This window comes from Bos indicus x Bos taurus, chromosome 1, assembly GCF_003369695.1.
Source record: "Bos indicus x Bos taurus breed Angus x Brahman F1 hybrid chromosome 1, Bos_hybrid_MaternalHap_v2.0, whole genome shotgun sequence".
NCBI lineage: Eukaryota > Metazoa > Chordata > Mammalia > Artiodactyla > Bovidae > Bos > Bos indicus x Bos taurus.
In genome coordinates, this window is record NC_040076.1 from 147597110 (window position 1) to 147669198 (window position 72089).

At 44.0% G+C, this 72089-nt stretch overlaps 1 long non-coding RNA gene across 1 annotated transcript; it reads right to left on the reverse strand.

Moving 5' to 3' along the window:
- Window positions 1-6735: 6735 nt before the first annotated feature.
- On the reverse strand, window positions 6736-31099 carry LOC113896386. Its single transcript, XR_003512029.1, has 3 exons — window positions 31016-31099; window positions 15388-15512; window positions 6736-6834 (listed from the first exon to the last, which is right to left on the reverse strand). It is a non-coding gene; the product is annotated as an uncharacterized LOC113896386 (long non-coding RNA).
- Window positions 31100-72089: the final 40990 nt, after the last annotated feature.

Here is a 72089-nt window from a genome sequence, read left to right on the forward strand (position 1 = left end):
ACATAATCAGTAGCTGGATCATTCGAGCTCAAACCCAGCTGCGTCCTGCATCAACTTCTATTACATTTTTTTTAAGACTTCCGTTTCCTCCTTGTAGTGATCTAATAAATAAGGAATCAACCTCCAACAGCACAGCCTCCTCAGGTAAAGAACCAATGCCAAATTATTCCTTCAAAATGGAAGTGTTCTGAAGGGTCTTGCTGCTTTCATTTTTTAGAAGACACAGAACTTCCGGTCAGAAATACATTCAGTCAAAAGTCAGAATTTACTGACAGCTAGCAGGACCTTCTGAATTCACCAGTAGGTGAGGGACAGGACCTATGATGGCTGAATTGTGTTCCCCAAAAAGATATGCTGGAGTCTTAACCCTGAGTATCTCAGAGTGTGACTTTATTTGAAGACAAGGTCTTTGCAGAGGTCATGCAGTTACAATGAGATCATTAGGGTGGGCCCCAGTGCAGTACAGGAAGATCCCCTGGAGGAGGGACTGTCCACCCACTCCAGTACTCTTGCCTGGAGAATCCATGGACAGAGGAGCCTGGCGGGCTGAAGTCCACGGGGTCACAGAGAGTCGGACACGACTGAGCAACTAACACCCTCACTTTTCAGTGCAGTACAACTACGTCCTTAAAAGAAGGGGAAATTTGGACTCAGAAACAGGCAAACTCAGAGGGAAGATGATGTGAAGAGAGGCAAAGAAAAGATGGTCAGCTTCAAGCCAAGGGGAGAGCTCTGATAGGGAAGATTTCCTCACAATCCTAAGAAGGACCAACCCTACTAACAGCTTGATCTTGGACTTCCAGCCTCCAAAAGTAGAAGAAAATACATTTCTACCGTTTAAGCCTCCCAGCTTGTGGCACCTGGTTACAGCAACCCTAGGAAATTAATACAGACATTGGCATCAGGAGTAGAGTGGCTTAAACTCAGAAACCTAACTGCCAACGTACCAAGGGGTACCCAGGAGACACACAGGGAGCTGATGTGAGTAAGACTGTGGGCAGGCAGGGCACCAGGTGAGACCGGAAGACTCCCATCCTTGGCCCCAGTCGGAGAGGGTGAGGGTGGGCCACACGGCCCTAAGCATAGAGCATCACCAGCCACCCTGTGGAGCCAGGAGCAGTCTTCACTGTCCCCATCCAACTCAGCCCCTGGCCATTCCAGCTGGGAGCAGACTGGCTCTAACTTTTGGCTATAAACCCCTTGCTCTAATCTCTGTCAGCCCCCTCTCTCCTTCATGTTGCGAGTCCTCTCGACTGGTCTGCAGGGCTCTCGATGCCTACTTGACTATGATCTGGGACAGCCTCAGCTCCTAGAAGATAGGGCAGGCATATGTCAATGTGGGTTTCTCTCTGTTTCGATTAACCCTCCACCTAATTGTCAGAGATGTAGCAAATGAAGCCAGTTGAACCTGAGGGTGCTACCCTGTAAAAGCATAAGTCCTGCCCCGGACTCTTATCACTGTCCTTAACCTCAGGCCTTGCCTAACGAGTAACTTACCATCCTGTGTACCTTAACGCCTCTACACTGCTTCTGATCACTTGTGTGACGAACACAATACTCCACCCTTTTAAATCCCAACTCCTCCGCATCCTCGGTGAATACTGTTCTGGGTTCAGGGCTGTGGAAGGGATACACAAGGGCAGGAGGGATGGTTTGAGCTCTATAAAATATTGCCTTTACATTCAACATCAGCTTGAGCTGAACTCTCCAGATTTGGAGAAATCACTTCTGTTACGGCAATTTAATTACTTCTCTGATTTTGGTCTACCCGAAAACAAATACAATTATAGAACATAACATAAAAAACAGAAAAGACAGTGCCAGATATCTGACTACATTTTTCCTATTTTAAAACTATAGGTCCTAATTTCCTTCAAATATCTCTTGCCTTGTTGATGAAGTATAGTTTTTTCTTTAAATAAACAAAAGGGAAAATAATCCTTTATGCAATGTTGTCTTGCAAACACCAGCTATCTAGCCATGCCAAGGATCAAAGAACCTGAAATTAACCAATGAAAGCCTTAACCATTCCTAGTGTAACCAAAAAAATTCACTAACATGGGGAAATTATTTATACACCAATGTCAAAGGGAAAAGAGTAGAATTCAGAATTATACTGATATATTTGTAATGTATATAAAATCACACAATGATTCTATACATACATAGGTAATAGAAAAAAGGAAATGCTTCAAATCATGGTAATTATAGCTGAGTGATAAATGCCAGGTTGCTTTCTGCACCTTTGTGTATTGTCTAAAATAAGTTTGCTTTACTTTTTAATCAGAAAAAAATGTTATTCTAACTATTTGTTAAATAATACACATACGCTATAAAGTATATGAATATCTGATTTCTTAGCCTATTAGGTAATAGGCTATACCTAATAGGTATACCTATTAGGTATAGCCAAATGCAAAGGTCATTATGAGCTGTGTCCTGGATCCCATAGAAGCACACTACGCACACCTGTAATTAACAGGTAAAGAAAATACAGAGGTGGTTATCACTTGAGCAATTTCATTTTTGGTAACTGACTCTGTTTCCATTTGCCATGAGAAATATATCCTCTTTGTCTATGTCCTCCCTTCCTTTTCTGGGTGTTTAAAATGACAGCCTGCATGACAATCAAACTGAGGCCAAATTACCAATACACTGTGTGTGGCTGGAGATCAGAAGTTCCTTCGTAAACAGCCCTGAGGCTCAGACGAGTTTCTATTTTTTTCAGCAGTCTCTCTCCCAAATTCACATAACAAAAAAAAAAAAAGAAGAAGAAGAAGCAGCAGCAGCAGAAAAGGGAGCAGAGCTAGCAACAGGGAGCTCAGTGCTCTAACTGAAGTCACCCTGGGTTATGCTCTCTGAAGGTAATTTAACTGAAAATTACTTTTTTTGTTGTTTTTATGTTTGAGGTTCATGGGTCTGTATGAGTGTCCTGGCTGGCTTCCCTTCATTTTCTTTGCCAAAAAGCAGCCGACATGCTGTGTCTGCCCAGTCCATCAATTTGGCCAACCACCTGGAATTGCAGGGGCAAGGAGCTCCAGCCCAGTTCTGTCTAGTCTCCTCCAGTCCCCTGGGTCACCAGATGTTGCTGAGAGATTGTCAGAAGTGGCAGAAGTTTCTGGAGGAAAGTAGATAGCTTACTAGTATGAAGGGTCCAGGGAGAGGGCTGTGCATGTTTTGATTTTTGTTTCAAACCTAACCCTCCCTTCGGTCTCTGCTTAACAGAAAGGAAAGAGTGAAATATTCTGGAAAATATAAACAGTAGAATCATTAATTGAATACTCTTAGGAATAGTGTTCTAGAAACCCACTCTCACTGTCCTTCAGACAGGAATTAGCAAAATCGTTTCAGGAAATAGCAATAATCTTTATAACTCAGCATTTCCTATAAAGGCACAGAGGAAAGAGGGGAAATAACACATTCTACTTGCAGAAACTGCAGCTTCTAACACATGCCAACTCTTATTACCTAAAGGCTTCAAAAGTCAACCCAATAGGAGAAATTAGAAAATTGGAATTGACACATATGCACCATTGATACTACGTATAAACACAGACACCTAACGAGAACAAGTGCAGCGCAGGGAACTCTACTCAGTGCACTGTGGTGACTCGAATGAGAAGGAAATCCAAAACAGAGCGCATATATGTATATGTCTGTCTGATTCATTTAGCTGCACAGTAGAAACTAGGGCTCCCCTGGTGGCTCAGTGGTAAAGAATCCACCTGCCAATACAGGAGACTCAGGTTTGACCCTTGGATCAGGAGGATCCCTGGAGGAGGAAATGGCAACCCACTCCAGTATTCTTACCTGGGAAATCTCACGGACAGAGGCTGGTGGGCCACAGTCCAGGGGGTCAAGAAGAGTTGGACACAACCTGGTGAGTAGGCAACAACAGTAGAAACTAACACAACACAGAAAAGCAGCTAAAAATTAATTTAAAAAATAAAATAGTAACAATTATTAAAATATAAAATCAAACTTCATTGAAAGGGCGTGACAGTAAATGCAAATATGTAAATTTTTTCACTTAAGGTTGTTTAGCAAGAAAATAAATAAGTTTTTCTGATAGACTCTTCTAAAAAGTCAACCCGAATGTGAATACAGATCATCATTGGTTGAGATGATGGTGCTTATATTGGTTATTAATAATATTCTGTCACACTGATGCTCCAAATGTGAAGTTTCCTGCAAGGATTTTGGGATATGTCATATAAGCCAAAGACTTTATAGTAGATATTTTTGCTACACTGAAGAGTTTTTCCTTCTTAGATAAGGATCAGACAAGAACCTTAAATGACAACTCTTTAAAAAACCTGTCTGCCTTTTTCTAGAGAAAATTCTCTTTTTTAAATGGCAACCCACTCCAAAAGAAAAAGAAGTATGCCATTCTTTTTCTAACAAAAAATGTATTGGGGTACAGGTAATTTATAATGTGTTAGTTTCAGGGGTACAAAGTGAAGCTGTTACACATACATCCACTCTTTTCGAATACAGGCTATTATAGAGTATAATGGTGTTCATTATGATGGCTTTGTTCAAAGTAAAGCTCTTGAAAGTAACCCAGGTAGGATTACCTACAGGTTGTTCTTGGAATTCAGCTCAGCTTATGGGAGAATTGTCAACTATTTTCATATTTCATTTCCCAGGAAAATACAGTCTGTGGTCAACAGAGGCTCATTAAATCCCAAAGCAGCCAGTCAAGGAAGACTACCCCGTCCCCAGGCGAGACAGGGCTACATCTGGGTCAACATCATGAAGAAATACATTATCAATGTGTCAGCGTGAGCAGTTTCAGGAAGACGGCCTTCGCATTCCTGCCCTGTGTTTCATCGAAACCTGCACACGGAACTCACACTTCAGAACAAATGTTGGTTCCACATTACCCCTGCTTACCCCACGTTCACTGACACTTCAGGAAAGCAGAGTTGCCTGGATGAAACCAAAGAATCCTCTAGTCACCCCGAATCCTGCCCCTGACAGCAACCTATACAAAGTAAGTCTGAGAAATGTGATACATCTCAGGAATGCACCTGAAAAACAGCAGTATTATATCTACCAGGGGAAAGTCTTCCTGGGGATTAGTGTGGGCTCTGAAAGTTGATGCTCCCCCAGCTTTCATAATTGTTATCCCAATTAACGGAACTGCAGACACCATTCCTCTGTTCCCAGGTACAATCACGTCTCATTCCTCGGAAGCTCACAAAGCCATTTGCTTCAACACTGCCCTCGGGGAGGGAGTCTCGAGGTTAACGCACTATCTTCCACCTACTGTACAAGTGTATTTTCTTTGCATTTCAGTCATGCCCTGATCTTGGAGAGGACAGTGGAAAGGAGAATGCCTGATGAATTTTCCATTTATAAACCAATTATTTTCTTATTGGCACCTTCATTCTGCAATCACTGACATAAAATCTTTTACCAAACAAAATGTAAGGAATGAGAAATCGATTGGATTTCTAAAGTTTGCTTTGAACTCAGTCATTAAGAAGAGGTGTCCTTTAAGGAGAAAAGTCTATAGAAGTGACTCCACGTGAAACCCAGTTACACTGCTGTCCGAGGAGAGGCAGATGCACCCAATCAAAGTATGAAGTGAAAGTCACTCAGTCATGTCCAGCTCTTTGTGATCCCATGGACTGTAGTCCATGGAATTCTCCAGGCCAGAATACTGGCGTGGGCAGCTTTTCCCTTCTCCAGGGGATCTTTCCAGCTCAGGGATCAAACCCAGGTCTCCCGCATTGCAGGCAGATTCTCTACCAACTGACCTAATGGGGAAGCCCTAATCAAAGCATATAAATTCTTATTCATTTTTAAACGAATAAACAAAAAAGTACTACTTTCTACCAAAAAAAAAAAAAAAAGGAAGGAAGGAAGGAAAGATTGCTTTCACAGAGATCTATGCAAGCTAAACTTACACCAAAAGCTCATGCAAGGTCGATGAATAACAAACTTTTCTGCTTCTACCGCAGACTCTGCCCTGACATGACCCTCCCAGATGATCTACCCAGAGGTCATCTTGACTGTCTCCTTTCCTGTCTCCAGGTCTTCATTTAAATGCCATCTTGTAAACGAGGCTTCCCTAACCACCTGTTGACAATTGTGAGGCCCCTACCCACTGACTTTCTCCACTCAACTGTCCCTTATGGTGCCTCTACATCCGACAGTCTTTACATCTCATCTAGTCATTTATTCTGCTTTCCTCCTGTTGCTTTCCTCCCCCCATAAGAAGGAATGCTTCAGGAGATAACAACCCCTAAACAGAAATCATCATAGAGCAGGCATTTCGTAAGTATAACGATATAAAATGTTCAAAATGGAAAGTCAAAATAAAATCGCCTTGGGACTTCACTGGTGGTCCAGTGGCTAAGACTCCACGCTCCCGATACAGGGGGCCCAGGGTTGACCCCTGATCAGGGAACTAGATCCCCCATGCCACAGTTAAGAGTTTGCATGCAGCAACTAAGTCCTGGTGCCGCCAAATAAACAGATATTAAAAAAAAAAAAAAAAAGATGACAGAGGAGATGAGATAGTAAGAACTGCCTGTGTCCCTTATTTTGTTGTTCAATCGCTAAGTCATGTCCAACTCTTTGAGACTCAAGGGACTGTAGCATGTCAGGCTTCCCTGTCCTTCACCATCTCCTGGAGTTTGCTCAAACTCATGTTCATTGAGTCGGTGATGCCATCCAACCATCTCATCCTCTGTTGTCCCCTTCTCCTCCCACCTTCAATCTTCCCCAGCATCAGGGTCTTTTCCATGAATCGGCTCTTCGCATGAGGTGTCCCTTATACAGAAATGTTTTGTTTTGAAGGGGGACTAGGTTAGTCTGCGTCTTCTGAAAAACAAGAGAGGATTAAATGTCAAAGTAATTTATTAACAGAAATACCTATGGAAGGACGTGGAAAAGGAGCCAGGCTCCAAGAGGTGATGAACCATGATTCAGGTCTGATCTGAAGGAAGGGGGTTATGTGGATGCCTCCTGGGCTCCCTGCAGCTCTATAGAAAGTTCAGCAAGGCCACAAAGGGAGGCTGCAAGCCGCAGCCAGAGGAGTCCCATCACCGAGAAATGGACCTGCCTCAGGGTCCTGCCTCACTAAGCCTTGGCAGTTCCAGCTAGTGATGGTGCTCAAAGCTCAGGGGCAGAGGATGGAGGTTAGATGTGGTCCCTACCACTGGAGATCTGATGTCATTCTCATGGCCCCCAGCGCACCCACAAAACACATCTGCAGACCAGTAGTCTGAGACCCTGCCTGGGCCCAGGTTATAGTTACTTTCTTCATTCTCTCAGCATCTCTCCCTTGATGAACCACTGCTGTCTCTCCATGTCTGTTCATCTCTTCAGACCCAAGGTGACTTTATTTACCCATCACCCAGTTCAGAGACATTGGGAGGATTCATCAGTTGAAAAACAAGCCTTGCACTGCTAGGAGCAAACATTTTCAAAGCCAGTTATCCTTATAGATCTGTTGGAAATCAGTCCCTGGAATTACCTCCAGGCCAGAAACTCTGGATCCAGTGTCAGGCTGTTTGTTCCATGTCCCCATGGAGGTCACAGCGCCCTTGGCTAAATGTGCTTCCAGAGCCAGATATGTTATGCAGGAACAAACAGCATTTTTTTAACCAATTACTCTCCCACCAGGCTCCTCTGTCCATGGAATTCTCCAGGCAAGAATACTGGAGTGGGTAGCCATTCCCTTCTCCAGGGGATCTTCCTGGCCCCATATTAAACTTGAGTCTCTCACATTGCAGCAGGATGCTTTACTGTCTGAGCCACCAGGGTAGACCTAATTAATATTACACCAGTTTTTGAAGCAGAAAGGAATCTCTCATCCTCTCCTTTTCATACAGAAAAGTGTTCCCCTTAGGAAAGCTTCAGTGATCCCACTGTAGCTCTGAGGGATACACAAATACATCAGAACAGCACTTTGAATGTTAAGAAGACAAAGCCCTTAGGACTTCCAGCCCCAGGGTCTGGGAAAATATTAGCAGCAGTGTTGCCGTATGGCAGGGCTACAAGTCTCATGACTGTATTCCCCAAAGTGGCCTCAAGTTAGCAAAATTATGCCATTGAAGGCCAAAAGAAAATAAAGAATAAAGCTCCCTGTCCAACTCATTGCGACCCCATGGACTGCAGCCTCCCAGGCTCCTCCATCCATGGGATTTCCAGGCAAGAGTACTGGAGTGGGTTGCCATTTCCTTCTCCAGGGGATCTTCCTGACCCAGGGATTGAACCCCGGTCTCTGGCATTGCAGGCAGACGCCTTACCCTCTAAACCACTAGGGAAGCCCCTGTACATAGGGAGCCAGTGCGGAGAACAACAAAAAAGGGTATTCTTGTAAAAACACAAATGAGATATGAAATACGAAGGAGGATTAACAGCTAAGCCTTCATGGGGAACCCAGAGAAGAAAGATAAATTTGTTGTGGACATGTCCAAAGTGCCACCTGAGAAGGCTGATTGAAGGGGCTCCTTGGGGGGAAACGATGGTCTTCCTCTTCAAGATCCTTTCTCTAAAGGATCCAGAGCCTGTAAACACACGGCATGCGTTCTAGGGAAGAGATGAGTGGAGAAACACTTTGTCAAGAACTAACGTGGCTTCCCCGAGCGCTCCATGGACAAAGAATCTGCCTGCAATGCAGGAAACACAGGGGCCATGGGTTCAATCCCTGGGTCTGAGGAAATCCCCTGGAGGAAGAAGGGGCAACCCACCCCAGCATTCTTGCCTGGAAAATCCCATGGACAGAGGAGCCTGGTGGGCTCCAGTCCACGGGGTCACAAAGAGTCGGACAAGACTGAGAAACCAAACAACAACAACACTGACATGGGTATAGAAGAATCAAAATGTGAGACTCGGGCGTGAGCAACATTTGACTGAGGTTGTTAACCAAGTACAGAGTCACACTATGGGTTCTAAACGTGGAATCATGACATGATCTGTGTGCATGATCTGTGTGCTGCCTTTCCAAGTCATCGGTCACCTTCTAGGACACCCCAGCATCTTCAAATCCAACCTGTCCCCGCAACAAACATGCCCTCAGATTCTCTTTCAGGACATGGTGGCCCCATCTACTCAGTTGCACTCACTGGAACCCTACCCATGTTGGAAATTTCTCCCCTCCACCCTTACACAACCCATCATGCAGACTTCTTGGTTTTTCTTCCTCCTGATTCCATGGGCTCCTCTTAACCCTAACCTTCACCTGGCCTGAACAAATGTCACCTTCCTCCTCTTCCAGAGGCAGCCTTGCAACTGGTCCCCTTGGCTCGGCTCTTTTTCCAATTCCCATCACTCTCCAAAGAGCAGCCAGTTATCTTCCTGAGACAGAAATGGCTCATATTATTCCACGGTAGCCTCAACCTCTCCAGTCATTTCCAGTTCTGCGTTGATTACAAAGACCCTCATCCTCAACCTGCCCAACAAGACCCTCCTATGTGTATTCCCCCTTGCTAATGCATGCCCCCCATTTTCTCAGCCCCTACACGATGGTGACACTGCCTCCTTCAGTTCTTCAAACACTGTGCCTCACTCAGAGCCTCTGCAAATACCGTTCCTCCTGCCTCCCTCCCTTCACCACTTCCCTCCTGCATTTCATGGAATTCAGATGGATTTTCCTCAGGAAAGCCTTCCCTGAGACATCCTTAACTACCTCATCCAAGAACAACTGAGTTCCTTCTCATTCTTTTTGTAGCATGGTTGCCATCTCAGTGTCTTTATGGCATGATCTGACTAATCTCTGTCTTTATATCTAGAGGAAGGCCAGGAACCATGTCTGTTTTCTTAATTATTTTCCTTGTGGCTATAGATGAATGTTAGATGAATAATTGTGTTGGATGGATAGACAGAAGGATGGAAGGATGGGTGGAAGACTAAGTGCAAAAATATTATAAATCCATAAACCAAGTACATCTTTCCAGAAGAAGAGATGAATTTCAAGTGTAGATAAATGCTAATGGGTTTATACCACATTTTCAATGTTTTAATTGCCTTAAATAGTAATACATTCACAGGCTTCAAAAAGACATTCATTGAGAAGCTTTGTTCCTACACTGTATCTGTCTGTTCTGTTCTTTGCCACCCTTATAAGGCACCCTATTGCCTTTTAAGGTGCTTGCAGCCTTGAAATTAAAAGACGCTTACTCCTTGGAAGGATAGTTATGACCAACCTAGACAGCATATTAAAAAGCAGAGACATTACTTTGTCAACAAAGGTCCGTCTAGTCATGGCTATGGTTTTTCCAGTGGTCATGTATGGATGTGAGATTTGGACTATAAAGAAAGCTGAGTGCCGAACTTTGGCAAATCTTAAAATAAGATTATGAAACATCGTGGAAACGTTTTATCTTTTTATGAAATCAACCTTTTTTGGTTCTGTTTTCATCATGGCACTTGCACAACTATGACTCATGAATTATGTGCATAATTTTTTATTTGAGGTCAGCCTCCCAGGTGGTACTACACTGATCTGTTTACATCCCAATGCCCCATAGATTAAGGGGCGCATAGTAGGTGCTCAAGAAAATATCGATGCTATCTTTGTAACAGAACCGTGATTTCATCATCTCGATGGGTCACCGAGCTGTTTCAAAAGCACTCTGCTTCATTTCCCAGTTTTGTTATTACACTATTATTAAGCAAGATGCTACAGGGGTGAAGGGTACGGGGTACCTCCCTGTGTATATTTTTTTTGCAATTTCCTGTGAACCTATGACAAAAAGCAGAGACATTACTTTGTCAACAACTGTCCATCTAGTCAAGGCTATGGTTTTTCCTGTGGTCATGTATGGATGTGAGAGTTGGACTGTGAAGAAAGCTGAATGCAGAAGAATGGATGCTTTTGAACTGTGGTGTTGGAGAAGACTCTTGAGAGTCCCTTGGACTGCAAGGAGATCCAACCAGTCTGTCTTACAGGAGATCAGTCCTGGGTGTTCATCGGAAGACCTGATGTTGAACCTGAAACTCCAATATTTTGGCCATTGATGCAAAAAGCTAACTCATTAGAAAAGACCCTGATGCTGGGAAAGACTGAGGGCAGGAGGAGAAGCGGACAACAGAGGATGAGACGGTTGGATGGCATCACTGACTCAATGAACATGGGTTTGGGTGGACTCTGGGAGCTGGTGATAGACAGGGAGGCCTGGCGTGCTGCGGCTCATGGGGTCGCAAAGAGTCGGACACGACTGAGCAACTGAACTGACTGAAGGCACCTTACTTCTACTAGTATCTTATATCCTTTGTTTTCTTCACCCAGACATAAGCAAACACAAATATTAATATATGTTCTTAGTTTTGCTTTTTCTTACACAAGAGAGAGTATGATATACATACTAATATACACACTGTCAGTTCACTGAGAGCTCCTCGCTCTTCTAAACAGGGACAGGATGGTCCATGTATTTAACTCTTCCCCTCCTGCTGTTTTTGGTGGTGGTGGTGGTGGTCTTTCAAGCAACACTGCAATGAATGACATTGTGCGTGTGTCATTCTGTACGTGTCCAGGTCTGACTGCAACGTCGTCTTCTGCAGAAGTGAGATACCTAAGTGTGAATACACTGGTAATTTTGCTAGATTGCCATCCATATGTATTTTCAAATTTCATTTTAGAAATCCATAATCTTGAGGAAAAGAAGTAAGTTAGGGAATAGTGGGGTTAGCCTCAGAGCCAGAAATGTCTGGGTTTGAAGGTTCACTCTATTATTTATCAACTATGTCAACATGGGTTAGGTGACCTCTCTGGGCCTCAGTTTTGCGGCTTCAAACAATTCTCGAGCCTCCGTCTTCAGCCAAGACTCTCTTCACTTGTCCAGGTGCCAAGTGAACACCTCCCCTTGTGTGCCCCACATCCTCAAATTCAACTATTCAAAGCAAAACTCACCGTCTATCCCTTAAGCTGAATTCTTTGCCACATTCTCCAGTCATCCAGAGACACAGAGACTTGAGAATTTTCTTCTGCTCTGTCTCCTTCTCCCCACCTTCCCAATCCAGTTACCAAATCCTGACCACTCTTTCCCCCACGGCTTTCTGGAATCTATTTTTTCCTTCATTCAAGTTCTGTCCTGTCCCAAATCAGCTGTTCAGAGCTTCCAACTGGACTGTTACAAAAGAGACCAGGCTAGTTGACCTGACTCTGATCTCAGGGCCTTTCGGGACAATCTCTCTGATCAGCCATAAAGTTCATTCTCGAACAAAAACCTGGCCTTGTTCCTCCCTTGATGAAAGCCACTTGTTTGTCCTCCATCTTCTGTGAGCAGGTGTCTAAATAAATAGCACATAAGCCATGAAAACCACAGCCTTCTCTCTGCCTCACCTCCAGCTTCTCGCAGCGCCTCCGGCGACAGCAAACTTCCGCCTTCCTCTGGGAACCTGTCTCGCCCAAGCAGATTTCTCTTTGCACAGGGAACTCTTCCTGTATGTTTTTCACTCACTTACTCATTCAGCAAAATATATTTCTGAGTGCCTACAATATGACATGTATCTTTTTTTTAATTTCATTTTTTTAAACATCAGAAACATTTTGTATTGGGGTACAGCCGATTAACAATGCTGTGACAGTTTCAAGTGAACAGTGAAGGGACTCAGCCATGCACATACATGTATCCATTTTCCCCCCAACCCCTCTCCCACCCAGGCTGGCACATAACATTGAGCAGAGCTCCATGTGCTATACAGCAGATTTTTGTTGGTTATCCATTTTAAATAGAGCAGTGTGTACATGACCTTCCCAAAGTCCTTAACTATCCCTTCCCCCTGGGAACCTTGAGTTTGTTTTCTAAGTCCGTGAGTTTCTTTCTGTTTGGTAAGTAAGCTTCATTTGTATTATTTCCTTTTAGATTCCATATATAAGGGATTATGATATTTATCTTTTAATTTTTAAGAAAAAGGGTATCTGGCATGCTCCAGACCACTGGACCCCTAGGAGCTTCACTGATGCAATAGATCCCTGAATTTTCACAGGATTAATCTCCCATCTCTGCTAAACAGTGTCTTGCCAAGGCAGTATTTCTCAACACCGTTACTGTTAAAATTTGAGGACAAACAAGTCTTCATTGGAGGGTGAGGGTTGTCAAGAAACAGAGTTGGGAGGTGGGAGGGATTTTCAAGACATGAGTATACCTATGGTTGACTCATTTTGAAATGTAGCAGAAACCCACACAATATTGTAAAGCAATTATCCTCCAATTAAAAATAAATTTCAATTAAGAAACAGAGTTAAGTGGATGGATTTTGAAGTTTACATAGTAAATCCATTCGAATAATCCCAACTCTTTGAGCCTACCCTTTCTTCATACTCCACCACCTCCATCTTATCAACTGTAGGTCATCATCCTGCCTAAATGTCAAGGAGTCACTTCTACAGACCAGCTCCGAGTGATCATGACAATCTAACACCCTCAAGACCCCTCCTGCATGTCTTTGCTGGTACACATTTGACAGTTGCTATTTGTCCACTCAGAGAAGGCAAAGGCACCCCACTCCAGTACTCTTGCTGGAGAATCCCATGGATGGAGGAGCCTGGTGGGCTACAGTCCATGGGGTCGCTAAGAGTCGGACACGACTGACACATAGATTGTTTTCCTTGGAGAAGAGTGTAATTCCCCACTGAAGCTGTGCTCAGACTCTGGCTATTACCTGGAAGACGACAAGGAATGATGGGGACTGATCTTGAGAAAAACAATGGTGAGCTACAAAGCATCTCCTCCAGGAGGTCATGGTATGATCCCCTGAAGGGGAAGCTGATCTCTGCTAGTTTTGGGGACAGCTTCTGCCAGCCAGGAGGCTTCAGGTAGTTTGGGATCCAATATTCTCAGGGGCTTCCCAGGTAACTGGTAATGAAACTACCGGCCAATGCAGGAGATGCAAGAGACGAAGGTTCGATCCTTGGGTTGGGAAGATCCCCTGGAGAAGGAAATGGTAACCCACTCCAGTATTCTTGCCTGGAAAATTCCATGGACAGAGGAGCCTGGCAGGTTATAGTCCATGGGGTCGCAAAGAGTCGGACATGACTGAGCAGCTGAGTGCACGCACGCCCACGTGCACACACGCACACACACACACACACACATACATTCTCAGTTTCAACCAGGCATATGTAACCATCCTAGGTCTCAGGTTCTCACTTTTTCCATTTCAGGAAATGCTCTTTGACACTGAAGAGCTGTTAAGGCTGAGCATCTGTTCTTTACATTTCTAACATAATCAGATCCTCATTTTAAAGTGGGCTTCCCCTGTGGCTCAGCTGGTAAAGAATCCACCTGCAATACAGGAGACCTGGGTTTGATTCCTGGGTCAGGAAGATTCCCTGGAGAAGGGAAAGGTTACCCACTCCAGTATTCTGGCCTGGAGAATTCCATGGACAGTATAGTCCATGGGGTCGCAAAGAGTCAGACACGACTGAGCAACTTTCACTTTCACTCACATTTTAAAGTTGCCTGCTTTGCAGATGTAGGAGATGAGAACCCCCTTTAAAATTACCCCAGGAATACTCTGACTTCAAAGAGAGCCTCAAGATAGCACCTGTCATTTTCCCTTTTTTTTTTTAAGATCTTTTTTATTTATTTTTTTAATTTAATTTTATTTTTTAACTTTACAATATTGTATTAGTTTTGCCAAATATCGAAATGAATCCGCCATAGGTATACCTGTGTTCCCCATCCTGAACCCTCCTCCCTCCTCCCTCCCCATACCCTCCCTCTTTTGCAAGGCTTCCAGAGCCTTCAACGGGGATCACCCCACATCACAATCCTAACAGTTATCATTGCCCTACGATGGATACAGTGCCAAAGTGAGCTGACATCTCCAAGCTTTTCCTCCATCGTATCCTCATCCTCATTAACTTCAGATAAAAGCTTTAGTAATCATGACGCTACAATGCATGGGAGGTTGTCACCACATACCCACCCCTGCCAGAGCCCACCAGAGGGTCCTGTTTTCTAGAGCCAACCTAGGTTCCAACTTTCTTGGCCCAGATCCTCTAGACAACAGACCCCGGAGCATAGGTTTATTTGTTAACATTTCACTGAAAAGTGTGATCCTAGAGAAGGGTGGGCATGGGCAGAAGCGCTGCAAGGCAGGTGACAGGGAACTCTAATGCATGGCCAGCACTCTGAGTTGGCCAGAGCTTTGTGACAGCCTGGCTGACTGTGTGGCCTAGAGTGATGCTTTCAGGAAGGCTGTAGGACTGTTGTATCTCAGAACAGTCTCTGAGGGTGGAGGAGAAAGGAGAGAGAACTCATCGACCAGCCCCTTCCTATCCACCGCCTCCCATCGGGTGAACTTGTCCCCATGGGGTTTTAAACTCTCTGCTTCCAATATGTCTCCCAGCCTCCTCTGGAGCAATGGCCTCTTCTTGCTGGTCAGGCTGTATGGACAGTGGTGGCTTCAGTAACCTACCTTCACAACAGCAGGAACAGAGCAAGTCATTGCTGGGGCAGCTCCAGCCAAGAGGAGAGAGGGTTGTGCTGATCTGGGCAGGTTCAGAAGCTGAGTCTGGCACCAGCCTGGAGGACGAGCCTTACCTTTGGATTAAATAAGGTCAATGAGTTGGATAAAAAGAACATCAGCTCTGCACAAACACAAGATACAAAGACTTGCAAAATCTTCTCATATTCTTTTCAAATTTACGTCCTTAGTTTTCCTTTTTATAAGAAAGAAAGTTTTATAGCAGCTAAGATATTGACATTTCCTTAATACATTCATTGACCTTGAGAAACTAACCACAGATTTTCAGGGAATTCTACCTGTTTAACCAAGGAAGTTAATGTAGAAAGCCAGAAATGTTTTAAATTGTAAATTCTGTGCCACTGGGCACAGTCTTGCAGCTCATGACTGCTATTCCGTCAGATGGATTTTTGCTTTAACAAGTCAAACTGCATAAATTCTCCATTTCTATTTGTACTCTGTAGCCAAAGCTCCTTTAACACCTATTCTCCAACTGAAAGACATCTCTGACTTCAGAGAACTCTACCTGTGTGCTGGAGCAAAGAGTCAACTTGTCCGAAACTACAATTTGGCAAACTACAAGACAAGGGGCCAGAGAGAAAGGAAAGGATATGAAAAGTCTTCCAGGGGCTTTGCTGGTGGTCCAGTGGCTAAGACTCTGAGTTCCCAGAGCAGGGGGCCCAGGTTCAATCCCTGCTCAGGGAACTAGATCCCACGTGCCACAAGTAAAAGATTCCGTGTGCCACAACTAAGGCCCAGGGCAGCCAAGTAAATAAATAAATGTTTCTTAAAGGAAAAGTCTCTCATTTGTGCTAACTGTGAGGCTGAATTCTAGGGACTTGTGTGTTTTAATTGCAAAACGTACTATGTCTGACTGCATTACGGATTCTGCTCTCAGTGAAATAAAGTGAAGTCACTCAGTCATGTCCAACTCTTTACAACCCCACGGACTGTAGACTGCCAGGATCCTCCATCCATGGGATTTTCCAGGCAACAATACTGGAGTGGGTTGTCATTTCCTTCTCCAGGAGATCTTCCCAACCCAAAGATCAAACCAGGGTCTCCTGCACTGTAGGAGACTCCTTACTGTCTGAGCCACCAGGGAAGTCTCAAGTCCCACCAGGAAGTCTGCTCTTAAAGTGGCAACAGAATGAACCACATCATATTTTATCTGGATTTGGAAAACTGCTCTTTACAGATACTACTGTGATGAGGAATATGGGATTAGCAAACTACTATACATAAAATAGGGCTTCCCAGGTGGCTCAGTGGTAAAGAATCTGCCTGCAGTGCAGGAGACCTGGATTAAATACCTGGGTCAAGAAGACCCCCTGGAGAAGGTAATGGCTATCCACTCCAGTATTTTTGCATGGAGAATTCCATGGACAGAGGAGCCTGGTGGGCTACAGTCCCTGTGCTTGAGAAGAGTCGGACACAACTGAGCAACTAAACAGCAGCATACGTGAAATAGATAAGCGACAAGGATTTACTGGATAGCAGAGGGAACATTATACCCAATATCTTATAATAACCTATAATGGAACAAAATCTGCAAAAAGAAAAATCATCATGTTGTACACCTGAAACTAACACAATATTGTAAATCAATTATGATTCAATTTAAAAAAAAGATTCTGAAGTGATATTTTTTTGCTAAGTGTAATTTTTTGATATGAAGTTATCACAATTTTTTCATGTTTTGTATTTTCAAATCTCTCCAAAAATCTTTCAGGAGACTATCCCTGTATTTCACATATTTGAATTTCGAGCATAGCATCCAAAATATGCCTCTCTTCTGCATTAAATGAATAATGCAATGAAATACGAACCAAAAGCAGAAGTAAAAATAAAAATGCATTCAATGACCTGAGGGCAAGTCTTCTGTTTCATGCTACCCAAGACAACTTGCTGTCACCATATTATTCTGGCTTTCCATTCAGTAAAACAACAGTCACGTGGCATTTGGACGCCAAGACAGGGCAAAGTTTAGAGCATAAATTTTCATTTTAGTCTTCCGTCCTCGTGAGATGTGACATATACGCGGCTATCTTTGGATTTCTCGACTCAAAACACCCACTTGCTCCCTGCACGGACATAGGCCCCCAGAGGAACGAGACTGATAGCTCTGAAGTGGGAACAGCCACACAAATTGAACCTGCAGTTGGAATATGGGGTGCTTTTAGAGGTTTGAGGGGTTTTGCTTTTTTTTTTTTTCCAATAAAAACTTCTGAATCTTTTACACAGGACCCGAAAGGGACTCAAAACAGCCAAACAGGAGTCACCCTTCGTTCCCAGCCACAGCGCCCTCTGCTGGGTATCTAAGAGGTCTCCCACAAGCCAACTTTGCTTCAGACCCGTAACTATTTTCTAATACTCACTTTCTGGAGTAAAGTGAGGAAGAAAATTACATAGGTAAGAGCCATGTAAGAGAGAAAAAGACCTCACACAGCAAAAGTATCCACTAAATCTTTGATGAGTGAATGAGTGAACATATCTGAGTATGACATGGCACACAGTGTCTTTTTGAACCTAAGATTCTACATAACCAGTCAAAGCTTTGGTAAGATAAATTAAGCAGTGTCTTTTTCGTCTCTTCTTAAAATATAGACGCTATCATACATTTTTAAAGTAATAAAACTAAAGTATGGAAAATAAGAAATGGAAGTTCTCAAAGTCTTATTTCTTAGATGCTATCTCCCGTAACAGTTTGCTGCATATTCTTGGCAAGAGTACTGGAGTGGGTTACATATTCTTTATGCACACATAAAATCCATGTACATATTTTTTATAAATGGAGTCCTATACTGCATTAATATTCTGTAAGTCACCTTTTTGGCCTTCTTGGCTGTACCACACAGCTTGCAGGATCTTAGTTCCCCAACCAGGTATCCAAGCTGGGTGGTGGCAGTGAAAGCTCCAAGTCCTAACCACTGAAGGGTCAGAGAACTTCCTGTAAGTCATTTTTTAAATCTAAGTATCTATCACAGACATTTTCCATGTCAGAATATGTAGTAACTATACCTCACTTCTTCAAAGGCTGAATAATATTCCATAAGTCACCTGGCTGACCCCCTAGAGATGAAGTATAATTGTTAAGGTCGAAAATATAGACACTCTTTAAAAATACGTATGGTCAAATTTATCTCTAAATAATTATACCACCATCATCAATATTGAGTACTCTTACTCATCTTAATATGTGTGATATCATGGAGGAAGTGCTATTTCGTTGTTTTAATTTGTATTAATTTGATTATCAGTGAGGATAAGCAGCATCTCTTCTGCTTAGGAGATATTTATACATTTTCTTCAATGAATTCTTTTTTCATATCCTTTTTCCATTTTAAATTGGATTAGCACTGAATCCAATTTAAAGCTTTAACATGTTAATTGCTTTCTTACTGATACTTAGACACTTCTTATATTAACCTTTTTAAGTTACATGTGGTGAATATCTTTCCCAGCTTGATATGCTTTTTAAAGTTGGGGTTATATAGCTTTTAGTTATACAGAAGAGTTTTGTTTCAATGTTATCAAATATATCATTCTAAATCACTTGACTTCTGGGCCATATGTCATTCTTTTTCAGTGCTTTGCTCACCTCAACATAATAAAAATATTTCCTATGTATTTACTAGTATTTAAAAGATTTTTTTGTGTTTAGAACTATAATCATTTCAAATTTACTTTTGTATGTATGTGTTATAAGTTAAAGACATAACTTTCTTTTTAAATGTTTTAACTTCTTAAATCTTAGCTTGATTACTTTTTAATTTTACCAAATTGTGGCCAGATGTATAAAGATAATTTGTTCAATAATTTATCCTTTCTGCAGTGATGTAAAATACCTACTTTATCATGGACCAATTCTTCATGTATGTTGAAGGCTTTACGAGCAAAGACTGATGTTTTTAGAAGAAGAAGCAATTCTGCCCAAGACTGCAACACAAAAACCCTGGCTGAATCTCCTGGTCCCTGGCCTGCGGCATCTGGACTCAAGACAGTAATGTCAGCTCTCAGCATCGCCTCATCTCTCGGTCTAATCCTGAGCCAACATTTCACTCTTTTCATAACTGTAACTTTATAATTCATTTTCCCATCCAGAAAAATAAAACTCCCCTTCATTCTTCCTTTTCAAACGTTTCTTGGCTCTTCTAAGGGCATTTGCTTTTCCAGATTAACTTTAAAATCAAATCTGCAATACAGTAAGTCCCCTACACACAAACCTTCAAGTTGCGAACTTTCTAAGAAGCAAACATGTGCCAGCCCCTGTATGCCAGCTATTGTCCTGTACCACTGTACTTCTCAAGGTACTGCACTGTAGGATTAAAAGATGTTTTATTTAACTTTTGTCTTTGTTCTCTAGGTATTACTTGTGTGAAAGGTATTATCAGTCTATTACCATACAGTACTGTTATGTTAGCTGTGTAGGTAGATCAATTGTGTTAGCTCAATACCTAAGCTAATTTTGTTGAACTTAAACAAAAAAATTGGACTTAAGAACACACTCTTTATGGGCCAAAGAACTAAATAGACATTTCTCCAAAAAAGACATACAGATGGCTAACAAACACATGAAAAGATGCTCAACATCACTCATTATCAGAGAAATGCAAATCAAAACCACTATGAGGTACCATTTCACACCAGTCAGAATGGCTGTGATCCAAAAGTCTACAAATAATAAATGCTGGAGAGGGTGTGGAGAAAAGGGAACCCTCTTACACTGTTGGTGGGAATGCAAACTAGTACAGCCACTATGGAGAACAGTGTGGAGATTCCTTAAAAAACTGGAAATAGAACTGCCTTATGATCCAGCAACCCCACTGCTGGGCATACACACTGAGGAAACCAGAAGGGAAAGAGACACGTGTACCCCAATGTTCATCGCAGCACTGTTTATAATAGCCAAGACATGGAAGCAACCTAGATGTCCATCAGCAGATGAATGGATAAGAAAGCTGTGGTACATATACACAATGGAGTATTACTCAGCCATTAAAAAGAATACATTTGAATCAGTTCTAATGAGGTGGATGAAACTGGAGCCTATTATACAGAGTGAAGTAAGCCAGAAGGAAAAACATAAATACAGTATACTAACGCATACATATGGAATTTAGAAAGATGGTAACAATAACCCGGTGTACGAGACAGCAAAAGAGACACTGATGTATAGAACAGTCTTATGGACTCTGTGGGAGAGGGAGAGGGTGGGAAGATTTGGGAGAATGGCAATGAAACATGTAAAATATCATGTAGGAAACGAGTTGCCAGTCCAGGTTCGATGCATGATGCTGGATGCTTGGGGCTGGTGCACTGGGACGGCCCAGAGGGATGGTATGGGGAGGGAGGAGGGAGGAGGGTTCGGGATGGGGAACACATGTATACCTGTGGCGGATTCATTTTGATATTTGGCAAAACTAAAACAATTATGTAAAGTTTAAAAATAAAATAAAATTAGAGAAAAAAAAAAAAAGAACACACTCTTGGACCAGAATTTGTTTATATGCAAGGGACTTACTGTAGTACAATCATATACATTCTGGTTTGGAAGGTTTCCTCTTTTCCTCTCTCCAGAGTACACTAAGCCTCTTCTTCGTACTGGCCATTGCATGTAGGGACCACTCTTACACTGGTTCCAAACACCAGAGAGCCCACAGTCTAAGATGGCATGGGCTAATAAATAGTACCTTTCTACAGTGGTGGGAGAAATGAAGGATGACCTGGATGCTCAAAGAAGAGTTGTCTAACCCAGATGTTCAGTTCAATTCAGTTCAGTCACTCAGTCATGTCCAACTCTTTGTGACCTCATGAACTGCAGCACACCAGGCCTCCCTGTCCGTCACCAACTCTCAGAGTTTACTCAAACTCATGTCCATTGAGTCGGTGATGCCATCCAACCATTTCATCCTCTGTCATCCCCTTCTCCTCCTGCCTTCAATCTTTCCCAGCATCAGGGTCTTTTCAAATGAGTCAGCTCTTCACATCAGGTGGCCAAAGGATTGGAGTTTCAACTTCAACATCAGGCCTTCCAATGAACACCCAGGACTGATTTCCTTTAGGATGGACTGGTTGGATCTCCTTGCAGTCCAAGGGACTCTCAAGAGTCTTCTCTAATACCACAGTTCAAAAGCACCAATTCTTCTGCACTCAGCTTTCTTTATAGTCCAACTCTCACATCCATATATGACTACTGGAAAAGCCATAGCTTTGACTAGACAGACCTTTGTTGACAAAGTAATGTCTCTGCTTTTTAATATGCTGTCTAGGTTGGTCATAACTTTCCTTCCAAGGAGTAAGTGTCTTTTAATTTCATGGCTGCAATCACCATCTTCAGTGATTTTGGAGCCCAAAAAAGTAAAGTCACCCAGATGTAGAGCTTCAGAAAGGTTTCCATAGGAAGTGACATATAAATGTTGATGGAAACAATTATGGGAGTTAGCCAGAGAAAACAGAAGGAGGAGAGTATTTCAGGGAGGCAGAACAACAGGACAATAGGGAAGAGAAGGCACATTGAACCACAAGACCTGAAATATCCAGGGTGACTGGAAAATGGTGGCCAGGGCCAGGGGCCTAACAAGCTGTATGAAGGTGTCTGTGTTCTTTCCCAAGAGCAATGAACTGCCTTCAAAAGGGTTTTGAGCAGACTAGAGTAAAGGAAATGAGACATTGCGTAGTCATTGAGTACCCAAGCACGCCCCTTCCCAGAGAAGGCTAGCGCTAAGGACGCATTGCCGTGGACCAGTTCTGGCTGATGCGCTGTGAGTGGAAGTGATCCATGGCGTCTTTATGATGAAGCATTTAAAAACTGACCCTCCCATCCTGGTTGCCACAACAACCTGGAAACCACATACAGAGACATTGGCTTCCCAAGATGGAAGCGGCCCGGATCGCTAAGTCCCTGCGTGGAAGACAGTGTTCTGAAGACTGGCCCAACCCACACCAGAATTTTCACAAGTGAGAAAGAACTCTTTATTGTGTAAGCCATGGAGTTCTAAGGTTTATGTATTGCTACAGTACAGCTTGGTGCTAACCTGACTAATAAGGTCTCCAAATATAAATCTGATGACTGAGGATCCAGCTTTTCAGAGCTCCCCAACGTCATTGAAAGTCCTCATCTTCAAAAACTAAGAATGCTCCTTCCTCTTTGGGGCAGAAAATGACTAATGTAGACAAGGCTATCCCTATGCCTTCTTAGGGGTTTACAAGCAAATCCACTAATGAACACACTGCACTACTGAGCGGATGTGAGGTGCTTCCTGCACAGCATGTGAATAATCCACAATTTTCCATTCCCTCTCCTGTTTCAGTTGTACCTTCCTTTCTCATGTCTGTCTGTTCCTTCATCCCTGACCTGTTTCCTATCTTCCTTGAGCAGTAAGATGGTCCTGGATGGTCCCTCAAGGGTGGTCACGTGACAGCTACAACCACAAGTATGCCTTTCCCTCCAGCCCCGCTGAACCCACACAGAAAGTGGACAGACTTCTGAGCACTGCTGCGCCTGCAGGCAGAGAGATCCAAGTTCAAATCCAGCCTGCTCACTTCTTCTTTGTATGAAGTTTGAGAGTTGCTTGACTTCTCTGAGATTTCATTTCCTAGTCTGCAAAATGAGGATGGCAACTTGCTTGAGAGTGTTACCGAGGATCAGAGGAAACAATCAATATAAAGTTCCCAGCACCATGCCTGGCACAGAATAGGAACTTCCTAAGAGTGTGTTTCCTTTGCTCTTTCTCCTGAGGGAGAAACTGACTCCTCTCAGATCTCCACGATTTAATCCTACATCTACTTATATCGGCCTTTTGATGGACAAAACCACATCCTTAGGTCTGTAGGGGACACAAATGATTGGACAATGTAACTGGGGAGGCAAGACATTCACACAGGGAAAAGTTAGCAGGTTTATTAACTAGATGTGTAAATATCCAAGTGTTTAATTAATATAAGCCATGAAAAGTTTGTTAGTTGCTCAGTATCTGACTTTTTGTGACCCTATGGACTGTAGCCCACCAGGCTCCTCTGTCCTTGGGATTTCCCAGGCAAGAATCCTAGAGTGGGTTGCCATTTCCTACAAAGTGTCATAAGAGGTACTCATGGCTCTGCAAACATCATCTGCTAATGCCCTCAAACTTCTAAATGGGTGGTGTCAGCTTCTTATTGGGAATCTCACCTTACTCAGCTCACATGTGCTGCGGCCTAGATGAACAATGCCTTTCAAAAATCTCACAATAGAGGGTATCATTTAGCAAATGTATAGAAATATTGAATCGCTATCATATGCACTTGGAACTAGTACAGAGTTGTAGGTCAATTACACTTCAATTGTTTTAAAAAAGAGAGAAAATAAAGGATGTAATTACAGTATTCTAATAGGTTCTGTCTGCAGTGAATAACAGTTACATTATTATTATCTTGCAAACACTAATTATTGGCATAATTAAAAATAGGATAATTTGGGGGAGAGAATGAGGAAGGAGAGGTGGACTAAATCTTCATCTCTTATAACATTGATAAATTTAAAAATTGCTGTTTTCTTTTCTCTTTATTGTATCTATATAAGATGACAGATGTTAACTAAACCTATGGTGGTAATCATTTCACAATTCACATAAATCAAACCATCATACTGTACACCTTAAACTTTTACAGCAATGTTTGCCAATGATTTCTCAATAAAACTGGGGGGAGGGGGTGGAAATCTAACAAAGCTCCAGCCACCATTCCCAAAGGAGAACATGATTCATAGTGTGATCGCATCACAGTAAGTATGCAAAAATATGCAAAGTTGCATATCAGCATAATATGTCCACTGGCTGAAGATTCTCATATCAAATGACATATTCAAAGGCCAAGATAAAAGCAAAACAAATTAATAGTGACTAGGTCAAAATGTTCACTTCATCTTCTTTACCAAACTCTCTCCAGGTACATGGGCTTCCCTGGTGGCTCAGCTGGTAAAGAATCTGCTTGCATTTCGGGAGACCTGGGTTTGATCCCTGGGTTGGGAAGATCCCCTGGAGAAGGGAACAGCTACCCACTCCAGTATTCTGGCCTGGAGAATTCCATGGACTATATAGTCCATGGGGTCGCAAAGAGTCAGACACGACTGAGGGACTTTCACTTTCTGGGTACATGGAAATGGAATGGCAGGTTGATTATTTTTCAAACTTTAAGGTAAACACAAGCCAATAGTGTGACACAGTTGCCAAAAAATACAATGAGATCTCAGGATGGATGAATTAATAGAAGTATAATGTCATAAACAAAGGAGGTGACAGATCTCCAGATGTGAGCACTGTGTGGGGTCCATAGTGTGGCTGAGTGACCCCTGCAGGAGGTGACTGTGTCCCTCCTTCACATCAGAAAGCAGTGAGGACAGTCAGACGATAAGACAACACAGACACCAGTGTCATCTTTAAACACAGAAAGGACCTCCGTATGGAGAGACCTGGATTTGTTCATATCGTTCCAAAGGATAACACTGAGACTAGGAGGCACAATTGATAGGGAGCCGATTTTTAGCCAAATGCAAGGGAGGCCTTTCCCACAAAGAAGACTATTCAAAAACTGGAACCATCTCATGAGGTGGTGGGCCCTCCTAGCACTGAAATTTTCCTACAAAGGTGTCTTTCCACTTTTTTTTTTTTTTTTTGGCTGTGTGGAACTTTAGAGGAACGTGAGATTCTTCAAGCTTCAAGTCAGGTCCTCCCTGAGGACAGAAAGGTTAGGCCGGGTAGCCTCAAATGACTGCATACAAGCTAACCCAAAATTCTAGCTTCCTTGTATAATATGTTCCCCTATTACAAAGGTTAAGAGTTTCCCCAGCTCAGATTTTAACAACATGATGGACATGAGTTTGAGTAAACTCTGGCAGTTGGTGATGGGCAGGGAAGCCTGGCTGATGGGGTCCCAAAGAGTCAGACACGACTGAGTGACTGAACTGAACCAAACCAGATCACTAAGGTTCCCACTCTTTCTTCCCCCAACTGGGAAAAGATCCTGTGCTCACCCGCTTTTGTTGGGTTCTGCCCCCACCCGTACCCCTACCCCCATCCCCAAAGTCACACCAGCACTCTTGCTAAAAGCTGCGGACTGTCAACCTCATCGTTTATAATGCAGAAAGAGAACGATTGATTTTGTTCTGATCAGTCATCATAAGGCCTCTCTCTCACATGTACTTAAAACACTGCAGTTTCTCCAAAAACAGGAAGCTTTCCTTTCTATGGGAGAGTCTCAGTAGCTCTCTGAACAGACACCAGCTGGGCCAACAGTGCAGAGAATTTCAGGGGGCTGCCAGAGGACCACCACGCGCTCAGCCACCACCCAGCAGCTGTCCGCCCAGTGGCCAGATTACAAACAGCGGTGAAGTGATTCCTTTTGATCTAACAGGGATGCTTCTGTTTCTGAAGAGGACGTTCCAGCTAGCTTTATGATTAGTCACAAAGCTCGAAAGTGATAAATGTTCCATCGCATCAGCCCGTGTGTCTCTCTTCCAGGACTAGGACTGCTCGGAGCCTGAGCATCAGCTCTGCAACAAGAAATAGAATCACAGCTGGCCTCCAGGTAAGGGGCCGGCACGAAGGGCTTCCCCACCCCCACCCCCCACCAAGTCCTCATTTCTCCGCAGCCTTCACTGCCCACCCTGTGCAGCCCTGCCCGGGGGATAAGGCCTTCTGTCCTTTGCAGCATTAAGCAGGTCAACACAGAAGGCAACACGCATGAAAGCATAGCTCACCTCTTGCTCCTAAGAATTCCTAGAATCCTTAGAATTCCCAGCAGCTGTTTAATAGGGTATATTTCCTGGTGGATCAGACAATAAAGAATCTTCCCACAAAGCAAGAAACCCAGGTTCTATCCCTGGGTGGGAAAGATCCCCTGGAGGAGGGCATGGCAACCCACTCCAGTATTCTTGACCTGGAGAAGTCCATGGACAGAGGAGCCTGGTGGGTTGCAGTCCATGGGGTCGCAGAGAGTCAGACACGACTGAGTGACTAATACCCACACATGCCCACCCACCTTCTCTGATTGCTGAGGCTGGATGAGATGGGGTGAAGATAAGATGAATGAACAATTCCTGTGAGATGGAAGACTGTTGAATAACCAGTTGGCATTCTCCCCTTAAGGAATGTTCTAGTGTTGGGGCAAGGCAGATTTGAGAAGGGCTGCAGCCTCCTCGTGTGCTGGGGGAAGCAGGCTGCTGCCGCTGCTACGTAGCTTCAGTTGTGTCCCCAGCTCTTTCTGACTCTGTAGGCCGCCAGGCTCCTCTGTCCATAGCATTCTCCAGGCAAGAATACTGGAGTGGGTTGCCATGCCCTCCTTCAGAGAATCTTCCCCACCCAGGGATCAAACTTGCATCTCTTACGTCTCCTGCATTGGCAAGCAGGTTCTGGGAAAAGCCACCAGGGAAACCCAGGCAAAGCAAACTGGTCAGAGGCTTTTGCTATGCAGAGTTTCCTTGTAGTTGGCTCTGGGAGTATCCCCAGCTCAAAGCACCAGCAGGCACTGCAGCAAAAGGAACTGGAACAGGGTCTTCATGCAGGTCTGACCCCAGGCACAGTCAGCCCTCCAGACAGGCCACAGTGAAATTGGAGCCTGTCTCCTCTGGGTGGTGGGACCACTTGACTACTTGTTCTGCAGGAGGAAGTAGGAAGCTACGTCTTTATGTGGCATCTTCTCATTAAGTGGAGTCAAAGCCCTTTTCTATCCCTGGATATTGTGGTTGCCTTGACTGGGTAGTGTCTTTACATTCCAAATTGCCAGCTACAAACACTTTTATTTATTTTCAATCTGTCTTTATACATGCTGGAACACACTCAAAGGAAGCTGAGCCTCATTCTTTTTCTGGGAGGTGCCAAGTGCAGGCTGCAGAACCCTGACCACATTACTAATGTTGGGTCCACCCGGGCCAGGTCTTAATGCTGAACGCTGACCAGAGGCTTTTAAGTAAATACAGGACTCAGTGAAAACAGAACTATTAAACCCTTCTTGTAAACAGAAAGCTAAATTCTATGTATATTGGTTCTCTCATGTTGCATTAATCGTTCAGTCATGTCTGACTCTTTGTGACCCCATGGACTGTAGCTCACCAGGCTCCTCTGTCCACGGGATTTCTCAAGCAAGAATACTTGAGTGGGTTGCCATTCCCTTCTCCAGGGGATCTTCCCGGCACAGGGATTGAACCCCAGTGTCCTGCCTTACATGAAGATTCTTTAGCATCTGAGTCACCAGGGAAGCCCATTAGAAGGTGACTTAGGCATTGGTGACATCCACATCGGAAACTCACGTTTATCAAGAAACTGATATCAACAAGGCGTGAGACCCGGAGCAACAAGGAGCTGTCTCCTCTTCTTTGAAGAGAGGAAAGGAGCCGAGCTCAACAAGGACAGAATCTGGAAAGACGTGGTGGGGAGGGACAGCGGGAGGCAGGTGGGAGCTTTCTTTGTTCACAGAAAAGCACACATGAGCAGAGAGGGCACAGGTGATGAAGGCAGCCTCGGAGAAGCCGCATTCGACCGCCACGGAGACCCAGGGACCGTGTCTCACCTTCTCTCCACGCTCCGCCTTTGCCCTTCCTCTGATCTCCCAGACCTTCAGGGGGAAGCCCCTGGGTCGTGGGGCGGTGTCCAAGCTCCAGGCACCCGTGTCCTGTCCCTGGACACAGCAGGGGGAGCCGCCGACTTCCCTGGGTGAGGGCAGCACACTGGCCTCGATGGTCCAGACCCATGCTTGCGCCAGTTTCTACCTTCTGCCCCTGGAGGGCCGCCCTGGTCATCCGCTCTGGATCTGATCCCAGGGACCCTGCACTTCCTGTCCTCTGTACCCTGCATCCTAGGGACCTAACTTTTGGTTTTTCCTTACGTGTTGCCCCTAGTTTTCTTTCTGTATCAATTGCAGATCTTCCTCACCTGTGTCTGCTTCCCTTAGATTGACAAGTGTCCACAGCCACCTTGGGCTTCCCTGGTGGCTCAGCTGGTAAGGAATCCACCTGCCATGCAGGAGACCTGGGTTCGATCCCTGGGTTGGGAAGATTCCCTGCAGAAGGGAAAGGCTACCCACTCCAATATTCTGGCCTGGAGAACTCCATGGACTCTATTAGCCCATGGGGTCGCAAAGAGTCAGATACAACAGAGCTACTTTCACTTTCACAGACTGTAAAGAATCTTCCCACAAAGCAAGAGACCTGGGTTCTATCCCTGGGTGGGGAAGATCCCCTGGAGAAGGGAATGGCCAACCACTCCAGTATTCTTGACCTGGAGAATTCCATGGACAGAGGAGCCTGGTGGGCTGCGGTCCATGGGGTCACAGAGAGTGGGACATGACTGAGTTACTAATACCCACACATGCCCACCCACCTTCTCTGATTGCTGAGGCTGGATGAGATGGGGTGAAGATAAGATGAATGGATGACTCCTGTGAGATGGACTGTTGAATAACCAGTTGGCATTCTCCCCTTAAGGAATGTTCTAGTGTTGGGGCGACACAGGTTTGAGAAGGGCTGCAGCCTCCTTTCACTCACTTTCACAGCCACTTTGCTGAAAACCTGGGCAAAGCCCAGAGCTCTGGCTCCCTCTCCATCCCCTGTGCTCTCTCTGACAGCCATATGCTCCATGGCAGGCAGTGCCCTGCGTGTTCCAGGAGAGAGATCATTGGGGAGAGGCGTTTCTCTGCTGGGTTCCAAGCTGGAAATGTTTCCTTTCATGTGGAGCCATAAATACTATGACATGTTGAGAAGGGAAAGTCAACAACAGCTGGCATGAGATGTGAAGGCAGGGAGAGGATCCCTCTGTGAGTCCCCAACTTTGAACTTAGATGACTGAGTGGATGGCAGGTGAGAGGAAATAGACAAAAGAGAAGGAGATGTGGGTGGACATCCATGTGGAATCTTCCCTCAAAGGTAACAGTTACCTAGAATGTTGTTAATCATCCCCTTGCTTCATCACGGGGCTTCCCTGGTGGCTCAGCTGGTAAAAAATCTGCCTGCAGTGTGGGAGACCTGGGTTCGATCCCTGGGTTGGGAAGATCCCCTGGCAAAGAGAATGGCTACCCACTCCAGTATTCTGGCCTGGAGAACTCCATGGGCTGTACATAGTCCCCAGGGTCACAAAGAGTCAGACACGACTGAGTGACTTCTGCTCTCACTTTGCTCCACCATATGTATAAGTAGTGAATTGGTAAATGCTTAACAATCAGTTCTCCAAAAATTAAATGTGTGCCTGAATCCTCCCAGTTTGTTGTAAGTTTTTTGATACAAAGAATTATAGCACCCAATTTACAAATTATAATAAAATATATATAATATCCCTTATCATAAATCTATACAGTCAAATGATTCTCAAAGACTGTTTTTGTTGATTTTTGCCAAACCTTCATAATTGCCACCAACGTATGATTGCAACCGATGAACCAACATAGTTTCAGGATGAAGGTGGGTTGATTTTTGTTTTTACATTGATCAGTAAAAAAAGCAAAATGACAAAGACACATGGTAGAAAATCACTTTTTCATCAATCATGAAAGCAACTGCTTTGTTGAATCAGATAGCTTTCAAATACTAGAAGACTGTTTCCTCAATTTCTGTGTGATTCACAATGTCACAGACATGACAAGCTTTTCAGCTTAATCCGTTTATCATTACTAACATTTTGCCCACCATTCTGTTATGTCGGTCTGATCAGCCAAAACCATCAAGCCCTGATGTGCAGCATTTGCCAATTTCTTTCATATAAATAGTGGCCCATTTCAAGCTACCGAGGTGATGTCACTGAATGATAAATTGTAAAGAGATCCAAGTAGCACGCCAGTTTATAGGATCTTCACCACACAGATGCAACAGATATAATAACCTCCAAAGCACAGATAATAGTATAAGAAGTACAATAATTAAGAGGTGATGAGTCAGAGTATTTATTACTGTCCTCTTTGCTATAATTTACTTTATTGTAAGTTTATATGATTTAATTTTTTAATAACAGCTGTGTTTAACAACTGACTTGCTAAATTCCTGAGAATTTAACTAATGGATTTCACAAGCCAGTTTCTCAAGCTAGCTCTGGCACACCATTGCCTGAATGTTCAAACAATACGTTCAGTTTTGTTCCTAATAAAAAATGGCACCATGTTGGAAATTCCCTAGTGGTCCAGTAATTAGGACTCTGTGCTCTCAGGGCCTGGAGAAGGCGATGGCACCCCACTCCAGTACTCTTTCCTGGAAAATCCCATGGACGGAGGAGCCTGGTGGGCTACAGTCCGTGGGGTCGCGAAAAGTCGGACACAACTGAGCAACTTCACTTTCACTTTTCACTTTCATGCATTGGAAAAGGAAATGGCAACCCGCTCCAGTGTTCTTGCCTGGAGAATCCCAGGGATGGGGGAGCCTGGTGGGCTGCCATCTATGGGGTCACACAGAGTCAGACACGACTGAAGTGACTTAGCAGCAGTAGCAGCAGCAGCAGCTCTCATGGCCAAGAGCCCAGGTTCAATCCCTGGTCTGAGAACTAAGATGTCACAAGCGTGTGGTGCAGCCAGAATAAAAAATGGACCATGTTGTAAGTAATCTCTTGGGAGCTGCTTTGTCACTCACCTTTGTGTTACTCTTGTCTCAGGACACTCAGCACCATCCCATCCCCTTCGGTCTCATCTCTGTCACAGGAAGTAGAAGCCTGAGGACCACAACTCCCAGAATCCCTTGCTAACAGGATCCTGTTCTGTGACCGTTGACGGGTGGGCACTGGGGACAAAGGCGGACGTCACTCTTCCTTAGGCAGCAACGGTGTCTCCAGTAGCCATAGCAGCTTCCTGCTGTATCCTGGTTTCCAAGGAGCACCCCCACTTCTGGATTTCGCCCCCCTCCCATCCCTTCCAACAATTTCATAGGACTTGATTTCCTGTCCTAAATCCTTCCTGCTGGGACTATATAGAGGGTTTCTGGGCTTCAGGTTAAAAGAATAGGATTTATTCATGCTGATGCACACAGCCTAAGACCAGTTTTCACTGTAGCATAATAGTCCATGCTCTGATGGTATCACATAGGATTCTCCATAGTTAGGCTCCAGTTTACATACTGCCTGCCCACCTTTGACACTTTCAGTACAGCCAGTACTGCCTAGATGATACTGCCACAGGCAACACATGACCATGCCCTGGTGTTTGCCCACATGGTCCTCACGCTCACTCACTGAACTCATCATTCCTGCTCTTATCACCTCCTCCATCTTCTTCCGTGGATGGATCCTGGATCCTGCTTTCCAGTCCATCAACCTTGGCCAAACATGCTATCAGGTATTAAAGGAGGGTCTGTTGGTGATAGTATTCAACCCTGAATATTCACTGGAAAGACTGATGCTGAAGCTGAAGCTCCAATACTTGGCCACCTGATGCGAAGAGTCGACTCACTGGAAAAGACCCTGATGCTGGGAAAGATGGAACGTAGGAGGAGAAGGGGACAATGAAGGATGAGAGGATTGGATGGCATCACCAACTCGATGGATATGGGTTTGAGCAGACTCCAGGAAATAGGGAAGGACAGCAAAGCCTGGTATCCTTGGAGGTCCATGGGGTCACAAAGAGTCGGAACAAATGAGCAACTGAACAACAACTGTAATGGGTGATAAAGAAGTCTGGTTCCTGTGGGTCAGGACAGGGTTGCAGTCACAGCATGGAAAAAAATCATATAATAAAAATGTAGCTTATCTGCTCACAGTAAATTACCATGAAAGTTGACAACTGTGCCCTGAGGAGACAACCTCAGTCCCCTTTTCCCCCAGCACTGAGAACTACCGGTGTAGCCCATCCAAAGGGTGAGAGTGAGAACAAGCAAAGAGGCCGTCACTAAATTATAGTCTAGCATCGTCCAGGACTTTAATGCACTGGATAGAGATCTAAGCATCTGCACTGCCTTTTCACAGCTAACAGTAAACAGAACTGTGACAGCACCATAGAAGCCACTGGGTTGGGGCATCAGTTAGATCTCTCCAGTCACACCCTCTAGGAATCTGAGGGGTGGGTGTGTAAATGGCTCACCCAAATGGAATAGTCTGGACTTGAACCCAGAACTGTGGGTTTCCAACCCTCTGTTCTGAAGTAATAGCCTGCTCTTATAATCCTACAAAGAAAGGGGAAGACACACTGGGGGTTAAAATTAAGGCAATGGAAAATCAAGTTGACCCTTAAGGAAAAAAAAAAAATTACATATCAATACTAGTACCTGGTGGCTCAGATGGTAAAAAATCTGCCTGCAATCCAGGAGACCTGGGTTCAATCCCTGGGTCAGGAAGATCCCATGGAGGAGGGCACCGCCATATTCTTGCCTGGAGAATCCCATGGACAGAGGAGCCTGGCGGGCTGCAGTCCATGGGGTCGCAAAGAGTCGGACACGACTGAGCGACTAACACTTTCACTTTTCACTGGTCTCTTAAGAGTTAAAAATACAAAAGCCTTTAGGTATTTCATGTGGGCAAATGAGTGCCAGAATTTGTATCAACGTGGACTTTAATTCCTACATAAAATGTTTCAGTACAAGCCCTCATGAGCTGCTCTCTTTTCTGCATCCAGAAAAGTGCTCACCATCCAGGACGGAAAGGAGAGAAGTGCCAAAACCTAGTTCAGCGAAAGCCTTGGTGAACTTCAGTGGAGTACCTCTGCCGCCTGGTGGCGAGTTGAAGAATTGCCCTTCAAACGTGCGACGCCACGAGGTCCTTCGCAATGTGCGATTGACTAAGTGCCTCCGCTGCTGAGTCAGACACGAATCGATGCTCCAAAGTGACTAACCAGATTGACACCAGATTTTAGCAAGTTGGAGAGCAGAAAAACTATTGATTACATATGGAATTACAAAGCTTGAGCAACTCCTAAAGAAAAACATTATTTTGACTTTAAACTTTCCCTGAGAAGCTAACATGCCCCTCATCCTAATTCTCAGAAATATTTTCAGTGCACTATAATGCTTTGCTTTGGAGGCAGAGAAAGACAGCAAGAAAGAAGGCAGGGGATAAAGAAGAAATGGAAAAGAGGGGTCACTCCTGCCATATGCAGCGCCAAAACCCATAATTCTTTTAAAAACATGTGCATATTAGCCAAAGATGTTTAAATGTGTGAATCAGGTTCTCTCAGGAATCCAGAAAAACATCATCTAAAAAAAATGAATAATTATTTCTTAGCTAACATCATAAATCTACTTAAAAGTGGGATTAGTGACCAATACTAAGATACATATACGTAACTCATGTTGGTAAAAAAAAAAATAATAATTTCCTCCAATTGTTTTATATTTCAAATGTAATTGTCTCATGTCTACGTTCCTCAAACCTTTAAACTGTTCTCTTCCTCTGTGCAGTTATATCATAGAAAAACTTACAACACATTTTCATTAATCTGATATTTTCCTGAGCATCTGCTATGTATCAGGCATTGGAATATAGCAGTGAATGAGAGATATCCTACTCCCATGGGGGCCACACTTCAACCAGGAGAAAGGTGAACCACAGCCTCTGTGGACAGTGTTAAGCGTCATCTCATTTAATTTTCACAGCTCTATGTGGTCGGTTTTATTAATCCCATTTTATACATGAGTAAACAGAAGCTTGGAGAGATTCAGTGGACTGTCCAAGAACTCAGAAGATCAAATGGCAGAAGCAGGATTCAAAATCAGATATATCTTGGGACTTCCCTGGTGGTCCAGTGGTTAAGACTATGCTCTTCCAAAGCAAGGGGTTTGGGTTCCATTTCTGGTTGATTTCCACATGCTGCATGGAGTGCCAAAAAAAAAGAGAAAAAAAAAATCAGATATATCTTCTCCAAAGCCCTGCTCTCAACACCCATACCATCCAGTCACAAGTTCTCAACAGGTGCCCTGAGAACTGATATGGCCAGGGCTTGATGCCAGACCCTGAGGGGTACAGAGGAGGTACCCCGAGCCTTAGAACAGCATCTGTCTGCAAAGATTAGTACATGAGGCTTCCAGCTCAAAAACACAGTCCTCCACTCACCAGCATTCTTTAAAAATAACAAATTATCCCAGACTCCATTCCAGCATGCTGAGGACAGGGGGGAAGAATCATTCTTCAAATTACAATTTAAAATGTATAATAAAAGTGAAACTCTCATAAAAAAGATTATCATTAAGAGGAGATCTTGCAATTTCCTCCATAGAGGGAAGGAAAGTCAGGTTTGGGGCCACAGATTCTAAATTCACAGATTCCTCCCTCGGGATGATGGAGGCCAACGGCTGGAATTTCCAGGTGGCCAAACACAGCAACTGACGTGGAGATCTTGTTTCTGTACCAAGAGTGCATTCTGAAAGGCTCAGGGAGGCAGAATGGACATGGAGGAATGAGAAACTACAAAAGACACTCCACTTGAACAGAAGGAACGTCAGCACTTCCAGATATCAAGTGCCTCTAGGGCGGGTATCCTAAGTCTAGACTGCATCTCAAGAAAACTGGAGTTGACCTCCAGAGAGGATCCCCGCGGTACACACCGCAGTTTAAAGCCCATTCCTCCTGGCCATTTCTGGCAGACCTCTGATTTCCACTTCTTGTCTGAAACACACTGTTTGCTTGGCCAAGCCAGGAGACCTGAGCACCTCCTAGGACAAATGTCGATCTAAAGGAAATGTCCTAAGTGATTGGTGGTGTTTATCCAGGTATTATTTCCGCCACCTGCGCTGAGTTTATCAAGCAGGTGGGGAGGGTTGCTCCCTCCTGCGTGTTCCACTTGAGTTGCCTGGATACCACTTGTTATGTTCAACAGGGAACATAAGTGTAATTGTTCCTCTCTTCACTGGAACCCCAAGGATTCCAAATTAGATCGTATCGCTGAACCACAGGAAGGAACCCTGGGCACATGAGCTCTGCGGCTGACCAGAGCTGCCCTCTGAAACCAGAGGTGGTGAGCTTTGCAATCGAGAAGATATTTCAGGGTGTCGCCAAACAAGCCAGCGTTCCAGAACCTGCCCTCTTGGCAGGCGTCAGTTTTGCTGTGATCACTCCTAATTGCTGGTGATACCAAGGAGCGGATCTCCGAGGTCTCATTCCTTCTCTGCAGCCAAATTGCTGACGTACATTGAAAACACCCTCATAAGCAGCCATTTGTGGGCAAAACCATCATGCCCATTCCAAGACAGACTTGGCTTCCACAGACTGGAAAAAAGAAGAAATTGGAAAAAATAAAATAAAATAAAATAAGCCCAGAGAAGAACACAGTTACAATAAACGTAATACAAGGAGTAAAATCCAAAGTTGCAGCTACCATAAAATCTTTGGCAAATCTGAAAATAAGGTTATGAAACATCGTGGAAACGTTTTAAGTTATCTTTTTGCGAAACCAACCTTTTTTGGGTTCTGTTTTCATCATGGCACTTGCACAACTATGACTCATGAATTATGTGCGTAATTTTTTATTTGAGGTCAGCCTCCCAGGTGGTACTACACTGATCTGTTTACATTCCCAACGCCCCATAGATTAAGGGGCGCATAGTAGGTGCTCAAGAAAATATTCATGCTATCTTTGCAACAGAACCGTGATTTCATCATCTTGATGGGTCACCGAGCTGTTTCAAAAGCACTCTGCTTCATTTCCCAGTTTTGTTATTACACTTTTATTAAGCAAGATGCTACAGGGGTGAAGGGTACGGGGTACCTCCCTGTGTATATTTTTTTTTGCAATTTCCTGTGAACCTATGACAAAAAGCAGAGACATTACTTTGTCAACAAGGGTCCCTCTAGTCAAGGCTATGGTCTTTCCAGTGGTCATGTATGGATGTGAGAGTTGGACTATAAAGAAAACTGAGCACCAAAGAATTGATGCTTTTGAACTGTGGTGTTGGAGAAGACTCTTGAGAGTCCCTTGGACTGCAAGGAGATCTGACCAGTCCATCCTAAAGGAGATCAGTCCTGGGTGTTCATTGGAGGGACTGATGTTGAAGCTGAAGCTCCAATATTTTGGCCACTGATGCGAAGAGCTGACTCATTTGAAAAGACCCTGATGCTGGGAAAGATTGAGGGCAGGAGGAGAAGGGGACGACAGAGGATGAGATGGCTAGATGGCATTACCGATTCAATGGACATGGGTTTGGGTGGACTCCGGGAGTTGGTGATGGACAGGGAGGCCTGGCGTGCTGCGGCTCATGGGGTCGCAAAGAGTCGGACATGACTGAGCGACTAAACTGATGATTACTCCAATCTTGGATTTTACCTAAATAGTGGAATTTCCATGGCGCTCATCATCACCGCCATGATGTCCAATGCCCATGGCTTCCCGGGCTTCACCAGTACTTTCTGGGTTTCCCCACCTCTCCTTCCAACAATCAGACACTCTGGGCAGCCCAGTAACAGCTTTTTCTTTTGCCCTCTAACTCATGGCAGAGAACCTCTCTCTACATAACAGCTGCCCTTCTGAGGCACCAGCCAAGAAGCCAAGTGTGAGGACAATTTTCACACCATTTACCCTTCTCTGCCTTCTCCACACAAAGACCACCCACGGCAGTAACTTTCAAGAAGAACCAGCTGGAGTTCCAAGGGTCAGGGAGAGGTGTTATGTTGCTAAGCCACCCATGCCCTCAAGATTGTTAGCTGGCAATTGTGTCCAGGCTCCAAGTCGGTGAGCCACATGCTCCTGACTCGTCTCTAGCCACGTCCACACAGCCTTGTGTTACACAAAGAATCAAGACACCACTGAGCTGCCAAGAGTCTTGGAAAACTGTACAAATTGCATTAAAATCAACAGAAAAGCTTCCCGTGTCACAATATTTGGATAACTTCTCACCCCTGCATGCCACCACCCCCCGACCTCAAAAGCCGCTGGCTGAAGCCTGACATTGGCTTGAATCGCACAGTCAGATTCAAACTTTTAAACAAACCACAGTGCAGATATTAACTTCCCCGGGGTCCTGGGAACACAATCCAGACCCGCTGGATGTGAGGAGAGATCCCGTATCTGGAGGCAGAGACGAGTTAGGACTGCAGAATGCACTCAGACACTGAGTTGACCAGTGGTCCCCACCATCCCCGAGCTGAGTCCACTCTCTGGCTCTTTTGCTCCCATGACCTTCCCCAGGAGAAAAAAAAACAATTCCTGCCTTTAATAGTCACATCAGCCTCTGTGGGTCATAAGACAAAGGCTGTCTGACTTTTCAGGATCTTCACAGGCCCGGAGCATCATCTTCTATTTTATCTTGTAAAAGCAGATGACAGCAGCTCAAGAAAGAACAGCTTTGAATCCTGCTCCAGGAGTCAGATCAGGCTACCAGGAAAGAGAAAAAGAAGTGAAAACCAGTTTTCATTGCCTCCTGGACCAAAGTGGAAGAGAGGAAGACAGGGCCACCAAAGGTGAGAGAAATGATCTTCATTTATTAAAATGCTTTGATAAGGTAGCATGATCACGACGTATTCTCACCGCCAGTCAATAATCCAGAGACAGACACATGCCCCATCCTCTCACGGACTGTTTTTAGTGGAAAAGTAATGTCCATTGGTATAGCATTTTTTAATTTATTTATTTTTAATTGAAGGATAATTACAACATTGTCTTGGTTTTTGCCATACATCAACATGGATCAGCCATAGGTATACATATATCCCCTCCCTCTTAAGCCTCCCTTCCACTTCTTACCCCATCCACCCCTCCAAGTTGTCACAGAGGTAGAGCATTTTTAAATCAATAATGTACTTACACATACAGAAACTCACAAACTCTTAGCAGCCCTAATCTATTGTACCCACTTTACAGGTGAGGAAACTGAGGCTCATAGAAACATAGAGTAAGGGGAGAACCAGGGTAACAGTGGGAGATTCAGCAGCCAGTCTGAGATGGAAGAAACAGGTGAGAAGCGCCTTTCTTCTCTTTGAAGAAAAATTAGAATAAAACATAGTCCCCAGATCAGGGTGTGGGAGTTCATCTCCACTTTTGTGATGGGCCTAGGGTTACGGAAAGGACTTCAGAGAGTTTGTTTCTTCTTATTCTGACAATTCAAAGAGAACAGCCCCTAAAGCTGATAAATTCTCATTTCAAAAGTGAGTCATAGGACACAGTCTCCAAAAAGAAATCCACCCAGAAATGTGAGAGGAGAGGAGAGATTTATAACCAAAGGGCCCCGGCGGTTACTTGAATCGGTAGGTGCCTCAAATGGGACAGCAGCTTCGGCCGAAACATCAAAGGCCTTTAAAGCTGGGCAGCTTACCTGGAAGTGACTCTGGAATAAAACTCGGCCGCAGATGGAGCTGGGGAAGCTCCACCCAGGCCCCCGGTGGCCGCAGGAGGTCAAGTTCAAGGCTCGAACCTCTGACCTCGAATAATGAAAGGCAAGTGGGCCACACCCCCTGGGGCTGCTGGAGAAGCCCCTCTGATCCAGGCTTCACAGAACGCCCATGATTTGTCCTTGTGACTTCCAGGTGGAAACAGACGTGGCTGTGGGGGATGGGCCATAGGGAGGGAGAGGAAAGGGTACCCTGGGTGCAACGGGAGGGGTGCTGACCTGCGCCCTGCCCCTCAGCTCAGTTCAGTTCAGTTCAGTCACTCAGTCGTGTCCAACTCTTTGCAACCCCATGGACTGCAGCACGCCAGGCCTCCCTGTCCATCACCAACTCCCGGAGTTTACCCAAACTCATGCCCATCGAGTCAGTGATGCCATCCAACCATCTCATCCTCTGTCATCCCCTTCTCCTCCTGCCCTCAATCTTTCCCAGCATCAGGGTCTTGTCAAGTGAGTCAGCTCTTCCCATCAGGTGGCCAAATTATTGGAGTTTCAGCTTCAACATCAGTCCTTCCAATGAATATTCAGGACTGATTTCCTTTAGGATTGACCGGTTGGATCTCCTTGCAGTCCAAGGGACTCTCAAGAATCTTCTCAAACACCACATTTCAAAAGCATCAATTCTTTGGCACTCAGCTTTCTTTATAGTCCAACTCTCACATCCATACATGACCGCTGGAAAAACCATAGCTTTGACTAGACGGACCTTTGTTGGCAAAGTAATGTCTCTGCTTTTTAATATGCTGTCTGCTGCTGCTGCTGCTAAGTCACTTCAGTCATGTCCGACTCTGTGCGACCCCAGAGATGGCAGCCCACCAGGCTCCCGCTTCCCTGGGATTCTGGTTGGTCATAATATGCTGTCTAGGTTGCCCCTCAGATCCCCGTCCTAATAACTCATCCTAGCCTGACAGTGCTGGGGTACAAATCCAAGCCTGGAGGGTCCCCCTTGATTATATAAAAGTAAAAGTATATATAAAACCTTGGGGAAAGGAGTTTGCTGTCAAATTCAACCTACAATTGCCTTTGTGTTCAGTCACTCAGTTGTGTCCGACTCTTGCGACCCCATGGACTGCAGCCCACCAGGCCCCTCTTGTCCGTGGGACCCTCCAGGCAAGAATACTGGAGTGGGTTGCCATTTCCACCTCCAGGGGATCTTCCCCACCCAGGGATGGACCAGGAGTCCCTTGCATCTCCTGCCTTGGCATGTGAGTGCTTTACCTTTGTGGGGGCCAGGAGTTTCTCCACTCTTTTTTTTTTTTTTTTTCTACTTTTTGGGCATGCCACACAGCATGTGGGATCCTAGCTTCCCCAACCAAAAGTATAGAACCCAGGCCCCCTAGGGTGAAAGTGCAGACTTTTAACCTCTGGACCACCAGGGAAGTCCCACCTTTAGGGAACTTTTCCGACTGGTTTCCTCGACTGGTTTCCTCTGCCTTCTCCAGCTGTGTTCTCTGCAACCACATTGGTGTCCCCACAGGCTGTGGGGGAGGAGGCACTTGGTTATTTCCATGTATTGAATCCAGTTGACCTTCCCAGGGCTGGGTCACTCAGACTGTATCTCCCCCTCTGGTAGAGAATCTGGGGGCACCCCACCCTGGGCGGGGGCTGAGAGCAAAGAGTGCACTCCCCAACTGTAAATACCCAACTCAACCTGAAGGCTGGGTAAGGGACTGGGCAGGGACCCTGAAGAAGGCCCAGCCCCTGTCTGCCAGGCCCTAGGGCGACCCCTGGAGCGGCAACCACTGAGCGGTCCCCCACCCCCACCCACACCTGCTGGGGAAAGAGAAATAAATGTCTCTTTGAAGGTGCTCCAAACACACACAAAAGCAGAATAGAGGGAGGTGGCAGCCTAGGATGGAACTTCCTTTTGATGAGAATTTGGTTTCTATGTCCTTTTTTTTTTTTTTTGGCTGCACTGGGTTTTGGGGCTCCCCCTAGTTGTGGCCAGTGGAGGCAACCCTTCCTTGAGGTGTGCGGGCCTCTCATTGTGGTGGAAAACAGTGTCAGACTTTATTTTTCTGGGCTCCAAAAATCACTGCAGATGGTGACTGCAGCCATGAAATTAAAAGACGCTTACTCCTTGGAAGGAAAGTTATGACCAACCTAGATAGCATATTAAAAAGCAGAGACAGTACTTTGCCAACAAAGGTCCATCTAGTCAAAGCTATGGTTTTTCAGTAGTCATGGATGGATGGGAGAGTTGGACTATAAAGAAAGCTGAGCACTGAAGAATTGATGCTTTTGAACTGTGGTGTTGGAGAAGACTCTTGAGAGTCCCTTGGACTGCAAGGAGATCCAACCAGTCCCTCCTAAAGGAAATCAGTCCTGAATATTCATCGGAAGGACTCATGCTGAAGCTGGAACTCCAATCCTTTGACCACCTGATGTGAAGAACTGACTCATCAGAAAAGACCCTGATGCTGGGAAAGATTGGAGGCGGGAGGAGAAGGGGTCAACAGAGGATGAGATGGTTGGATGGCATCACCTAATTGATGGACATGAGTTTGGGTAAACTCCGGGAGTTGGTGATGGACAGGGAGGCCTGGTGTGCTGCAGTCCACGGGGTCTCAGAGAGTTGGACACAACTGAGCAACTGAACAACAACTCTAGTTGTGGAGCGCAGGCTTTAGGGTGTGTGTGCTTCTGGAGTTGTGGCTCCCAGGCTCTAGAGCACAGGCTCAGTAGCTGTGGTGCACAGGCTTAGCTGCCCCACGGCATGTGGATTCTTCCCAAACCTGGAATGGAATCTGTGTCCCCTGCAGTAACATACAGATTCTTAACCACTGACCACCAGGAAAATCCTCTGTCTTATGGTTTAATCCACCAGTCGGTCTCACTTCACGCCCTGTGAAATAACCAAGCTTCCCTCCATTTTCCCCAACTCAGTTTTCAGAAGTTTTCTTCCAGATATCTCTTCTCACTCTAAAAGTTACAACAAATTAGGCCCTTTTCTTGTCTTTTCATTTTTTTTTATTGTGGTAAAATACCACGTAAAATTGACCATCTTCACCGTTTTTAAGTGTGCGGTCCAGGGGCATTCAGTACATTCACATTGTTGTACAGTCTACACACCATCATCTCCAGAACTCTTTCAACATCTCAAACAGAAACTCTGTTTCCAGTAAATAGTAACTCCACTCCAGCCTCTGCTAACGACCCTTCTGCTTTCTGTCTCGATGGATCTGACTCATCCTGGCATCGCATGCAAGTGGAACCATTCAATGTCTGCTCTTTTATGACCAACTTTTGTCTCCCAGCACGTGTGCACGCATGAACAATTGCTCAGTCAGGTCTGAATCTTTGTGACCCCATGGACTGTGGCCCACCAGGCTTCTCTGTCCATGGGATTCTCCAGGCTAGAATACTGGAGTGGGTTGCCATTTCTTCCTCCAAGGGATCTTCCCCACCCAGGGATCGAACCCCTGTGTCTCTTGTGTCTCCTGCTTTGGCAGACAACCCTTTATCCCTAGCACCACCTGGGAAGCCCATCTCTCAGAATAATGAAAAGCAACCTCGTGGTTCATCTGTGTGTGCCAGTGTCAGGATTCCCTTCCTTTTCAAGACTGAATAATATTCCATTCTGTGGGTGGACCACGTGTTGCCTACCCAGTCATCCTTCAATAGACACTTGCGTTGTTTCCACCTTTTGGCAGTTGTGAAGGATGCTGCTATAAACATTTGCCCACAAGTGCTGTTAGATTTTGCTGCTCTTTCTTACAGCTCCCCAGACTGTTCAGTTCAGTTCAGTTGCTCAGTCATGTCCGACTCTTTGCGACCCCATGAACCGCAGCACGCCAGGCCTCCCTGTCCATCACCAACTCCTGGAGTCTACCCAAACCCATGTCCATTGAGTCAGTGACGCCATCCAACCATCATATCCTCTGTCGCCCCCTTCTCCTCCTGCCCTCAATCTTTCCCAGCATCAGGGTTTTTTCCAATGATTCAGCTCTTCACATCAGGTGGCCAAAGTATTGGAGCTTCAGCTTCAACATCAGTCCTTCCAATGAATATTCAGGACTGATTTCCTTTAGGAGGGACTGGTTGGATCTCCTTGCAGTCCAAGGGACTCTCAAGAGTCTTCTCCAACACCACAGTTCAAAAGCATCAATTCTTCGGCGCTCAGCTTTCTTTACATGACCACTGGGAAAACCAGACTGAGAGGGTTAGAAATGAACGGTGCCTCACAGAAGACTGGAGGTTGCCTGTCACAACGCCCCAGCATCCCCGTCTGAAGCTTGAGCTCAGGGATCTGTCTCAGCAACTCCCAAGGGCCCTTTGCTTTCCGTGCCTCCCCAGATGATCACCAACCCCCACCACAGGCCCAGTCATCAAAAAATACAGACCTCCAACTCACACACGACTCAACCTTCACACAACACAACTCTCATCATACAAAACCTAACTCACACACAACGCAGTTCTCATGCACCCCACCTCTCTCACACAACCTTGATCCCCAGAGGCCGCGTTGTCTCTGTGGACCTCACGGAGCAGGCTCCCACCTACACACCACTTCCCAGCCTCATGGCATCACTCCAGGGCCCCAGCACTTTCATCCCCGTCCTCAGCCCCCTCTAAACCGCACACTTTTGAAAACAGAATGCTTCAGGCCTCTGTCCCGGGGGCAAGGGCAGCTCCAGGTCTCCTAGAAACAAAAGCCCTGCCCTCCCTTCAGACATCAGAAGTTGAGAAAACGCACCCCCGTGAATCATCCTGCCCTGTGAAGGGTTTTGCATCCTCTCTGACTCTGCCCTCTTCGGTTCTATTTTTATTACTTTACGTTCACTTTGCCTCTGAAGGAAGGAATCGATTAGAGAAACACATTTTAAATATCCCCATGAGATTCTCCTGCTGTCCTTGGGACGTAGATGATACAGAAAAAATATGGAGAGAATTTTTAAGGAAGGACAATGTGTCTAGAAGCTCTTCTGTGGGTTGGAGAGAAACAGACCATGCAAGTCTCATTCACAACTACAGCCCCAGGGTGTGTAGTTGGTGCTCAGTATATAACTGCTGGATGAGAAATGAATGAATGTTGGAAGTCAACGGAAGGATGAAGGGAGAGAATAGGAGCCCCCTTGTGTGCCTGCCTTCACCGTGATCAGCCAGGGCTGCTCGGGACAGGGAACTCTGGGGAAAACAGGGAATCAGCCCAATGGCTCTTTGCTCTGAGCTCATTACAAGAGCACAGGCCAAGGAGAAATTCACAGGCAGAGGACTCGGTGTGCACCCACCCAGCTCATGGACCATACCCAGCCTTTCTCTAAACGGTGGCCATGTGAAATGTAAGGACAAATGCCATGAGAATCACACAGATGCTGCTTCCCAGGTGGCTCAGTGGTAAAGGATCCACCTGCCAATGCAGAAGACGTGGGTTCAATCCCTGGGTCAGGAAGACCTCCTGGAGTTTGAAATGACAGCCCACTCTAGTACTCCTGCCTGGGAAACCCCATGAACAGAGGAGCCTGGCGGGTTACAGTCCATCGGGTCACAAAGATTTAGACACAACTTAGCAACACAACAACAACAGGAAAGGCAGTCCGTCTTCCTGGGTCAAGTTGACAGTGGGATGGATACCCATGGCAACAAGAACAGGAAGGGACGGCACATGTCACCCTGGACTTGACCCCCTAGGGAGGAAGACTCACTGCTCAATAGACAAGCACCCTTCACCGTTCAACCACGGGCAGGTAAACATCAAGACGGTCAAAGAGGGGAGAAAGATGCTTTTCCTCACTCTTCAGAAGATTGGAGAAGAAAAGGCTCTTGCCAACAACATCTGTACATGGACTGGCTCTGCCGAGCCTGTGGATGGTGCCAGCCATGGATTTGGACAAGATGCACAAGGCAAAATGTCCCAGGGAGCAGAAACCACGTCTGCTTCTCAGCAGGGTCCTGGGGGGCAGGGATGGAGGGACCAATGAAGTTTCTTTTAGGAAACGTGAACAGAAACGATGGAAAGGACATCTTCTGGGCCATCTCCATTAGATGGGCTTTTTTCTGCACCAGACCTGGAGTTTCTGTCATTTGAGCCGGTGCATGTAGCCGTATCTCGAAAGACACCTGGCTCTGGATCCATCAGGGGTCCAGAGGAAGACTGGAAACCATGCCACTGGGAACCAGGACAGGCAACCTACGAGGAATTGCCAAGCCATCGGAAGCTCTTGTAGAACGTGTTGCTCTCGGTTTATTTAAAGCGCTAGGGCAACTACAGAAATAATTCCCTGCAGTAAAAAGACTACTCTCCACTTCAGGCGACCTCTTCACAGCAACTGAAACCCAGGAAAGCCTGTCATTAGGCCCAGAGAGAAGAGAACGGCGAGTCAACATTGAGGTTTTGTGGTGAGCGGAGATGGAACCTCCCTGGAGTTCGCTGGTTCTGTTTCACCCAGCTACTTTATCCCAGCATGGCTGTGGTTTGGTCTTCAAACAAGCTGAAAGATAAGCAAACACCCTGCCTCCTAGGTTACATCTGATTTCCCTCAGCATCTAGTGTGTGAACACCAGCAGTACAGTAGAAAGCCACAACTCATCCACACTCAACCACAGAACCCTCACCCAGAATAAACCATGACTAGGGCAGCAGCTCCTCCCCAAACAACAAAATGAAGTTTGTTTAAAAGGTGACACTGCCAGCCTCTTTCAGCCACTGATCATTTTGATGTGGGAAATGTGAGAGTCAGGGAGATCAAATAGATGATTCAAGCCACTATAAATCACAAATGATGTCTTACCATCAGAAATGAACACCTTGGGATGGATTGAGAGACTAAACGTGTACTGTCCAGTTGAGTATCCCTAGACGCATGTAGTTATTTAACTTTCAGCTAATTAAAATGAAATAAAATTTAAAATTCAGCTCCTCGGTCATGCTAAGCACACATGTCCAGTGCTCAAGTCTATGCCGAGCTCTGGACTTGGGCCTAGACGTAAAACATTTTCAGGAACTTCTCTGTGATGGAGCTAGTGGTTAAGAATCCACCTGCCAATGCAGGGGACGTGAGTTCGATTCCTGGTCAAGGAATAAAGATCCCACCTGCCGCAACTACAGAACCCGCACCACAAACAGAGAGGCCTGTGTACCGCCATGAAGACCCAGCAGAGCCAAAAAGAGAAAACATTTCCATCCTCCCAGGAAGTGTTAGTGGACAGCACAAGACTAAATACTAAGAAAGGGAGAAGGAAAGGAGGCTTAAAAAGAAATAAAAGGGCTTGTTTTGTTTTTAATTGGAGACTTAACTACTGGGTGCATCTCTCAGTGTTGGCTGAAGGCGCGCTCAAACACGGCAAACCCGTTAATGACTTGACGCGCGCCTCCAGGACTATACACGTCAATACTCCTCCGTTAAGAGGTAGTAATAGTACATGTGCCATGCGTAATTATTTTTATGGTTGTCATGGCTTTTTAAACAGACTGAGAACAGCACTTTGAACAAAAGTGTGGTTGGTGGTCTCACACTCATTTTGGTGTAGTGTTCTTTGTATTTTTGCTGCGGAAAGCGGAGACAATGAAAGCTTTTCGGTTACTCATGGTAGCTCATTTTTTATGGCAAACATTAATATTGCATTTCTTTAATTCCATTTATCCACATTTTTCATACTAAAGATTCATTTCTAAAGGAATACTTCTCCCTGGTATTGAAAAAAATAATTTGTTTCCATGTGGATCTTTCCACCAGGTTATGTTTCCTCTCCCTAGAGTTCCCAGAATAACATAAAGATCAAGTCATTTAGAATGGAACTGGGTCTGCCTTATTGGTTTGGCCCAGAATGCCCAATCAAGTAGGTGAAAAGCTAAATTTTATCTGTCCCATTGGCCTTTCATGTCTTAATGGTCCAAACTTTCAAGATTCCCAGCAATACACCCAGTTTCCCCTCTGTTCATGGTTAATGGAATAACAGGAAAAAATACAGATTTTGAAGTCATATACCACTGATAAGCTCAATGATTTTGAGCAAATTATTTATTGACACAGAGCCTGTTTACTCATCTGAAAATAAGGTTAATAATAGAAATATCATAGGTTAATTTTAAACATTAAATGAGTCAATGTGCGTAAAGCACCTAACCTAGTCCTCAGCACACAATAATTCAATCTATATTAGTGTTGGAATTTTTGTTGTTATCTTTCTTTCTACGGCATTGCTTTTAATATGTACTGTGTTTCTGAAAGTGATCTTCTTTAGTTTGGTCTTGAAAGAATTCCCTCTCTCCACAGTCTAATGGTCCAAGTCCCTCCCCAAACTCAGTTCCAATCCTGGAGTGCACCTCAGTCCAGACATTGAAACAAAGGAACATCAAGAGAAAAGCATTTTCTTTGAAACGGGTAATAAATATAGAGATGCTTCTGTAAGTCTGGTTACAGAAAAGAGAGAAAGCATGAATTAAAGAGATTAGGAATGAAGAACAAAAGTAGAAATATACATGTCCAAACTTAAAGATAGAAAATTATAAACAATTTTGGTCAATAATTAGAGAACGCTCATCTAGAATCTGTTGAGTTGAAATAGATAAACATCTGCTACTGCTGCTAAGTCGCTTCAGTCGTGGCCAACTCTGTGCAACCCCATAGACAGCAGCCCGCCAGGCTCCCCTGTCCCTGGGATTCTCCAGGCAAGAACACTGGAGCGGGTTGCCATTTCCTTCTCCAATGCATGAAAGTGAAAAGTGAAAGTGAAGTCGCTCAGTCATGTCCGACTCTTTGCGGCCCCATGGACTCTAACCTACCAGGCTCCTCTGTCCATGGGATTTTCCAAGCAAGAGTACTGGAGTGGGGTGCCATTGCCTTCTCCAGATAAATATCTAGCAAAACTCTGTCAAAAATGAGTATGGAAGAGATAGAAAACCTGCAGGGTTCTATAACTATTTACAAAATTTAATCACTAATTTAAATTCTTTTCTCAGCTGGATCATAAGTACATGGAGTTTATGACACTATTCTCTTCAATTTTTATGTTGGCAAATTTGAAGTACAAACAAAAGTAAAATGAACAATAACTCCCCACATAGAAACGTTTTTGCAGGTAAATTCTATCAAACACTCAAGTAAGAGGAATTCTAGTTTCTTTTTTCTTTTTTTTTCTTTTTTAATTGGAGGAAAATTGCTTTATGATGTTGGTTTGTTTTCTGCCATAAAACGACGTGAATCAGCCATAAATATATGTACATCCCCGCAGAATTTTAATTTCTCATACAATTTTTCAGATACTAGGAAAAGAGGAAATAGCACAACTCACCTTTTATGCAAATAAAATCTTGAAGTCAAAAGCAGATGAGGATGAAAAAGGAAGCTTTAGGCCAGAGGAGTGAGTCACACTGAGAACTGATGTGTGTCCATGCAGAGGTTGAATTCCATGGTGACCTTGCCCTTCAATAAAATCAAGCCATATTTTACATTAAAATCCTTCTCATCCTTCCCCTTTTACATTGTGATTTATTGTAAGACCCTTCCATTAACACCTGATAAATTTACAAACTTGGAGAAGTGAGAATAGGGAGACAGAAGAGGGGACAGAAGTGAGAAATAAAGCCTGCCGTGCACCCGCCGCCTGCCTCCCAGAGACCCACACAGCACACAGAGGTCTCTGGCCCCCGTGTCCTAGATGAAAGTCATAAGCAGAGTGAGTGGTGAGGATGTAAGTGTCTCTTCCTTTTTAAGATTTCTTTGTTTATATGGGCCATTTTTAAAGTCTTCATTGAATTTGGCCATTGAATTTGGTCAGTGAATATTGCTTCTGTTTTATGTTTTGGTTTTTTGCCTCCCACGAGGCAGGTGGGATTTTAGCTCCCCAACCAAGGATCCAACCAGTGCCCCTCATTGGAAAGCAAAGTCTTAACCACTGGACCACCTGGGAAGTCCCTGTAGGTGATTCCTAATGGCTTTGCTGTGGCTCAGGCCTCATACCTAGGTGACTATTCAAAGAAATGATTTGATCTGGACAAATCTCATGCGTCAGCCATGTACACCCCGCAGCAGCCCCACAACCACAGCTCAGGACTGGCAGATAGCTTCCCCCATCCCCTCTCATCAAAAGTGAGGCCCACTCCTCACCGCCTCTCCCCCAAAGGGGTGACATCAGAAACATTGGAGGTTTGAGCCGTCGACAACTTCACTCCTCTGTCTCTCCTGCTGGCATTGTGACCTCATTCGTATCATTAGCCCAACTATACACTGTCTTGCTAAGTGAGACCAATTTTAGCAACTTCAGGCACAAACATTTTCTTGTGGTAAATTTCCCATTTTCCAAGGCTAGATCATTTCAAACAGAACCATGTAAGTGGTGGTGGGCAGGAGGCATTTAAGAGGCTGGGAGGTTATCAGGCTGATTGAGGTGGAGAGCAATTTGGGGAGTACTAAATGGTACATTGAGTTATACCAAGCTAGATCAAGATGAGGGTGATTTTACGTGTTTGAATAGGCTGAAGGTTTTCCAGCATTTTTTTTAGCAACAGTGTAGCTTTGGGGAATTAAATTTTATGTAGGTCTTCAACATGTAGAGTTGATCACATCAGAGCTGGTCTTCTTATGGTAAGAGGATAGAGATTCACACACTTGACCTTATCTTACCCCTCCGAGTTGACTCCTCCAGACCCTGGACTCCAGCCTTCAATACTCTGGGTCCTGAGCACATGGCTCAAAACCCACTGCCATAGGCGCTGAGTACCCAGTGAAACCTTCCTCACAGGGCCATGTATAATCTAGAGGCAGGAAGTTTGTGTAAACCAAACCCTTCATTTTACCGATGAGAAAACAGTGAGAAGGGTCTTTCCTGACCTGTCTGAAGTTCACAGCTATTCAATGGCAGAGCCACAGCACATATGTGTTTTGACCCCTACCTCCTCCTATTTCTACCCTACCCAACTGACACCATTAAATAGAATTGAAATTTTTGAACTTGCGTCCCCTAATGACTCCTATATGGCTAAATCTTCCCATATTTGAATAATATGTGTACGCACTTCTCCACAGTTGTAAGGATACGTGTAGCAGAAGTCCCGGCCAGGCTGTGGATGAAGCTTGTAGAGATGGCTGGACCACCCACACACATGTTGTTCATTAAGTATCATGGGGGCCAGAGGCCGCCCAGAAATCACTTTAATATCTGTTGAAACTGGGGGCAGCCCTTTTACACAACTGGACCTTTGAGCAAAGCTGAGCACCCAAGTTATACTCCATAGAGACTTGTAGGCAAAGAATGGGCATGCGTGTGTGCTCAGTCATTTAAGTTGTATCCGACTCTTTGTGACCCTATGGACTGTAGGCCACCAGGCTCCTCATCCAGGCAAGAATACTGGAGTGGGTTGCCATGCCCTTCTCCAGAGGATCTTCCCAACCCAGGGATCCTACCCATGTCTCCTGCATTGCAGGTGGATTCTTTACCAACTGAGCCACCACGGACACCCACAAAGAATGGGATGTCATTGCAAACTCTGGAATAAGGGGGCCCAGCTTATTAAGCACTGATATGTGGGGGCAATTGGATAATTCAATAGATTCCTCCATTAACTATTTCCAAATGAAAAAGTGACAACGGATCTGGAAGATGTTACAAGAGCATTAAATGACTGGGATGGAAATGTTATGGGAACTCAGATACTAATGTTTATGTCCTTTCCTGTATTCAGCTCTGGAGCAGCATTTGTGACACTGGCATTTCCTGTGGGGAATGAGCCTCCTGCATGGAATCCCATTTGTTATCACCAGGCATGGACTTCTTTATTTTTAACTATTAATAAAAACAACCTCTTTAGTTTGTTTAAAAAAAATAAAGGAAGAAACTGGGGACAGGAAGAACAGGGCCAAGTAAGGACAATCAATAGAAGGCAGGACTAGAGGAGATGGTGAGGTTCCCTGGGAAAGAGCAACCATGCTGGAGAAAGGGTTGGGTCTGAAGGGCCAGTTTCACCAGCAGGACCTAAGGGATAGAGGGGAATGGCAATTCCAGGTGTGATAAATGCCTCCCCTGGACACTGCCCAAACTCAACCATACTGACAGTGCACACGCGACTTGGGAAAGAAAAGGTATGGAACACAAACACTTAAGAAAACTGCAACTCATTCACAATAGCCAGAACATGAAAGCCACCTAAATGCCCAGCAACAGAAGAGTGGAAAAGACAATGTGGCACATAAATTACCACATTGGAATATTACTCACACCATAGTGGAATATTACTCACACCACAGTGGAATATTACTCACACCACAGTGGAATACTACTCACACCACGGTGGAATACTACTCACACCACGGTGGAATACTACTCACACCACGGTGGAATACTACTCACACCACGGTGGAATACTACTCACACCACGGTGGAATATTACTCATACCACAGTGGAATACTACTCACACCACGGTGGAATATTACTCATACCACGGTGGAATACTACTCATACCATGGTGGAATATTACTCATACCACATTGGAATATTACTCATTCCACAGTGGAATATTACTCATTCCACAGTGGAATATTACTCATACTATAGTGGAATATTACTCCGCCATTAAAAGGAACAAAATTAGGTCATTTGTAGACATGTGGACGGACCTAGAGACTGTCGTACAGAGCAAAATAATTCAAAAAGAGGAAAAAACCATATATTAACAGACATGTGGAATCTAGAGAAGTGGTATAGATGCACTTATGTGCAAAGCAGAAACACAGACACAGACACAAGAGACGAACATATGGACACCAGGTTGGGGGAGGGGGAGGGGAATGAACTGGGAGATCGGGACTGATATAAATACACGATTGATGCTGTGTATTAAAGTAGAAAACTAATGAGAACCAACTATAAAAATAACGTTTTTAAGAAATTTAAAAAGAAAATTAAGTCCTTGAAGTAATCTAGGACTTAAGCACCCAGCATCTGCACAGATGCCCCCCACTCCTTAAGACAGAGACGGGAAAGGTGTCCCTTAACAGCAAGAGGGGAGTTGAGTGAGCTTCAGGACATGACCAGGAGGCCTTTTCCCCCTACACCAACTCTCCACCCGCTACCCTCAAGTAAGTATCAGCAGTCTGAAGGCATCTTGGAGCTCCAGCAGACTTGGAGTTCCAAACACAAGCTCTCTCTGCAAGTCCAATATACAAAACCCCAGAAAAAGCCACAAATGGGCCCTGCGTGTGTCCCATGGCAATGCCTGGCACCAACCACCATGGTGGAAAGGACGAGGTACCATGAGCGGTACACTTGGTGCCCACAGGCAAGCCAGCCTCCCAGCCACCACACGTGATGGGGGAAGAATGGCACGACCCCAAAGGTGAGGAGAAAAGCTACTGTGGGAGGGATGAGTGCAAAATAGATCGTACTAGCAGGTACCTATCAAGACTGTGCTTGAGAAATTTCTAGACGGTTACCCCAAAAGGTCAAGAATAAAAGGCTTGAATAAGCTAAAATCATTTTAGAGAGGAAAAAGAAGATGCAACGAGGAGAATTTAAGAAGGTAACCATCACATCCAAGAGGATAATATAGAAAAAGATAAGGAGCTGAGGCAACCAAAGACAGAGGTGCAGGAACGCAAATGAAAGGAATAAACGGAAGAATAATCAAAGCCACACAGCGCGTGGCCTCACATCCTAGCACTACATGCATTGTTCATTTCATCCTCCCAACAACCCTGCCCTGCAGGGTGTCTTCCCTCCCCTTCTGCCCCTCCCCGTGAGAGCTGAGAAATCTAGGGGTCCCAAGGTCAAATAAACCAAGGTCATTCAGCTGGTTACGATGCAGAACCGGACATCAAACTGAGGTCGGAGGGCCTGAAACCTCTCCCACCACTTCTCACGTGTCTCTGCTCCCTTGCGCCGGCCCCCAGTGTCCCCCTCCACCACACTGTCTCCCTGCAGAGCCTGGATGCGACTTTACTATGGGGCCATGGGCATCATCTGGGCAGAGGTGGCCTGGCCGTTAAATGGAGGCATGAAATCCAAAACACAAAAACAGAAACACTCTGTAGGGTGTTAAAGCCAAGTCATGAGGGTTTGGGAACTGGCACAAATGTTTTTGAAAATACAATAATAGCCATCCTAGCAGTTAGTGAATAAGAATTCAGTCACTACTTAAGCGTGTACCCAGAAGCAAGAGAAGAGAGTTGGGAAAGCAGGAGGGGAGTATTGGACGTGAATGCTGAAAGCAGCCCTGGGTCCTTGCTACACTGCACCTTCTGGGTTCTCCTCCAGAGATTAGGACTCCTTGGGCGTGAGGCAAAACCCAGGAACTGCAGCTTCAACAAGCACCAGGGACTCTGGGCCAGAACAGAGTTCAGAAACACTGGTGAGAAACCAGGGAGTTTCTATCATACCAAGTGTGATAGGAACGGGAGAAAGATGTACGTGTTCTAATACTGGGGGAACCGGAAGAGGGGAAAGAGAACGTGTCCAAGGCCACTGCGAAATCCACTTATCTGCACTTGAAGATGGATGTAGTCTTTGTCCCAGAAAGAGAATATTCTGGAAGAGCCAGGCAACTGCTTGGGGAGGGTGGGGGGGAAGAAGGGGGAGGTACCTCCTGTATTGCTAAGTGGCAAAGGACCAAAGCTAAGCTAAGGCTTAAAACAATTATTAATACTTGATCTAAGGCTATAAAAGAGTAAGGAAGGAAAATAAGAGGAAAGAATGCACTAAGTCAACGTTATTGATTTACACTCTGAAAGAAATGCCAGAACTATTATTTAGATGTCAAAATAACTCCAAGAAGAGTACAAGGCTGTTTTGATCATTTGAAACCGAATACCTGCCTTCTTTGAGATGGGGCTTTCAGACACAGAGCCTCCTTAAATACCACTGCGATGCTCTGAGCAGATCACATTTCCCCTTCAAAGGTTATACCACGTTAAATTATATGCAATTTCAAAAAGAACAAGTCGTTGTCCTACTTTGAGTCCCCTTCTCTTAAAAGCATGTTTTGACTAAGATGAATTTATAGCCCAAGGAGATTTGGGGAAAGGAAAAAGCCTTGAAATTGCAAGTAAAAATAACTAAGAATTCCGGTCGCTTCTTAAATATCAAGTGACGTTGTTTTGGGACTAAGACCAGAATTGGCGCAGAGCTACAGGTAGATGGGCCGTCTGTGGGATCTGCCGTCTCCAGCAGACACTCAAGGGGGAGAATTCTAGCTGGAGGTGACGATCGGGGAATATCCATAAGGGGAACCCAACATGGCGGGGGGGGGGGGGGGGGCGGGCAATCTGCCCATCAAATGGAAATCAGAGAGCAGGAATAGGAAAGTAGATGCTTACTTCACACGGATGTTGCTAGACTCTTTAATGAATGTTCCTGGAGCCCTGGCCCTGAAGATGGCTCATGGCTTCTTCTTTAGGCTTCTATAAAACACGCTCTAGTTCCATGGATAAGTGCAGCTTGAGCACTCCTACCAAAGCAACCACAGACAGGCTCATCTATTTCTACCCTAAAGAAGATCCTTTATCTACTTGTAAGATCTGTTCATAATAATTTATCATTAGTGTTTCTTTTAAAAGAAAGAGAGATCTCCTTGTGCTTTTTTTTGTGCTTTCTTTCTCTCCAGGCATTTATCTGGAGAAAACTCTAATTCGAAAAGATACATGCACCCCTGCGTTCATAACAGCACTATTCACAACAGCCAAGATAAAGAAGTGACCTAAATGACAGAGGAATGGGTAAGGAAGGTGCGGTACCCATACACAACGGAATACCACTCAGCCATCAAAAAGAGTGAGAACAGAGTAAGATAAATATTATATGAAATCACTTACAGGTGGAATCGAAAACAAAAGACACAAATGAACTTATTTACAAAATGTACCCACAGACAGAGAAAACAAACTAGAGGTTACCACGGGGGATATTGGGTGAGGGATAAATTAGGAGCTGGGGATTAACATATACACACTACTGTACATAAAATAGAGAACCAACAAGGAGCTACTGTATAGCACAGAAAACTACCTCAATATCTTATAATAAACTATAAAGGAAAAGAATCTGAAAAAAAAATATATATGTATACATACAATGGAATGACATTGCTGTACACCTGAAAACACAATATCATAAATCAACTTTTCATTAAATTTTTCATTAAAAAAAAAAACAAGCACCTTCCTGTGCTTTTTTTGCATGTTTTCTTTATGCGTATTACCAATCTTTTCATCACTCTCTTCCATAACACTTGCTCTAACAATAGAACTCATTGCATAAGTGAAAGAGCCCCAGAAGAGCCTACATAGCAGATAGAACTAGGGTTCGTTTAACCACCAAAGGAAGAAAAGCTTCTTAAACTTCTCATCTTTTTCGTATAGTCACTTTGGTAATTCTATTTTCCAGTGTTTTTTTTTTTTTTTTTTAATTATTCAAATGCAAATTACTGAAAGGAAAAGATGTTTCCAGTAGGATAGGGGATTCGGTACTTGAATTGTGGCTTTGATCTGTTGGGGCATTTCCTGAGTCCTGGTCCAACACTTATTTCCTTAAAGAGAGGATCTATTAGGCTGCTAGGTCTGCCATAACAAAATCCCACAGCTAAATGGCTTAAACAACAGACATTTGTCATCTCACAGTTCTGAAGGCTGGACCTCCAAGATTACAGTGTCAGTAGGTCTGGCTTTTCCTACGGCCTTTCCGCTTGGCTTGCAGACAGCTGCCTCCTCCCTGTGCCTCACATGGCCTCTCCGTATGCACACATCCCTGGCGTCTTTACCTCTTTTTAGGGAACCAGTCCAATTGGAATAGGACCTACCCTCGACTCTATTGTATTAGTGGATCTCTCCAGGGAAACAGAACTAACAGGAGAGTAGGGGAGAGATTATAGGAATTGGCTCATGGTTACGGAGGCCAGAAATTCCCACAATCTTATCTACAAGCCCGAGAACCAGGAAAGCGAGTGGTATAATTCTGTGGAGTTCAAAAGTCTGAGAATCAAGGGTCTGGTGATCTGAGTCAGAGAACCGAGAGTGCCAGTGTCCAAGGTCAGGAGAAGATGAACAGAAAGTGAATTCACCCCTGCTCCACCTTTTAATTCTGTTTAGGCCCTCAGTGAACTGGATAATGCGCACCCATACTGCAGAGGGTATCTGCTTTACAGAGTTCACCAATTCAGATGCTAGTCTCCTCTAGAACACTCTCACACGCATCCAGAAAGAATGTTTTACCAGCTATGCCTTCACCCAGTCACGCTGACATATAAAATTAGCTATCACACTCACTTCACCTTATTCACTCAAGGTCCTGTCTGCAAAGGCGCTCACATGGAAGGTTAGAGCTTGAACATGTGAATTTGTGGGAACACAATGCGGACCATGACAGAGATTATGCCAGAAACATTAGCAGAACCAACTGTTAAAGCTCTGTAGAGGGTACTTCCCTGGTGGTACAGTGGCTAAGATTCTGCACTCCTAATGCAGGGAGCTGGGATTCGATCCCTGGTTAGGGAACTAGATCCCACATGCTGCAACTAAGACCCAGCACAGCCAAATAAATAAATAAAAATATTTTTTAAAAAACTCTGTAGAATGATGGAGAAGTTTAAGGTATTACTCTCTTTTAACTTGACCCATAAAAGCATTAATGTACAAATACCATGAGTTAAACCATACCACTAAAATAAATATCTATCTTTTTGTTGTTTAGTCACCAAGTTGTGTCTGACTCTTTGCAACCCTGTGGACTGTAGCCCACCAGGCTCCTCTGTCCATAGGATTTCCCAGGCAAGGATACTGGAGTGGATTGCCATTTCCTTCTCCAGCGGATCTTCCTGACCCAGGGATCAAACCCACGTCTCCTGCATTGGCAGGTGGATTCTTTACCACTGAGCCACCTGGGAAGTAAATTTATGATAATTTATTTATTATCTATCTATAATAAAACACTGGGAAGTAAATTTATGGGAAGTAAATTCTATTCCTAACCTTTATCTTTTAATATAATTTAAAGGGGCTTCCCCTCAATCAGAAACCCTTGGACATTCATTTCAGATCAAAATGATAAAGTAAGTCAAAGCACGTATCCTAGAAATCATCTGTAGTTAGCTTCTGATGGGGAAAAAATGTGGCTATAGCATTTAATAAATAAAAAACAACAACTTTTCACTCAATGTCCTTATGATCTGAAAAACCACTGTTGTTAAACTTAATAACCATTACTGTTTCAATAAGCAATGAGACACAATCTAGAAGGCACTTAACCCAAGATTGTAAAATCTATGCAAATCATCAAATGCGACTAGACAATGAGGGAGTTACAGCTTCCGGCACTGCAACACTATTGGCTCATGGTGTTTATTATTTTTCTTCACAAAGATGCCTGACTTTACAACTCCCTGAGGACTGACATATATCTGTTCTGTAAATGAACAACCAAGGGGTAACTTACAACATGGGAACATTGAAAGGAAGGGTAAGGTCTTGGGAACAGTCTTAGGTTATACCAAACAGCATCTTAAAACACATTTAACCAAAACCTACAGAGAGATTTTTCTGAACCTCAGGGTAACCAACCTTTTTTGGCAGCTCATGAATTTCTATCAGCTGCCCCACACCTGACATCATCAAAGTAAAAATGTGCCAGTGTCTTCTTAGCCTAATCAATATAGTTAGTTTAAATTTCCCATTTGCTTTTCATTGTCATTTTCTGCCTGCTTCCAGCATTAGGTTCCTTTCGGTTAAGTCCCAAATCCATGCTATTGGTGCTGCTGCTACTGCTAAGTCGCTTCAGTCGTGTCCGACTCTGTGCGACCCCAGAGACGGCAGCCCACCAGGCTCCCCCGTCCCTGGGATTCTCCAGGCAAGAACACTGGAGCGGGTTGCCATTTATTTCTCCAATGCATGAAAGTGAACAGTGAAAGTGAAGTCGCTCAATCACGTCCGACTCCTAGCGACCCCATGGACTGCAGCCTATCAGGCTCCTCTGTCCATGGGATTTGCCAGTCAAGAGCACTGGAGTGGGTTGCCATTGCCTTCTCCGAATCCATGCTATTATGTATGACTAAATCTTCATACAATGTGTCCGAACTTCCATGGAGGTTCTCTTTCAACTTCTTTGGTGCTAGAGTGCTAGAGTGATGAAGACCTACTAATAATTATTAGCAAAATGGGATGGATTAGATGGTAGGATGACATCACCGACTCAATGGACATGAGTTTGAGCAAACTCCGGGAGATGGTGAAGGACAGGGAAGCCTGGCGTGCTGCAGTCCATGGGGTCGCAAAGAGTTGGACACAACTGAGCAACTGAGCAACAATGGCAAGAAGAAACAGTGCAATTGAGAAGGAAACGCAAGAAGGAATATCCAGAGAACATATTTCTTTGCAGTAAATGTATTTGTAGATTTATAACATATTTTACCATTAAGGTATTAATATCTGATGCAACACAAATATGGCTGATAACGGTGTCAGAACTGAGGAAACTCTCGTTTTTGACACTTCCTCTAAAGTGAGAAGAACCAAGGCCAAGTTCTTTCTGTCAATGACACCAAAGTTCTGAAAAGCTTCCACAAATAGGACTAACTCTGGCCCATTTCTTTCCTGATTGCTGCTCCCAAGTTATTAGCCCAAAAGTATACTATAGGTCAGGACCTATATTCTCCTATTGCTATAAAATAGCAAATTGTATGTTACTTCAGTAAGGTATATTAAAGGTGAGTAGTACAAAACATTATATTCCATTAAATTCTCAAGATGGACAGGGAGGCCTGGCATGCTGCAGTCCCTGGGGTTGCAAAGAGTTGGGCACGACTGAGTTGAACTGAACTGAACTGAAGCATCTTCTCACTTGGTTTAGAGTAAAGATGGCCCTATTGGTTCCCCTAGCTTGATTTAAGTTTAGACAACCTAATTCTCCATTCTAGCGCTTGACCTCCTTTTACTCAGAGCATTTTTTTGTAGAAGACTTGTCATCATAAATTCTGTCTGCCACTTTGAGATGTATATAAACTGTTATAAAGTCACTGCTAGCTTTACAACCTGGGGGTGTCTTCCTCAAGGACATGGGAACCATGTTCTTAAAATGTAATCATCAAGGAAGAGAGTCCCCTATCTCCCAGTCCCTATAGGAGGGTAGGAACCTAACTTGATGACCTTAATCACAGAGATTAAAATTCAATATTTGCAAATTCAGGAAATAACTCCATGTACTCAACACATCCCACTGATCAACCTCCCCTACCATCCTCCAGTATTTTTCCACTAGCTCATCCCAGCACTTAAAACACTGCCTGCCCTTTGCTGCAGTAGATTTGAGCTCAGACTTTGTTCTAGCCTCTTGCTCTCCTATTGCAATAGCCTTCAATAAACTTTCCCTTGCCTGTTTAAATCTGACCACTGCAATTCTTGCTTTGACAAGGGTTTATCATTTCTACAGCTCTGCCCTTCAAAGAATAAAAGGTAAAAGATCCTCTTCTTTCGGCTTCAAAGAGTTACTTGTTTCGCAATTATTCATAACAAAGGATCCACAATTCCTTCAGGGTATAACGTCTATAAGATATCTGCTGCAAATTGCTGGCAAGCATATATGTTTGTTTATAGGGATTTCTACTAGTATTCTCCATCATCATCATTACTCAACAAATGCTTGTTGGATTTTGGCCAGAAACTGCCTGGTCCTGGGAAAGCACTGGGCAGCATGCAGACACAATCCATGCTGGAAACTTTAGTCCAGCATCAGTGTTAACAAGGATAGACGTTTGCAAAGCATTAATATGCTTTTCTCTTTTGCTTTGGAGACATGCCTTGGCTTGGGAGGGAAAAATGAGAATTATATAAGGACAGCAAAGAGACCAAGGTAATATCAACTTCATGCAACTTTAATCTAGCATCAGTGTTACAAGGGTAACCATTTGCAAAGCATTAGTATGTGTTTCTCTTTTGTTTTTCTCTTTGCTCTGATCTTTGGAGACATGCCACTGCTTGGAAGGGGAAATGAGAATTATATAAGGAAAGCAAAGAGGCAGAGGAAGGTAATTCTCACCTTCATGCACTAACAATAATGGTTTTTCAGCAAGAGATAGTCTTCCAGGCTGGGCTGGTGGCCAGAGAAAGGATGCCCAGCTTTCCTTGTCTCTCCATTAGTGTATAAAGAGCCAGGCCTGGAGGACTAAACCATGTAGGGTTCATACAGGAGGGGAAAGGGACCCAGAGGCAGGAAGGAGGTCAAGACAAGTGCTTTGGGCCATTCTGGCTACTATGACAGAAATACCAAAGACTGGGTGACGTAGTGAAAGTGAAAGTCACTCAATTGTGTCCGACCCTTTGTGACCCCATGAGATATACAGTCCATGGAATTCTCCAGGCCAGAACACTGGAGTGGGTAGCCTTTCCCTTCTCCAGGGGATCTTCCCAGCCCAAGGATCAAACCCAGGTCTCCCGCATTGCAGGCAGATTCTTTACCAGCTGAGCCACCAGGGAAGCCCTGGGTGGCTTAAGTAACAAGCATTTAACGCTCACAGTTCTAGAGGCTGGGAAGTTTGAGATCAGGGTGATATCACAGTTTCTGGGGAGAACCCTCCTTCTGGCCTGCATCCATCATCTTCTTGCGTGTCCTCACACTTTGGAGGGAAAGAGAGGAAGCTCTGATCTCTTGGTCTTACGAGCACACTAATCTCATTATGGGGGCTCCGTTCTCACGACCTCATCTAGACTTAACCACTCCTCAAAGATCCAAAACCATCACTCTGGGGAGGTAAGGTTTCAACCTATGAAATTTGTGGGGAGGGACGCAAATATGCAGTCTAAACCTACAAGCCAACAGGTACACAATAGTTCAAGTGAGGATACCCACCCAGGATGGAGTTCTGGCCTCACTACTGGGTCAGGCTATGACGGAGTCAGCTTACAGGCTACCCCGCATTCCAATCCTGGGTCCAGACACGTTGCAAAATTTGGTTGCACAAAAACATGATCATTCTGAAGGATGCCTTGAAGGTCAGCTTCGTGGGGCCAGTTTGAGAATCAGGCTCAGGGATCTGCAGACAGCAAAACAGAGAGAGCAGATGTATCCCAGAGGTACTGCCTGAGCATGAAGAACAGACTGTCACTTCCCCAGTTCCAGGCCGGAGAACTCACAACCCAAAGCCATCTTAGGGGAAAAGCCAAGAGAGGCTATTGGGCAAATTTCACTTTAAAGGAGCTATTTCAACACAACTGAAGCCTTTTCAATTAAATTGGATGTGACAAGATTTAAACTGGATAGAACCAGAAGCCAAATTTTGCCTAATAACCCACAGGTGGGTCCAGAGAAGGATCAGGTCACACAGCCAAAATGAAGGCATCACATTTTCTCTGCAGCAGGAGTTAAACGGATGCTGCTGTACAGCAGCCAAGCCTGATTGCACACAGAGGTATGTTTCATCCTGACAACAGCCCTCAGGCATCAGTGCTTATCCACATTTACAAATGAGGAGGAGGAGGTACAAATAGATATAAACTTTTCGTGGTCACAAAACTAGTGAGTGGTGGTGTACTAGGACCCAAACCCAGGTCAAGTTCAGTTCAGTCACTCAGTCGTGTCCGACTCTTTGCGACCCCATGGACTGCAGCACGCCAGGCCTCCCTGTCCATCACCAATTCCCGGAGTTTACTCAAACTCATGTCCATTGAGTCAGTGATGCCATCCAACCATCTCATCCTCTGTCATCCCCTTCTCCTCCTGCCCTCAATCTTTCACAGCATCAGGGTCTTTTCCAATGAGTCAGCTCTTTGCATCAGCTGGCCAAAGTATTAGAGTTTCATCTTCAACATCAGTCCTTACAATGAATATTGAGGACTAATTTCCCTAACTTCCTAAGCCTCTTATCAGTCTCCATCAGAGGGCAGACAGACTGAAAATCACAATCAAAAAATCACAGTCACAGGTCAAGGTTAGGGCCCAATCTAGAACCCATGCTTGTAATCCATACCCCACATGGCCCCTGATCAGAGTATAACTAAGCAAAAAGCTCACATCATCAGGAGCCCATTAAAAATCAAAAGGAAGATACCATGTGAAGCTTTTGTTGCAGGAAGAGTGTTGCAGGAAGGGGGACCCCCTTTCAGGGCCTGAGAGTGGGTTTTGTCTAACACGTGGAGACGAATTATCTGAGGAGACACACAGGCTGACATAGCAAGAGACTTTCATGGGAAGGAGCACCCATGCAGGATAACGAAACCCAGGACAGCTGCTAGCCACGTGACTCACAGTCTCAGGGTTGATGGTATTGGGATTCGTTTCCAGGTTCCTTCTGGCCAGTCACCTTGTTTGGCCCATGTTTGGTATGACTCAGGGTCCTTGCTGGTGGCTCGGGCCTCTCTCAGCAAAGATGGATTCCAGCATGAAGGATTCTGGACGGTTGGTAGGACATATGGACTGGTATCTTCCCTCCCTGCGGCCCCTCCTGAATTCTCCCAGGTAGTTTCCAGTTGCAGCACCATGTCCGGGACCTCTTTTGGCGAGATAACTCATGCAAGTGGTTATCATTGTGCTTGGCCAGGTGGGCAGTTTCTGTTCAAAGTTTCCCTAACAAATTTTCAAAAATACACTACCAGCCAGCAAAGGTACATAACTTCAAAGTGCCTCGTGCCTGGTGACACGATCCAACCTCAAAACTTAAAAATAAAAACAAACCTAAAAAATATACATATATATATAATCAGTGGCAAAAATTAAAGACGAAATGAACAATGAAGAGAAAAGGAATGTTGGAAGAGGTTGCCTGTGAGAGTTGTATTTTTAGGGAAAGAAAGGGAGAAGAATGATTTTTCTTCCCAAGACTGGATCAAACTCTGAGGTTTGAGTAAAGAAATGACCTTCAGCCATAGCAGAGAATAATAAAAGACAATTTCCAGTAAGTATGCTAGCTCGAATTAATGACTTACTTTTATTTTTAAGCTCAATTCAGTAGAGATTTACATGCATTAGGTTACAATGATTAACATTTGAAATCTGACCTTGAAATAATCTTTACATTGTAAATTCTTAATGATCAAAACAATGTTCTCAGTGATTAAAACATATTAGAAATTAATTATTAAAAGAGAATAATTGCAAATACACATTCCTAAAATCTCAAGGCTTTTAAACCATTTATACAAATGACTGAACATTTTTTACATTTACAAAAAAAAAGCCTCCATCTGATTCTCATTTTCATTGTCAATCCAACAAGAAAAATAGTACCTCTTTGCCTCTTCTTTTCTGTCATCTTGCAAACTAGAAATGAACACAACTACTTTTGATCCCATCAAAGCCAAAGACGGAAAGTTGTTCCATAAAAATCTGTAACATTAAGGAATAATCCCAAGAACTTTCTTAAGATTAATAAAAGGTCAGCAGTCTTGATGATCATTTGTCTTTTTAAAAAATCACTTTAAAAAACAAACAGTTTAATAACATACAGTCAGGACACAGTCTTCCTGCCATACCAAACAACCACGATCGAGGCTCAAACTGGTAACAGGACAAGTGGAATTATTTAGCAAACTGCATTTGCCTGAACACTTTTTTCTGAGTAATAAGGTTTCAAGAAATAGTTATATCTCATTACATAGAAAAAAAAATTCAACCAGATATTGGTTCCATGTATTTAAGCAATCTTTCCCAATGCCATGGCTTTCCTTAACTTGAATACGCTTATCCCGAATAGATTTCCTTTTGATAGAAGGAACCCCCAAATGTGTACAAGCTGGTGCTGACTGTGGCTTCCACTGGCCAAGAACCAGGACGAGGGTCTCTCAGATGCACTGGCCTCCCAAGAGCTGGTCATACCTGGCCAGCTCTCCTGGGGAGATGAAAGAACATCCCCTATGCTCTCCTTGTCCTTGGGATCCCATCAGAAGTGACGATGTTTCATGCAAAAAAAAAAAAGAAAAGATAATTTGCTGGGGCATTTGATATATGCCCTTTCCTGAGTTGTTAAACATTACTTTTAGTAATTTACTTTATATTGATCATTAGCATATCTTTTCCAAAATAAAGGGGTGATATTTAAAATGCTACCTTTATTAATTTTTTACTGTTAAATAACAAATTATCCAAGCTTAGTGGTTTAAAGTAACACAGATGTATTATTTCACAGTTTCCATAGGCCAAGATTCAGCACATTTTAACTGGGTTTTTTGCTCAGGATTTCTGCTATGGACTGTTTGTGCCACCTCAAAATTAATATGTTGAAACTCTAATCATCCAAGTGATGGGATCTTTGGGAAGTAATTAGGATCAAAAGAGTTCAAGAGGGTGGGCCCCCATGACAGGATTAGTGCCTTAAAAGAAAAGGAAGCGACCAGAGCTCTCTCTCTCTTGTGATTACACAGCCACAGGCAAACCAGGAAGAGGGTCCTCACCAGACACGGAAGCCACCAGCACATGGATCTTGGACTTCAAGATCTGGAACAGTGAGAAACAAATGTTTGTTGTTTAAGCGACCCAGTCTGTGGTATTTTTGTTATAGCGGCGTGAGTTGACAAAGACAGCCTCACAAGGCTGAAACCAACTTGTTAATTGATTAACCAGGTGCATTCTCATTTGGAGGTTCAGTGATGGAAAATCCACTTCTAAGCTACCACAGTGTGGTGGCAGAATTCATGGCCTTTCGGCTGTAGACACAAGGTCCTCATCTTCTTGCTTACTGCCAACTGGGGGCTACTCTCAGCTACCAGAGGCTACATTCAAGCCTTTGCCATATGGCCTCCTCCACACGACCCCTTACACTTCAAATCTACCTCTTCAGGAAGGACTCAGTCCCTTTAGAGGGCCTGACTTAATCAGGCCTGATTACTCAATAAGTTAACTGATTTGGAACCTTTAAAATCCCTTCTCTTATGCCATATAGCATTACCTAACATGATATTCCGGAGAAGGCAATGGCACCCCGCTCCAGTACTCTGGAAAATCCATGAATGGAGGAGCCTGGTAGGCTGCAGTCCATGGGGTCGCTAAGAGTCGGACACGACTGAGCGACTTCACTTTCACTCTTCACTTTGATGCATTGGAGAAGGAAATGGCAACCCACTCCAGTGTTCTTGCCTGGAGAATCCCAGGGACGGGGGAGCCTGGTGGGCTGCCGTCTATGGGGTCGCACAGAGTCGGACACGACTGAAGTGACTTAGCAGCAGCAGCAGCAGCAGCATGATATTCATAGTCTTGTTCACACTTAAGAAGAGAGGGGTGTTGGGACTTTCCTGGTGATCCAGTGGCTAAGACTCCACTCCCAATCCAGGCGGCTTGGGTTCAATCAACCCCTGGTCAGGGAACTGGATCCCACGAGCTGCAACTGAGAGTTTAAATGCCACAACTAGGACCCCGTACAGCCAAAGGAATAAATTTTTTTAAAAAGACAGAGAGGGAGAGGGCTTGCCTGGTGGCTTAGCAGTAAAAGAAAAAAATCTGCCTGCCAATGCGGGAGACGTGGGTTCAATCCCTGAGTCAGGAAGATTGCCAAATAGAAATTTAAAAAAACAGAGAGAGAGAGAAGGGTGTTATATAGATTATGTACATCAGGGAGCAGGAATGTGGGACTGCCTCACAAGTCTATGGTTTAGATTCTCTGGAGAACCTTAACTAATACGCATGGTCATTGTATGAATTACAACTCAGGGCCTGCTGTATGTCACTCCAAACCCAATCAGTAACTTTATATTATCCACTGTCTTGCAGTGAGCAAAAATGGCAATCCCTTGAGGGTTTTTTAATGTCCATGACAGCTAAAGGGCCCTGGAAGAGCTATATTCCACATAACCTTGAAGCTGTACTTGATTTGCTTTATGCAGAATGCAGTGAATGTGTAGTCTCTCTTAGGATACCTTACTATAGGTGTTCTTTTAGCCTGATGACATATAAAATGGGGGGAAAAAAAGAGAAAACAGGGAATGCTCCTGTTGCAGATGATACAATAATAACTATCAGGTAGAAATTTTCAGCTGCAAATAACTGAAAACCTAGCCAAAGGGGCTTAAGCAATAATAAAGACGTGTGTTACTTCAAATAATAAGAGACCTGGGGAGAAAAAGGGAGACTCCAGGATGGATCATTCAGTTGCTCATAATGAATGTGGGTTCTTTCCTTCTTTATACTCTGCCATCCTCAGGGTGTTGACTTGGAATGACTCCCCTCACAGTCCCAAAGAAGTTGCATAAATCCAGGCATCATGCAGAGATGATAACATCTAGATGCACAAAAGGACTATTCCTTCTTACTTGCTTCTCGTAACATTATAGAATGAAAGCTGAGGAGATCTGCATTCTGCTGCAAAACACAGTGAAAAGCACCAGTACTTTACAAGGTCTTAAGTCTTCCTAAGAAAAGAAGAGCAAACACTTCCAAACTCATTCCATGAGGTCAGTAGTACCCTGATACTGAAATCAGGCAAAGATATTACAAGAAAACTATAAACCAATATCCCATATGAACAGAAAAAACAAAAATCCTCAACAAAATATTAGCAACATATGAAAAGGATTATGCTCCATGATCAAGTGGGACTTATCCCAGGAAGGCAAGGTTAGTTGATATGAAAACCAATTTGCGATCCCATGGACTGTAGCCTGCCAGGCTCCTCTGTCCATGGAATTCTCCAAGCAAGAATACTGGAGTGGGTTGCCATTCCCTTTTTCAGAGGATCTTCCTACCCATGGATCAAACCTGGGTCCCCTGCATTGCAAGTGGATTCTTTACTACCTGAGCCACTAGGGAAGCCCACAACATAATACACATTATTAAGAGAATAAACGGATTGAAAGCAGGAGGAGAAGGGGGCAATGGAGGATAAGACAGTTGAATGGCATCACCTACTCAATGGACATGAGTTTAAGCAAACTCTAGGAGACAGTGAAGGACAGGGAAGCCTGGCGAGCTGCAGTCCATGGGGCCACAAGAGTCAGACACGACTTAGCAACTGAACAATGACAAGACAATAGAAGACAAAAACCACATGATTAGACGTGGAAAAGGCATTTGGAAACCCTCAATACACTTTTATAGTAAAATCATTCAAAAATGTAGGAGTACAATTGAACTTTCTCAACCTAATAAATGCTCTACAAAAACCCACAGTTAACGTCAGGCTTAATGGAGAAAGCCTGAAAACTTCGCCACTAATAGCAGAAACAGACAGGAATGTCCCCTCGCCACTTCTATTCCACAATGTACTGGAGGTTCTAGCCAGCAAAACTAGATAAGAAAAAGAAATAAAAGGCATCCAGATTAGAAAGAAGTAAAACTTTCTCTCTTTGCAGATGATATACAGAGAACATCTTAAGAAATCCACAAAATAAATGGTTAGAGTTAATGAAGAGTTCAGAAGGCTGTAGGATGCAAGATCAGTTTACAGAAATTAACTGTGTTTCTGTATATACAGGGTGATGAGCAATCCAAAAGAACCCTTACATTTGCAATAACATCAAAAAGAATAAAATAGGCAGGAATTAATATAACAAAAGAAGTATAAGACATACACAGTGAAAACTACAAAACATCATTGAAAGACATTTTTAAAGATCTAAACAAATGTAAAGACATTTCATATTCACAGATTGGAAGACTTAACATAGTCAATAGTCATAATAGTCAGTTTTATGTGTCAGTTTGGCCAGGCTATAGTTTCCACCTATTAAATCAAATATTAATCAAGGTGTTGCTATGAAGGTATTTTTTAATAAACGTGATTATTGTCTATAAAGAGTTAACTAAAGTAAAGGAGATTATCTTAAATAATTTGGTGGGCCTGAATCAATCAGTTGAAAGTCCTAACAATATAACTGAGGTTTCCAAGTAGAAAACTGATTTCCTGGTGGCTCAGTGGTAAAGAACCTGTCTCCCAAAGCAGGAGACAAAGGTTCAATCCCTGGGTTGGGAAGATCCCCTGGAGAAGGAAATGGCAATCCACTCCAGTATTCTTGCCTAAAGAATCCCATGGACAGAGGAGTCTGGTGGCTCCCATGGACAGAGGGCTACATTCCATGGGGTTGCAAGAGTCAGACACGACTTAGTGACTAAACAATAACAACACTCCAAGTAGAAAATATTCTACCGTGGTCTGCAGTTTCCGCTCATGTCCCAGGGTTCTACCCTGCCCTTTAGACACCCTGGCCTACAGATTTCAGATTTGCCTAACCAGTCCCCACAATTGCATGAGTCAATTTAGGGCTGTGTGTGTGAGTGTGTGCGTGTGTGGGTGAGTGTGTGTGTGTGTGTCTTGTCAGTTCTTTCTCACTAATAGAACCCTAACTGATATAATGGTTATACCTCTTAAATTCTCTACAAATTCAACACACTCTCATTCCAAATCCTGGCTGGCTTTTTTTTCAGGAATTGGCCATTGATCCTAAAAATCGTATAGAAATTCAGGAGACTCAGAATACCCGAAAAAATCTTGAAAAAAAAATTTGGAAGACTCACATTTTCCAATTTCAAAATGTACTACAAAGCTACAGTAATCAAAATAGTGTGATCCTGGCATAAGGATAGACATTATAGATCAGTGGGAAAGAACTGAGATTCCAGAAGCAGACCCATACACTTATGAGCAATTAATTGACTTCCAACAGGGTGCCATGGCAATTCAATGCGGGAAAGAATAGTCTTTTCAACAATTGGTTTTGAGACCGTTAGATATTCATACACAGAAGAATGAAGTTGGACCCTTGCTTCACACCATATACAAAAAATTAGTTCAAAATGGATCAAAGATGTAAAAGCTAAAACTATAAAACTATTAGAAGAAAACATAGGTGTAAATCTTTGTGAGCTTCAATTAGACACTGGTTTCTAGGATATGGCATCAAAAACACAAGCAACTAAAGAAAAAAGTTGATTGAACATCAAAATCAAAAACTTTTGTGCTTCGAGTGAAAGCACTCAGTCATGTCCGACTCTTTGCGACCCCATGGACTACACAGTCCATGAAATTCTCTAGGCCAGGATACTGGAGTGGGTAGCCTTTCCCTTCACCAGGGGATCTTTCCAACCCAGGGATTGAACCCAGGTCTCCTGCATTGCAGGCGGATTCTTTACCCGCTGAACCACAAGGGAAGCCCTTGTGCTTCAAAGGAAAGTGAAAATAGAATGGGAGAAGATATTTGTAAACCACATATCTGCTAAGGGTTGAGTTTACAGAATATACAAAGAGAAGACTTATAGTTCAACAGTGGAAAGACAAACAATCCAATTTAAAAATGGACAAATGACTTGAATAGATATTTCTCCACAGAAGATACACAATGGTCAATAAGAAACATGAAAATTTGCTCAACTCCATGGTCATAAGGAAATGCAAACAGAAAGCACCATGAGATACTATTTCATATTCACTAGGATAGCTATAATCGAAAAGACAGACAAAACAAGTGTTGGTGAGGACGCAGAAAAACTGCAACCCTCATACGTTGCTGGTGGAGATTGAAATGATGCAGCCACTTTTGAAAGCAGTTTGGCAGCTCTGCAAAATTCCACTCTACATATTACCCAAGGGAATTAAAAACATATATTCACATAAAATGTTGTACAGAAATATTCATTGAAGCCATATTCATAACAGCCCAAAATGAAAGTAATACAATGTCCAATTGATGAATGAATAAACAAAAATATGATATATCCCTATAATGGGATATTCTTCCACATAAAAATTAATGAAGTACCGTGTGTGTGCACGCTCAGTCACTCAGTTGTGTGCAACGCTTTGCAATCCTATGTACTATAGCCTGCCAGTCTCCTCTGTCCATAGAATTTTCCAGACAAGAATACTGGAGTGAGTTGCCATTTCCTCCTCCAGGGGATCTTCCTGACCCACGGATTGAACCCTCATCTCCTGCATCTCCTGCATTGGCAGGTGGGTTCTTTCCCACTGAGCCACCTGGGCAGCCTCAGTGAAGTACTGATAGATGCCAAACCATGGATGACCTTTGAAAACATTATGCTAAATAAAAGAAGCCAGTCACAGAAGGCCAGCTACTATACAATTCCATTTGTATGAAATGTCCAGAATAGGCAAGTCTAGAAACAGAGAAGATTAAAGGTTAGAAGGGGCTGAAGGGAGAGGAAGTGGGGAGTGACTGCTAAGGGACCAGGTGTTTCTTTTGAGGGTGAGGAAAACTTTCTGGGATTAGACAGCACTGATAGTTCTACAGATTTTGAATATACTGAAAACAACAGAATTGGATATTTTTAAAGGGTGAATTTTACATGTGAATTGTATCTCAGTTTTTAAAAGTACAGCAAGAATTTGAAGTTCCTAAGAGTGTTCCCCCAAAAGATATAAGGGGAAGGGGGTGGAAAGGACGAGTGTTGCTAAGGTAATGAGAAGTAGGGGCTTCTGTATGCATGTGGGGTGGTGCGGGAGAAATGTTTGTTTTGCAGGAGAACTAGCGGAACAGAACCCAAGACAGAGGTCACAGAGAAACCAGGAAGGGGCCTCGGGGAAGGAGGGAGGAGTGGAAAGGTGTGGAAGCAACTTAGAAGGAAGAGAAAGGCACTCCTCCGAAGGACAGGACCCTGTGGAGCAACCTGGTGGCCCAAGGACTCAGACCGGAGAGAAGGCATGTTTGAGGAAGACAGTTCTTCTGGGCAAAAGAATGAGAGAAACAGAGCTTTCTTAGGAGCCACCTTGAAGTATATTCTTGTATCCATTTAAGATTCTTCTAAAAGCTCTAATAAAGACACAAAACTTTTGGGGCTGTGCTTCCTTACACAGCACAACTCAGGGCAGGATGTGAATACAAAACTCCTGGAGGATGCACTCTATCTAAACTATTATGAGTCCTAATTGATGGAATTTTACTGCATAGTCATTTAGAAACAGTTTCTGGACTCACTGCTCTTCTGAAGGTGAGCAAATCAATCTCACTTACTAAATGTGTCAGATGTGCAAAATGACAAAATAAGAAATACAGATGAACTGACTCCCCGACAGGCCTGGCTGGAAATTCAATCCACAGCCTCTCCATCCTAAATTCATTGCGTTTCCACCCACTCTTTCTTTAAAATTACTCAGTAAAATGTTGGACAACATTCCCCAAAGTCTCAAAGGTCTGCACATTCAACATCCATTTTAAAAATATGTAAGACATGGGCCTTTTTCTTTTCCTGTATTCAAAATATAGAGTTTATGCTCTTTATATATGGAGCCCAGAAAACCTGTACAGATGAACCTATTGGCAGGGCAGGAATAGAGAGGCAGACATAGAGAACTGACATGTAGACACCGTGGGAAGGGAAGGCTGAGACGGACTGGGGGAGCAGCATGGACAGGTATACAGTCCCATGTGTAACACAGGCAGCGAGTGCGGTGCAGCTGCACAGCACAGGGAGCTCAGCTCGGGGCTCCGTGACGACCTCGAGGGGCAGGGGGAGAGGCTCAAGAGGGAGGGATATATGTATACATACAGCCGATTCACTTTGCTGTGTAGCAGAAATGGACACAACACTGTAAAGCAGTCATATTTCAAAATGAAAGAAAACAAACCATAAAAGTACACTCTTGTAATTAGAGGATGTAAAAAGTGTGTTTCTCCTTGGTAGTCACAGCGTCAATCATGAGAATTCACACTTTTGTGTGCAAGCGTTTCTCATACGTGATAAATGACTTCATTTTTGTGTATTACTGGTTATTTTTCAGATACATTACAATTGTGGGAAATATCCATTAGTTAGTATTTATCAAAATTTTGTTAGAAGGGCTGATGCTGAAGCTGAAGCTCCAAAACTTTGGCCACCTGATGCAAAGAGCTGACTCAATGGAAAAGACCCTGATGCTGGGAAAGATTGAAGGCAGGAGGAGAAAGAGATGACAGAGGATGAGATGGTTGGATGGCATCACTGACTCAATGGACATGAGTTTGAGCAAACTCCGGGAGTTGGTGATGGACAGGGAGGCCTGGCGTGCTGAGGTCCATGGGGTTGCAAGGAGTCGGACACAACTGAGTGACTGCACTGAACTAAACAGATTAACATTTTAGGGACTGATCAAAGTGATCAGGGTTTTCGGAATATAAAGGAAGCACTTGTGCTCTGAAGACAGTGAAGACATCTAATAGATCCTTGGCAAGAGAACAGTAAACAAGAATTTGGGGCCACCTATTACTGTCATTTGTTCTCTGTGAGTTTACCAGTCAACTCTTCACTTTTACCTAAAAGCAGTTCCAAACGCTAAAAAAGTCAAGGGGGGAGTATAAATGCAATCTAATGTTACAATAAAAATTCACCACTTAGATTATATCTGTGGTTCATCTTTGCTTTCCGTTTCCATCTTAATTTTTTCACTGGTGTCAGCACGCATTTCCTAGTTATTCATAGTAAATATTTACTACATTAACTGTTGAGCTTTGCAGGCCTGCGGGTCTTTGTTGCAACAATTCAACTCAGCCATTGTAAGAACAGTGCAGCCATAGACAATATGAAAACGGATGGGTATAGCTGTGCTCGTATAAAACATTTACCAAAAAATGAGCATCAGGC